The 60,948-nt window shown below is 41.3% G+C and overlaps 2 protein-coding genes and 1 long non-coding RNA gene across 3 annotated transcripts in view; 2 read left to right on the forward strand and 1 right to left on the reverse strand.

Moving 5' to 3' along the window:
* The window catches only part of NDUFB4 (NADH:ubiquinone oxidoreductase subunit B4), a 6,372-nt gene extending 2,788 nt beyond the window's left edge, over positions 1 to 3,584 (forward strand). Inside the window, exons 2-3 of the mRNA XM_082712328.1 lie at positions 1,456 to 1,602; positions 3,461 to 3,584. Coding sequence (XP_082568454.1) covers positions 1,456 to 1,602; positions 3,461 to 3,523 — 210 coding nt within the window. The 3' untranslated portion in view covers positions 3,524 to 3,584. The remainder of the gene's footprint in view (positions 1 to 1,455; positions 1,603 to 3,460) is intronic.
* Positions 3,585 to 16,712: 13,128 nt separating this feature from the next.
* Positions 16,713 to 60,007, reverse strand: HGD (homogentisate 1,2-dioxygenase). The gene is made up of 14 exons (XM_082712075.1): positions 59,619 to 60,007; positions 54,323 to 54,394; positions 53,425 to 53,513; positions 49,441 to 49,546; positions 36,298 to 36,357; positions 34,297 to 34,388; positions 33,148 to 33,182; positions 32,262 to 32,341; positions 31,581 to 31,680; positions 29,181 to 29,305; positions 26,688 to 26,792; positions 24,116 to 24,242; positions 19,649 to 19,830; positions 16,713 to 17,064 (listed from the first exon to the last, which is right to left on the reverse strand). The coding sequence occupies exons 1-14, from the start codon at positions 59,631 to 59,633 to the stop codon at positions 16,900 to 16,902; spliced, it is 1,353 nt and encodes a 450-aa protein (XP_082568201.1). The 5' UTR covers positions 59,634 to 60,007; the 3' UTR covers positions 16,713 to 16,899.
* LOC309853843 lies at positions 26,803 to 51,211 on the forward strand. Its single transcript, XR_014305985.1, has 3 exons — positions 26,803 to 27,942; positions 48,977 to 49,041; positions 50,774 to 51,211. It is a non-coding gene; the product is annotated as an uncharacterized lncRNA (long non-coding RNA).
* Positions 60,008 to 60,948: the final 941 nt, after the last annotated feature.

The following is a 60,948-nucleotide window of genomic DNA, read 5'->3' on the forward strand; positions in this document are numbered from 1 at the left end:
GAGAAGACCAACAAGGTCTAAGATCCAATATTAAGAGATTGGAGAGATAAGGAAAAAGAGAGCAAAAGAGACCAAGAGGAAATGGCCATAGAGTTAGGAGGAAAACCAGGCTGGTGTGTGCCCTGAGAAGCAAAAGAAACAGTTTCAAGGAGTTTTCACCATGTCACATGCTACTGATAGTTCTTGGGACATGGAATGGTGTCCAAAAAGGAGAACTGTTTCCCATGGAGTATATTTCGGAACGCCTCTTAACAACAGTACAGGTTCAGTGAACTATGGTCATGAGGCTGTTGATATTGTTATGAAATGAAATGTCTGATTCTGGAAGACCAGTTTGGCAGATAAATACATAGAGAGGTGACTGGTGGATTGAGAGCTCTGTCATGTGAGAATCATTCAAATACCTTAATAGAAGGGATAAATAAAGAATAGATGTATTAAACTCAAATATTCCCTTGAACCTGTCTATAACCTGGGTCTTCACCTTTACTGTTTTTTGCAAACAGTTTGGTTTAAAATGTATCTATGGAAGATTCAGTTTAATTATTTCAATCCTACCAATCATGACTTCTTGGTGGTGTATAGGACCTTAAATGTTCTCCTTTGGTATTAAAGTTTTAAAGCTGATTTCATCTGGTTATTTTTAATCTGCCTATCAGTTAATTGGAGCAAATAATTCTATAAAGTATTTGGGGACATAGCTAATTAAATTTAATTATGTGTTTGGAGCAGATTTGCTGTCTTACATAGTTGTTCTAGTATAAGTACATTAAAATGGACAGTTTTTTTCCTTAACCAAGGCAGTCTGATTATTTTTCATTAACAACAATCTTGTCCTCACTACAAATTATTTTAATAGCATAAGATGTAATAATTTTGCTTATAAAGTATCAAACAAGTCAGCTTAAAAATCTTAAAGTTCAGAGTTGGCCTACCACAGTCTTCACCTTCCTGCAACTTATTTGAAGCCTGGAAAGACAGTGCAGCATAGGGGATAGCATAAAGGGTCCTAGAAACAAAGCACAAAGTATGATAGAAATCATATGAAATCTGTCCTCATTGGGAATACTGTGATTCAGTTGGTCACTTCAAGAAAGACAATGAAGCTACAAAACAATCCAGGAAAAAAAAATTATCAAAGAGAAAAAGTGGTTTCTCTGATGGATTAAAAAGATTAGGTTTCTTAAATCTTAAGTAAATAGAAAGCTGAAGGTTGATAGAAGAACTTTTTAAATTCTGAAGGACTTGAACGGGATAGGATCATCAGAAAGTTAGTCAACAAATACTAGAAATGAAAGATCTTCCCTGAAGCTATTCAGGAATATTCAGGGTATACCCTTAACTGTGGTGGGGCACAAAAGGTGCCCTCTGCCCTCCCACACACAGAAGTTTTGATGAGATTGTTTCAGTGTGGCCCTACTTAGTTCTGTAACTTTTTGTTTTCCTGAATTTTAGGAAGATCCTGCATTGCTTCGTTGGACCTATGCAAGATCAGCAAACATCTATCCCAATTTCAGACCCACTCCCAAGACCTCGCTCTTAGGAGCTCTGTTTGGAATGGGGCCCCTTTTGTTCTGGTTTTATGTATTCAAAACTGACAGAGTAAGTATTGGGACCTGACGTTTAGTTTCTGTGTGACAGGTTCCCCTGTGCTGGCTGCAGCTCTTTCTCTCGGTATTTGCCACCAGTGCTCCTCCCACCTCAGTCCTCTCCTCTCCCTTCAGTTTCTCTCTTATCTTTATTTGTTTCCAGCAGGGGTTAAAACAGGAAGTTTCAAGTATGTGTTTGATTGCATTGCTTTATCATTTCAACTCATATTAAAATAATACTTTGCTAAAAATCACAATAGTCTTTGAGTCTTTCAAATTTAATTTCAACTTAAAATAATAAGTTGGTCAGTTTAAATTTCTAAGGCTTGAACTTAGACTGAAATGAAAGCATTTTCCTGGTGTGTTTTAGGTGATGTAGAGGAATTGTGCTATGACTATTAAGAGAATACAGAAGTAACTTTAGAAAGTTAACACTAAGGGCTCCTGGGTGGCTCAGTAGGTTAGGTGTCGGACTCTGGATTTCAGCTCTGGGCCGACAAAGTCAGGATTGTTAAGGGCATGGAGCCTGCTTAAGGTTGTCTCTCTCCCTCTTCTTCTGCCCTACCCCCGCTTGCATGTGCATTCTCTCTGTCTCAAAAATTAAATACAAGTTAATACAGAAGTTAAACTTTCCTATTTTGACTTAACTTTAGATATTATCTTTGCAAACCTTTATCTTGAGTTTTCTTAGTTCATTATTTTAAAAAGACGGTTATTTGGGTTAAGTATTAACAGAATACATAAATTATTTAATGTGTTACCAGTTTGTATGAATTCTAATCAGTGTTGGTCACATTTTGTTGATTAATGTTAAAACTTTGTAATATGCTAACAGTAGGAAAGCAAAAGCAACCTGTGGTGGGAATCTGCCATTAGAGGCCATATGATTGCAGAGAAAGCCAATTTTATCTTTGACACCAGGCCATCCTGGTACTAGCCCCCAGAAGGCTTTGTGTCACCATCTAGAATGGAGCCCATTCATTTAGGTTTGTCTTAAACTGGCCAGTCCATTCTCCTGTAAGAGCTTCTATATTTTGATTGTCTGATAAAGTACCCACTTAACAAAAAGATAGGCCCCACTTATCCGAAGGTGTTTGCATTTTGCTTTTGACATACACTTTTTAGTGGGGTAATATAATTCTTCCAGTATGTGCATAAATTGTTTTTCAATAGGAGTGTTTTCTCATTGTTCCTTTATTTCTTCAGACTGCTGCTTCCTTACACATACCCTATAGGCTTTAGACAGTGGGGGATTGGAATTAGGTTTGGAGTATTTTAGTCTGGTTTTTTAGAGTTGTACCATGGGTTATGCCAGATTACACTGGTTCTTTGTAAACATTTTTGTATTTTCCAGTACCTTTTTTGTTTGTATATTTTGCAAAATGGTCACCACAGTAAATGTTAGGCAACATCTGTTACCATACATAGTTACAAAAGACAATCTTTTTTCTTATGATGAGGACTTAAGATTAATTCTCTTAGCGACTTTCATATATTCCATACAGTATTATTAACTATAGTCACTATTATTGTACATGACATCCCCATGACTTATTGTATAATTGGAACTTCGTACCTTTTGACCCCTTTCAGCCATTTTGCCCACCACCCACCCTCTGCCTCTGTCAGCCACCAGTATGTTCTCTGTATCTATAAGCTTGTACCTATGAAATGGTAAGATTTCATTCCTTTTTTTTTTTTTAATTGGCTGAATAGTGTTCCATGTATACATATACATATCCATTGATGGACACTTAGGTTATTTCTGTATCTTGGTTATTGTAAATAATGTTGCAATGAACACGGGTCAGAATGTGTTATTTCTAATGAAGCTTTTGTTTTGTTTTGTTTTGTTTTTTCTGTCTCTGCAGGATAGGAAAGAAAAACTTATCCAGGAAGGAAAATTGGATCGAACATGGAATATTTCATACTAAGTCTGGTAGTGATGACTCTCTGTATTATTGTTTAAATAAATCTTCTATTAATCATTAAAAATTTTCTTATTATTTCCTTGAGTCAACAAACATTTGCTGGATATACAATATGAGAGTTCACAGTTGCATAGAGAAACAGATTCATGTTCATTCATTTAGTTATTCAGCAAAAGAGCATCTGCTGTGAGCCAGATCCTGTGCTGTGTGCCCAGAATACAGCTGTCAATAAAACAGACTGAGGCTCTGTCCTTAAAGACTATTGACAACTGTCACAAGACTGAAAGGGCAAAACAGAAGCATGAAAAGGCAAGATGTGTTGAGGATGGCAAGTTGAGGGCCACTGTCAGGTGATAAGACAAGAGGAGACCACATTAAATGGAAATAAAATGGTTTAACACATGACTTTGGAGGTTAAATTGGGGTCAGAATCCCATCTCAGGCTTAACAGTTGGAATACAAGGCCTCCTGTTTCCCTGTCTCTGGCATGGAGATAGTAATGCCTACTTTCTCATAAGGTCATAAAAATAAAAGTGAGATAATAGTACTGCTCAATAAAGTAAAGCTACATGCTTTATAGTTCAGTCTTGAAACAGTAGGGTAACAGTTTCACCTATGAAGGTGGAATAAAGTGTTAGAGGGAGAACATGCTCTTTGGGGCTGATTTACATTAGTACGTTGGTTTTAACTTGCAGAGCATACAAGTATTTTCATCAGGTTCTTTTATGAGTCTGAGATACTCTGAAACGCAGAGCTTGAGAGACAAGCTTTTGTGCAGGTAGTTTATATTAGGGAGTCATTGAAGAACAAGTGTCAGACTGGTAAGAGTAAAATAGCTAGAGGGACAGCCCGTCAAGTTATGTGCTATTGGCCTGTTGCCTCAGAGTGGTGGGCTCATTCCCACTAGGGACCTTCTGAAGAGCCCTGTGGAATGTACATAGAATGTTCCCTGCTGACAAGGAGAAAACAATTATCCACTAGCTACTCCCCTAGTTGATCACAGGTTGTCTCATGCAGTTAATTGTCTTTCACTTTTAGGTATGGGTGAGCCTCAGAATAGCTGAAGGATCTTAGAGGTTTCTTACGTGGAGGCGGAAGGAAGTGTGGGGCAGAAAGAGATGTGCTATACAGCTGAGGTGGCATATTGTCAGGTCACATCTACAGGAGCTCAGAGCAGCAGCAGCAAACTGGAGTAAAATGATGGGCCAAGAGAAAGTGAGATAGGCACAAAAGGTAGACTATTTCCGTATCCACTCCATGTTCTGCTTAGATCTGTGCACATTCATTTGCAGTGCCGTTCAGGGAGGTGGCTAGGTACCATCTCCATATAGGAGGTTTAGTGGAACAAGATTCAGTCCCACACTGTTGAAACTGGTCTGAAGCTGTAACAGATTCATCATTTCCCCCCACAACACTCTAGATTTTCGTTCCTTGGCCATCACTTTAGAAGGTCTAGAATGCTTGCCTGTTGGGAGCCAGAGAACCTTTATCTGCAAGGCCAGAACCTTAGTTGCTCTTGTATCATCAGGCCTTTGCTGCAGCAATTACCTGTTCACATTCATCACTGGACGTGGAAGTACTGAGAAGCACCAGTGACTCCCCTGGATTCCAGATATATCCCCTGGGCCCCCATTCTGTAGTAGCAACCATAGCTCCTTATGAAGGTCATTTAGTGCTGCTAATATGGAATTTTTTTTTTTTTTTGGTCTATTTCCCAGGCACAAGGAGTCCAAAATGACCAGGAGGTAATCACAGCTTCAGATTAAAGTAAAATCCTCTGATACTGTGATTTATAATAAATATATATTTAGTCTTTGTCCTTGTTTCTGGCCCAGAGCTCCTAAAACCCTCAGGATTTTCTAATGATAAAATAGAGGTGTCTTGTTAGGTTACTGAGCTAAGTTTTGACCACACTTAAGCCTGGGTCTGGTTGCCAAGGGAACCAACAGTGATGAGAGGTTGGAACTGTTTAGGATATTTAGGATAGTTCTATTCTTAAATTTTGAGGAACCTTCACGCTGTTCTCCACAAGTGGTTGTACCAGTTTGTTTTCCTACCAACTGCACAAGAGTTCCTTTTTCTCTACATTCTCACCAACACCATCATTGGATTTATAAATACCTTCTCCCATTCCATAGCTTGCCTTTTAGTTTTATTGATTGTAAAACATTTTTGTTAACATCAAGAATTTACTGAGCAATATGTTCCTAGGAGTTTAATCAATTCCTAAAGATTTTTTATTACCACAAACAATGCCCCAAATCACACCCAGAAGTGGTCTGGTGAGAATACCAATAACCACCTCCTCTGAGTGCTTAATGTTATCATGCATCTGATCATTATTGCTGGCCCTGAGCACTGGGCACAGGGGCCTACACTGGTATTGCCTCCTCTGTTGGCCCAAAAGCTCAAGCTTATTAAAACCAAACCACCAAGGGCGCCTGGGTGGCTCAGTAGGTTGGGCCTCTGCCTTCTGCTCAGGTCGTGATCTCAAGGTCCTGGGATTGAGCCCTGCATCGGGCTCTCTGCTTGGCTGGGAGCCTGCTTCCTCCTCTTTCTTTCTCTGCCTGCCTCTCTGCCTACTTGTGATCTCTCTGTCAAAACAAAAACAAAAACAAAAACAAAAAAAACACCAAACCACCAGAGAGAGATCCTCAAGGTTCCCATATCTTCCCATCACTTGCTCCTGAATTTGGGAGAATGTGATTGGCTGTGCCTGACTTCTATCAGCAGGGAAGGCTGAAAAAGCAAGGGCGTGGCATGTTCAGCTCTAAAGTATGAGGCAGATAAGGAATTCCCAAACAAAGTGGTTTAAATGCTGAGCATCCAAAAATGACAAGGAACTAGAGCCACATCATAAGGCTCTTACCACAATTAAGACCCTTTGGCTTCATCCTGATGGCAATGGGAGTCACTGAAGGTATTAAGCAGGAATAACCTGATAAGATTTGCATTCCTGGAAGATCATTCTAAATCTGGACAAGGATCTCAGGGCAAGAAAGGCTAGAGGATGATCAGTAATCAGGCTGTTGTAAGACAAGGCTAAGAATGATTTTCAATTTTGAGACAGCCCTGAATGAAGAACAAAGCAGTCCCTGCTAATCCCAGGATGACTCATTTGGATGTGAACTTGTCGAAAGCTTTATGAAAGTCTAAATATATTATCTCTATTAGTTCCCCTTTATGCACATGCACAAGGAGCCAGTCTTCTTAATATTTCTTTATCTGTATATGACATCCCTTCCCCTCTCCAGGACAATATCACTTCGTAACAGGCTGGTTTGTTAAATACTATGTCTTTTTACCCTTTATTATAGATCCTGCCTAGAGGAAAAGATTACATTCATGCTCAGACAAAATTCCATTGGGTTCATTCCCTGACTTACTTTCCATTTTATTTTTTCCTCATTCTTGGTAGCACTTGACACAGTCTCATAACTTTGGGGAAGATACAGAGTTCTGGTTATTTCTCCATTCTTCAGGATCATTAATGGAGTATTTGAAAAGATTAGAGATCTGTATGTGAAACTATCTTGATCAAATATGCATGATTTAAAAATATGGACAACACCTTAAAATTAGCTCTAAATATATTCAAAGACTAAATTTCAAAGTTTCTGCTGCTACTTTCTAGCAGCAGAAACACATAGGACACATGGTGTTCACATAGAATTTTATCATCTTTCTAGTAGAGGATCTGTGTGTACCTCTGATTGTAATGCTTGCACTTATTTCCCTGCTGGCCTCCTTGTTTACTACCATTTCCCTAGCAGAGATAGAGACCCTTTCTGTTGATACTGTGACCTGGAGCGACATTGAACTAAGTCATCCACCTGTATACCCTTCAACATCTCAAGAAAGTTCAGTGAGCATTGGTCTCATTGCCAAGCTTCAGGATTTGAAAGATTAAAGTCAAGCTGAAAGTCTGACATCTGATCTCTGCAGATTTCTGCAGCAAACTTACCCTTAGAATTCAAGTTCTGGGGCCCTTGGGTGGCTCAGTCATTAAGCGTCTGCCTTCGGCTCAGGTCATGATCCCAGGGTCCTGGGATCAAGCCCCGCACTGAGCCTCCTGCTTGGCGGGAAGCCTTCTTCTCCCTCTCCCTCTCCCTCTCCCCCTGTTTATATTCCCTCTCTTGCTGTCTCTGTCAAATAAATAAATAAAATCTTTAAAAAAAAAAAAAGAAGAATTCAAGTTATTTTCCTCCGTAATCACAAGGAATATCACCTGATCAGTTTTGAGTTAATTCTTTACTTCTATCACCAATTGCATTGAAATCATTCCTCTCTTATTTAATAATTAGTTTCTAAAAATATTGGGGGTGGGAGTAGGGAAAGGAGGCAATTGACTGATGCTGCTCCAGAAATCAATATAGGAAGGACTCAGTGGTTGCAATATGAAATTGTTGTGAGTAGGAGGAGAAGGTGTAAACTCTTAAAACTGCATTTGCATGGTTAAGCATATTTTTTTTACTTACATTATGTTTCATAATTGAAAACATGAAATTTGCTAGAGAGTGTTTTATTTATGCTTCATATAGGATGGAGACAGCATCAAAGAGTTACTGCTTTTTATATGAAGTGGCTTGGGTGAGGGTAGATGGAAATAAGGGAGGTCAATTACCCTGAAGCCATCTATTAGAGTCTGGGTAGACTTCTATCTAGGAGGAGTCAGCTTCTCCTCCAAAATCATGCTCTGCAGAAGGGGTGGCACAGAAGTGTTTGGTCCTATCAGGGTATTTGGGAGGAAGCACCAATGCAAGCTGCAAGGGGAGTGAGCTGCTGTTAGTTTGCTGGTACTGGAGATGCTCTGTTTCCTGGAGCCTTTTGGGTGGAGGAGCCTGTGTCCTATTGACTTCTAGGACACTGGCTGTCAGATCTCCTGCATTGATCAAACACTTACTGAGCCCTGGCCATGTACTAGGCACTGAGGATACTTCTATGAAGAAGATAGAGCTCCTTCTTGGAGGAAAGTACATTGGAGAAAAACATAGCAGCTAGCACTTAATTAAACTTTTACTTGTATTCTAGGCACTAAACTAAAGAAAGGGCTTTACACAGCTCACAACATACCTTAAAAATCCCCATTATGCAAAAGAGATTTAGAGAGGTTAAATAATTTGCTTGAGTCCTCAGCTAATAACAGCTGAGTCAGAACTTAAATCTGGGCAGGCTGACTCCAGAGGGCAGATCTTTAACCATTCTTTCAATGGGATGAAGACTGATGCTCTGTGGAATTGGGTACTGAGAAAGAATGGGGCCTCTGGAGGGCTTAGGGCCTGCCACTTGTACTTTCAGATTTTCTAGCACATTCACAAGTATACAGGACATTAGAGTCAGAAAAATCTTTGAAGATCTGCCAGTCTCACGGCCCAATTCTATAGGAAAGGTTTAGGGAGGAGAAATAACTTGTCTTACTCTTCAAGAAACCTTGCTAATTTGAGGATTAGGAGTCTAGGTTTCAATTAAGAACAATGGCTCTGATTGTCCATGTCACTGTTTGAGCTTGAAAATGAGACTTGGGATAATTGAGACAATTGCTTACCAACCTCCTTATCTCATATATACAGGAAACTCAAAAAGCCATTTTAATAAAGATGTATTTGGAGAAATCAGGCAGATGTTTGGAGCATTTCCTGTGTAAAACAAGTATTCACAGATTTGTCTCTTGGGGCTGTGAGAGTGAAGATGTTAGATTCAAACCCAACACCTCCCATGTTGTTCTTGCTGGATTCCCACAGGAACGTATCCCTGGTGGGCACCAGCTTGCCCAGCAGCACCCACTACCCCTCCTTTCCTTCTGATAGAACCCCTGATTTCTTCAGGAGGTTGGTGGAAGTCCTTTTATCCAAGGCAGGGTAGACACGACCCTAGCCCCAGGGAATGAAACTGGGATTGGGCAGGAATGGGCATGGAATCCAGCCTGAGCATAAGACATCAGGAAAGTCTGGTGGGAAGGGCTTCCTTTCCTGAAAAAAAAAAAAAAAGGACAATTCCCAAGGAGAAATCCTTCCTTTCCCTTCCTGCTTTTTCTTTCTCTTCTTCTAAGAGTGTGGATATAAAGCCTAGAAATGAAATGAAGATAAAACAACTTGCCAAAAATTGCATAGTGGAAAACCAGAATGAACTTGAGTCCAGGATCACTCGGAGCCCAACCTGCCAACCTCAGACTCCTTTTTATGAGATAAAGTCCTAGTTCTTAAGCTAATGCTAGATTTTCAGTTTTACAATGTTTTACAGTTGAATGCATGCATAAATACCATGTCTTTTTATTCAGAGAAATCATGTCATAAAATATACCTGTCTTTTAGATTTTAATTTTATTCATAGGATCCAAAATAAAGGCAATAAATGCTCACAGGTGAGCAAAACTGCTCTATTTGTTAAATTTCTCTTCCAGGTAACGTATAGCATTGCATACACTTGGTTTTTACAAGGTATGTGCTGCTGATAGTGCTGTGGTGAGTTATGTGGAAGCTTCTGATGTAATATTAGATTTATTTATTTATTTTAGGCGATTATTTATTTATTTTGGGGGGGTGTGAACAGGGGGAGGAGCAGAAACAGAGGAAGAGAGAGAGATGCAGACTCCCTGCTGAGCACAGAGCCTTACCCTGGACTCCAGGGCTCCATCTCCCTACGGGAGATCAAGAGTCACATGCTTTTCCAACCGAGCCACCCAGGCACCCCATAATTTTAGATTTAAAAAAACCAAAAGTAGGCTAATTAGAGTCCCAAAGGCACACATGATGAGGCAAGATTCCTCCAGGAAAAGTTCTGTAGCTAGTCATATGCAAACTACTTACATCAAAGTGTAGAGTCTGTCTTAATTTTCACATTAACTGAGCTATTAATACGCACTCTTGAGATCTTAAATTGAGCTTTAATATCATTTTCTTGCTTTAAGACCTAAAAGATGATGAAAGAAATCCTTCTAAATTTTGTACACTTTGGGCTTCTGTTACTTATTGCATGAGAATCATCATCTAAATGCTTGTTTGTTTGTTTTCTTAAGATTTTATTTATTTGTCAGACAGAGACAGCACGCACAAGCAGGGGGAGCAGCAGGCAGAGAGAGAAGAAGCAGGCTCCCTGCTTAGCAGGGATCCCCATTCAGAACTCAATCCCAGGAACCTGGGATCATGACCTGAGCTGAAGGCAGATGCTTAACCAACTGAGCCACCTAGGTGTCCCATAAATGCTTGTTTATTTAGCAACAAGGATCTTGATTTATTCATTCTGGTGTCACCTACAGTAAGTGGCACAGTAGCCTCACTGAGGGAGGAATGAATACATATTCACCGAGTTACAACAACAGCAATAAACAGTAATAAAAGTAATGGCTAATATTTCCCTATGCTCACTATGTGCCAAACCCAGCTTTCAATGCCTGGTTTTATTTCACCCCCACCAAATCTCTGTAAAACAAATAATTTCCCTCTTTCACATGTGGAAGGTGAGCCTCAGAGACGTTAAGCCACTTGCACAAACTTATTCAGCTTTGAAAGCACAGTGTCAATTCCAGAGTCTTGGATTTGGTAATTAAGTACCTGCATTTTACAGCTGAGGAAACAGAGGCTGAGGGAAGTTTAGTAACTTTCTCAGGGTCACACAGCTAATAAGTGGTAGAACCTGGATTTTAACCCAGGCAGTCTGGCTCTAGCATCTGTTCTCTTAACTATGTACTATACTAACTCACAAAAGGATAAACTTTGGGCATACCTCAGATTTGTGATGCAGTTATATATAAAGTTGATAATATGAAAATGAAGGTTAGTTGATCACTAAATGTAATGAAGTTTAAATGTCAACTCTCAAGCCTTTTTTTTTTTTTAATTTTAGTAGTAAGATAACTTTGAGACAGAACTTACTTCAAATCCATAGTGATGAATTTTTTCATCACTCTGGAAAATCATAACACAGAAACTGCACACTAACTTCTAACTTATAAAGAATTTACACCTAGGCCTTAGCTTTTCTAACTCCTCTCCTCTTTCCCACATTCTCCGGATGCCCCACCTGGGCACCAAAGCTCGCTCTACTGCTTCTAAGGTAGTTTTCCAAAACAGTGGCTCTCAGCCTAGCCTGTGCATTGGATTAACTAGAGGAATTTCAAAAAAACAAAAACAAAAACAAAACCCTCTCACTTAGGGCAAGAATATGCAATTAGAAAAAAAAGTCACTTCAACAAATGGTGTTGGGAAAACTGGACAGCTACATGCAGAAGAATGAAACCGGACCACTTTCTTACACCATATACCAAAAATAAATTCAGAAGGGATGAAGGACCTAAATGTGAGATAGGAAACCATCAAAATCCTAGGAGAGAACACAGGCAGCAACCTCTTTGACCTCAACCGTAATAACTTCTTGCTAGACACGTCTCTAGAGGCAAGAGAAATGAAAACAAAAATGAACTGTTGGGATTTCATCAAGATAAAAAGCTTCTGCACAGCAAAGGAAACAATCAACAAAACTAAAAGCAACCTACAGAATGGGAGAAGATATTTGTAAATAACATATCAGATAAAGGGTTAGTTTCCAAAATCTATAAAGAACTTACCAAACTCAACACCTAAAAATTAAATAATCCAGTTAAGAAATGGGCAGAAGACATGAAATAGACATTTTTCCAAAGATATCCAGATGGCTAACACACACATGAAAAGGTGCTCAACATCATTCATCATCAGGGAAATGCAAATCAAAACTATAACGAGGTATCACCTCACACCTGTCAGGATGCACAAAATCAAAAACACAAGAAACAAGTGTTAGTTAGGATGTAGGGAAAAAGGAACCCAACCGTCTATCTGCTTTCAGGGTAATATGTTAGAAATCTGTATCTGCATGGCTACTTCACAAATATGGATACAAACTTATATTTGTGTCAAAGATGAAGTGACACGGGTGCCTAGGTGGCTCAGTGGATTAAGCCTCTGCCTTCGACTCAGGTCATGATCCCAGGGTCCTGGGATAGAGCCGCCCCCCTCCATCGGGCTCAGCAGGGAGCCTTCTTCCCCCCTCCCCCTCTGCCTGCCTCTCTGCCTTACTTGTGATCTCTCTCTCTCTCTCTGTCAAATAAATAAAATCGTTTTTTTAAAAAAAAAGATGCATTGACAATTTTCTCACTGATGTTGTTTTATTTAATAAAGTTGAGAACCTGAGCATTTAAAAAAAAAAAAAAAAGCACCCTCATGCACAGTTGGTGGGAATGCAAACTGCAAAACTGCAAATCGTTGCAACAACTGTAGAAAAGAGTATGGTTTTTCCTCAAAAAGTTAAAAATAGAACTATCCGGAGCGCCTGGGTGGCTCAGTGGGTTAAGCCTCTGCCTTCGGCTCGGGTCATGATCTCAGGGTGCTGGGATCAAGCCCCGCATCAGGCTCTCTGCTCAGCAGTGAGCCTGCTTCCCCCTCTCTCTGCCTGCCTCTCTGCCTACTTGTGATCTCTCTTTCTTTCTCTGTCAAATAAACAAAATCTTTAAAAAAAAAAAGAAATGGAACTACCCTATGATCTAGTAATTGCACTACAGGTATTTACGCAAAGATTATGAAAACATTAATTTGAAAGGATACATGTACCCCTATAGCAGCATTATTTACAATAGCCATGATATGGAAGCAGCATAAGTGCCCACTGATAGATGAAAGGATAAAGAAGATGCAGTTTATAAATAAAATGGAATATTATTCAGCCATAAAAAAGAATGCAGTCTTGCCATTTGCGACAATGTGGACAGAGCTACAGAGTATAATGCTAAGTGAAACAAGTCAGAGAGAGACAAACACCATTATGATTTCACATCTTAGTGGAATATAAGGAACAGAATGAATGAACAAGTGAAAAAAAGGCACAAACCGAAACATAGACTCTTAACTATAGAGAACAAACTCATGGTTATCAGAGGGAAGGTGGGTGGGGGGATGGGTGAAACAGGTGATGGGGATGAAGGAGGACACTTGTCATGATGAGCACCTGAGTAAGGCATAGAATTGTTGAATCACCTTATTGTACACCTGAAACGAAGACAATACTATATGTTAACTATACTGGAATTAAAATTAAAAACTTAAAAGAACTTAAAATAAATTCATTTGGGCTCTATCCCCAGCATTTCTAATTTAATTGATCTGAGACATACCTCAGGCAGTTTTAGAAGCTGCCAGGAGATGGAAGGTCCAGCTGACGTTAAGAACCACTGTGGTGGCTGCAGCATTTCTCAACCTTGGCACCATTGGCATTCAGTACTGCCTAATTCTTTGCTGTAGGAGACTATCCTGTGCGCTTTAGACTGTTTAGCAGGGTCCGTGACTTTTACCTGCTAGATGCCAGTAGCAACTTCCTCAGTTGCGACAACTAAAAATGTCCTAGACTTCGTCAGATGTCTTGGGAGACGCACAAAATTGGCCCTATGGAGAACCATTGCTCTAGAGCCATTGCTACTGTCCAAGCTGTGAGAGAAGTGTCTCAAAGAGAAAAAGAGGAAGGGTGGCTTCTATTGCATCTCAGATAGGAAAATATGTAATGATGCCAAGGGGTTCAGTCAGAAAACTCTCTTGTCATTGGAGAAAACTTAATCAGGAAGAAACTTAATTTTTTAAGAATTTTTATTTCTCAGGAAATAGATAGTATATCTCTTCAGGAGCTTGATAGAGGAAGGTATCTTCGAGAATAGGGCATTAAGGAAAGGGCACAGATCTTTCTTGCTGATCTGAAGCACAACAGAAGGAAACTAAATCTTTTTTTAATTAGCGTGAACAGCCTGGGTGGGTGAAATATTGTCTCTTGCTGAGGAGTTGCTGCCAACAAGATAAAGTAGAGGAGATAAAGCACAAGGGCTGGGACCGCATGGTTGTAAACGCTGAATGTTTCCTCAGCTCTGGGAAGGGTGGGCCACCAAAGTGATGATGGAGTGAACAGAAATGGATGAGAGTCTAGGTACGTGGGTATGAGCAGATTTAGAGGAGGTTATTCTGGAAAAGTTGGAGTTTGGGAATAAACTATTTGAGTGGTCCTCTTAGTTTGGGTCATCTGAGAGGAGAGCCTAGGAAGCACCCAGGAGTGTGGGGAAGGGAGGCCAGGGAAGCTAATCCCAAGTGCATTGTTGGACATGGCCTCTGTGGGCAGCAGAGCTTCATCCGGCTCTGGAAGTTCAAGGGGCCGGCCGGACCAAACACAAGCCTCAGAAGTGTGGGGCAAGAGGGCTAGAGTGTTTATCCACGAATTCCCATTTGTCATGGGTTGAGGGCTGTGTCCAGGGCCATTCAATTCCAGCACTTCTGGTGGCTTCTGGTTTGGGCCTTGGGCAGAGTTGCGAGTGTGGCGCAGGCAAGTGGATTTGGCTGGTCAGCACCGGTTGGTGCTTGCTGGTGGGAGATGGACAGACTACTAGCAACTTCTGCTACAGTGGCCAGTTTCAATGCTTATTTAAAGGTATTGACTGGTTTACTAGTTAGTTAACAATGTTCCATTTTTAATGAAGAGTTCTTTATATTAAGGAACATTAGGAAGGCACACCAGCCTCTGTTACCACCTTACTATTGGAGACCATGAAATACCACTGCCAGAATCCTACCAGTCATCTTGGCTCTGTCCTCAACTGCTCCTCCCTTCATCCCTTGCATACAGATCATGAACAAGGGCTCTCAGGATTTACCCACTTCTGTCTCTGCTGTCACCTCATTAGTCTAGGACAATGCTGTGTCTTGCCAAGACTATCGCCATGGCCTGCTCCTGCTTCCTGGGCTCTGCACAATTGCTTTTCTTTTAGTTCCTTGAAACTACAAGGCTTTTTGTTTTGTTTTGTTTTGTTTTGTTTTGTTTTAGAAGACTCCTCCTCTGTGCTATACCCCCAGCCCAACCTTACCCTTCCAATGACTTGCTTCTTCTTATCTTGTAGGCACTTCTTCATTGAAGATCTTCTCTAAAGAATGATTTCCCCTTCCCATATGCTATTCACATCTCAGTTCCTGTTTGTTTTGTTTTGGTGTGCTTCACAATTTGTAATTATTTTGTTTACTTCATCAGTCTCCCTCTTCAGAATGTAGCCTCCATAAGGGTGAGAACCATATCTATCTCCTGGAGTACCATATCCCACATAGGGATGCTGGATTTAGCAAATAAAAATACAGGTTTATATGTCTGAACTTGTACCAAAAATTATTCAGGGTTTATCTGAAATTCAAATTTACCTGGGCATTTTGTGTTTTATTTAGCAACCCTAATTTCTAGGCCCTGATATATAGCTGACTCTCACTACATGTTGTTAAATAAAAACTTGATAGCAGCATATCAAAATTATTACTAGGGTAACAAAGTGATATGCTAAATCTATAGAACTAGAAGAGTAAAAAACACACTTGCCATTCTTTTCTGTTCTGATTTCCCTGTCTATTCTCTCCAAGAGAACCAAATCAGCTCACCCCCAAAATCTTGGACAGCCCAGTCCCCTGGAAGGGATGCCAGCCACAGGAGGGAATCTGTTAGGAACAGCATTTATACACCATGTGCTGCCTCAGTTTTGCTTGGCTTTCTGCTGTGCTGGGGCCTTAATCTTCTTTGGCCCTGATCTCCGCAGACTGTGAGCTCACTAAGAGAGGGAAGAGATGACTTCTTTCTTCTCAATCATTCACCCCCAGTGTCTCATGCTGTAGATGACACATAGGAAGGACTCAATGAAAGGTTGCCAAATGGACTGATATATGAGTGAATAATAGGGGGCCCAAGTACTCTGGTTTGATCAGGCCTAGCGTATCTTGAGATAAGGGGCTTTCAATGGGGAAATCAGGGCAGTTGGTCCCCTCAGTGAATGATGCTCACTCTTAGTGGCTGGGCCTCTTGTCCATAATCATCCATATTGGCTGCTACATGACTACACGATCAGACAGCCTGCTGGCCTGGCTGTCCATCTGTTTTAGGATGGTGCTGGATATATAGAGCTCTGCTGAACACCTATGCTTTCCTATGCCTGGGACCTTGGCCTTGGTCCTTCCTTGTGGACCCTTGATCATGGTCCTTCCTTGTGGCTTGGTCTTGTGGTCTGTGATAGACACCATGGATTTGCACTCCTGGAACAAAGGCATGCAGGCTAAACTCATGTGAAGGGCTCTTGATCTTGAGTCAATCTCATGGACCCCCAGTCCTGGCCAATATAGGTATGCCTCATCAAGACTTGATTATGACCAATTGCTACTTCCACAGAACACCAGCCAAGTATTTATTGAGTAATTAAGCTGACATAGAACTTTTCAAATACATTTCTCCAAATGCCTGAGTTACTTGCCTGTGAAAAAAATGAGTTCCCATTTTAACCCATCCCCTCCTCCATACTGCCAGAGGGCATGATTCTAAACAAAACCACATAAATCCATTTTTAGTTATGGCAGCAATGCTCCGTTAAGTCCTGCTGGTTTCCTGGAATTGGGGGTGAAGTGGCTCTTGAGAGGTTCCCAGCACTTATAGTAGTTCTCATCCAAACAATTAGAGGTCTTGAGCCCCCACTTTGTGACAGCCATACTTAGAGAAGACTCAAACATAAATGCCTGTAGGAAATGAAGAGGGGGGCAAGAAATAAGTGAGTTGGATAATAAAACATATTCAATTTGATGTCAAGAATAAAGATGTAGGTAGGCAGAATCTTTGAATAATAAGTTGTGTGCTAACATAGTGAGGATAGCAGGCTCACACCTGGGGTTCTGGCTCTGGTGCCACCACTTAGAAGCCAGTGAGACTCTGTGCAGGACTCTTAACTTCTCTGATTTCCATGTTTCATTTAATTCAATTAAAATGGAATTGGGCATGTAAGCCTCACATTGTCCTATAGCATTATGGACCTAAATTTACTACATCCAAAGGTAGAAGCAAAAACGTCCTAGGAATATTCATCTTCTTAGGGGCCATCACTCACTATGGCTATGTCCTTGTGGGGAGGCCATGCTCCCCATTTTGTAGTGGAGGAAACTCTGGCTCAAAGCTGGGAAGTGGCTGGTGATGGTACTAAGAAGTGGAAGAGCTAGGATTTGAGCTTTCTTTTTTAGAACTCTGATCAAGAGATGGGCTGGGGAAAAGAGAGGGAGGAAAACAGCATAAGGAGGAGGAGGAAGTAGGAAGGAGGAAGCAGGAAGGGCTGTAGCACTTTTAAAAAACCCTATCCTAGAAGATTTTGCGTGGTGGATGTCCCACTATGTTCAGGAGGATTTTCTCTCTGACAGAAAGAATATGCAAGTACTTGGTGCAGCTTAAACATTCCAGCTTCACCAACTGCTGATTTCCCTACCCAGTGTGGCTTATAAAAATAAAATAAAACCAAAAACGTAATAAAACCCTACAGTTCTTACATGTTCACATTATTAGAAATTTTAAAAATATAGATGGACAAAAGGAAGTTAAAGTTCTACTGTGTCACAACTCTGAGAACCCACATTAATGTTTGGTATCTAATATACATTGGCTTCTTCATGTAGAGAAAAATGGAGATGATTGTCCTTGCCTGACTTCCCATGACAGGCTTGATATGAGGTCTAGATGAGAACATATGGAAGTGTTGCATACATTATAATGCCCTATTCAGATATAAGTGTTATTATTTTGGCTATTCTTGTTGTTGTCTCTTTGAGGACTGCTTCTTAAGAGCCTTGCTGTCTAAATGGAGTGAAAAAACCCCATTCCAGCTGAGCTGTGAAGAAAGTATTGTATAAAGTTTGTTTATTCCAAACTGGAATAAGGGTAAGGTGTATCGATGGGCCTGGGTCCAAATTATATAATGGGAAATGGTGATGGAGACCCAAAGTTAGGTCTAGGTAGTGTGCCACGACCTCCCCTGCCAAGTAGTCTGGGCTCTCTGGCTACCCAGAGTCTCCCCTGCCTTTAATCCCTTCCACAGGAGAGCTCTTTCTGCCTAGTGCCCCAGGCATTTCCCAAAGTCTTGTTCCTCATATAAACAGTCTTGTCATTGCCTCTCTGATGCAGAACACTGCTTCCTGATAACACTGACTGTCCAAAGCCAAGTTGGACACCAAAGATTACTGAGTGACAACTCTGGGTAGCCCATAGACCTCAAAGAGCCTTTGGATACAATAGCTTGATTGAGACTGTCAAATCACATCTCACAGAGATATAATTCTGCAAAGGCCTTTGGAAAGAGAAAGAGAGCCAAGGCCAAGCAGATGGGACTCTGTACCCTCCTGGTGCAGATCAGCTCCATCAACTCTGGTCCTAGAGTTGGGACTGAAAACAAACTGCATTGGATAGAGGGACAGATAATGTTTTCTGTTTGCAATCTGGGCATGCAGTCAAGCAGGTCTGTGCTATTGATTTTAAAGTCAGGTAGCATTGAAGACATTTGTTTAAAAATGTAAAGCAAATTTGCATATGATTGAGCATAAAATTACTCCTTGTGGTCCATAAACTCCACCTCCAAGAATGCAAAAATAAAATAAAAATCAAGTACCGCCACCAACTGTGATTGTGTTCAGGCTTAATGTTTATAGCCTGATACAGGAAGAATACAAAACAAGTTTTCAGTCCCATCAATTTCATCCCATGCCAAAGTAGAGCAAAAGAAAATGAGAAAACAGCTGAGAACTGCTGCTCACAAGCCCTGGCTTCCTGATCCTCCTTGGCTTTGAACTCCACAGAAGGTGACATCCTGCATCCCTGGGGACTGTGGCCCTAGAGGATTACCTCAACTGCATATGTACTCTGGGCTGGTTACAGATAATATTAATAATATTCCCTTGTATTTTAACAGTGCTGGACAGTGTATAAGGTTGAATATAGCCACCTGCTAGGATGGCTACCACACCCATTATACAGATGGGGAAAATGAAAGCACAAAGTTAAGTGACTTGGTCAAGGTCATGCAGGAACTAAGAGCTAGGAGTTGATCTCAGGTCTGACTCGAGTCCAAAGCTCTTTCTACCCAACCACATCAGGTGTCTAGTATACATATAGGGGTGTGTACATACACACATGGGAATAAACACACACACAGACACACTCTCCTCTCCTGACTCCATGTCTGTGTCTTTGGAGAAATTAAAAAATAAATAAATAAATAAAAGCCACTCCTCTCGAGAAGGTTGGGAAGCCGAGAAGCTGCCAGAGCCTGGCATTAGATTGGCTTACCATGGTACCATCAGCAATCCTCTCGGGTGCCAGCTTGGCTTTGCTGGCCTTCTCAAAGCAGTCAGCATCAGGCCCGTGGGGGGTCATTGAGCTGTGCAGGCTGCCTCCCCCTGGCAGGAACCCACCTTGCTTTGCCTCATAATGACCTTTGATAAGTCCCATGAATTCACTCATGCAGTTCCCTGGGAAGGTTGAAAGAGTATTATTTTTATTATTCAAGGCAAGACCTGTAAAGTACCAAGACCTCTCAAGCATTATTTCTGTGGAATGCCAAGAAGGTAGGAGAATCTGATAAATTTTTAAGGATTCCCAACAAATACTGATAGATGGGAACCCACTCCCCCCAAACATTCATTAGTGTGAAACTCTAGGTAGGCAAAACTCTACTTGATGGCCATGTGGATTATTAGAGGTCTTAAGCTCCACTGCCTGAAAGAAATAATGTTGGATCTAAAGAAAATCATTGCTCAGACAAGAATTTTAATTATAATTAAAATGAAAGTTATAATAAAGAATAGATGTGCCCTATTATCTAGGCTTATACATCCTATATTAAAATCATCTTCTTTCCCAGATCTGATAGCCCCACAATAGTACATGGTATCACCATATTTCTGGTTCCCAATCCAGGAAACCAAGATGGAATGTATGTGTGGGAAAGTCTTGATGGAAGAGTCATGTAATGGAAAGAACCCCAGACTTGGAGACTATTATCAAACAATAATCTGTGTGAAAGGATTTTAGAGCTATAAAAACCATTCCATAAATGCTATAGAGCATAACAAACATTTTCTTCTGTATCTGAATCTGTCATCTTATTTTCCACCCTCCAAAATGACTCTTAGATTCATTCTTTTCTTTCTATTTCCATTGATATTCTCTTCATAGAATCCTAAAATTTTAAAATTGGAAAGGATCACTACTTCTACTTAATATAGAAGAATTTCTATATTATTCCTGACAGATTACTTCCTGGGGTTTGCCTACATGCTTGCTATGAATGGAGCTCTCTACTCAACAAAGCAACTTACCATACTCTTAGAAAGCTCTGGGTTTTAGAAAGGTCTTTCATATTAAATGGAAATTTGCTTTAATATAAGTGAAGTCCAGGGTGCCTAGGTGGCTCAGTGTGTTAAGCCACAGCCTTCGGCTCAGGTCATGATCTCAGGGTCCTGGGATCGAGTCCCGCATCAGGCTCTCTGCTCAGCAGGGAGCCTGCTTCCTCCTCTCTCTCTCTCTGCCTGCCTGTCTGCCTACTTATGATCTCTGTCTGTCAAATTAAATAAATAAAATCTTAAAAAATATATATATAAGTGAAGTCCATTGGTCCTAGTTGTGCTTTCTGAAGTCAGCAAAATTTGACAAAAATCACAACGTCTGCACTCTTTCAATCATATGTTTCTTTTGAAAGAAAGCTCTTTATTAGAAAAGCCACATACTTAGGGCAAGAATTAAAGAAATACAATACCTGAGAAAATTGAGGTACCTTTCCATTCATTCACCCATCTACCCATCTGTCCATTCCCCACCCCATCCATCTGCCTATCTATCCACCCACATGTGTCATTGGATACTGTGCTAAATGCTGTGAGTAAAAAATAGAGGAGTAAGAAATAGCTTATCTAAAGTTATTCTCATAGTCTGTCCCATGAAAGGGCTGAGAACACAGACCACAAACAGAGCAGAAAGCTACGGCATTGGCAACCCCTGAAAAGCTGGACATTTGGCACGATAGATGCCCCAACCTTCTTCCTTACATGTGAAGTATAACCAAGTGTCAGAATATTTCTGTCATTGACCAGGCAGCCATAGTCATCCTGCCTAGGAAACAAAATGCTACTGCAGGCCCTTGTAGAGAAAGTAAGACCCAGATCATAGCTCTACTCATTTTTCCATGAAACAGAAATAGAGGAAAAGAAGCAACTGTAAGATGTCTATATTTTCAAAGAAGTTCTGCTCATGACTGAAATATGTTGTCATCCTCCTCAACCTAGGATGGGTCCTCAGGGTCACCTTCATAGCTTAATTTTAAGAAGAGAGCAATACCAGAATTCAACTTTGATCTGAATATGAATTTAGGTAGCAAGGACTTTGATGATGACATTTCTATATCATTTTCTATATTTCAAAGGACAGGGGAGGGTAGGCCTTGCCTCTCTGATTAATGCTGAATCCAGTTGGCTCAACTACATTAAGATGACTGGAGGCAATGTTTCTACAGAAATAATTCTGCACTTCTCCTACAAAGTCACATCAAGGTAGCAAAGATTTTGATTATTGCTAAAGCAATAATTTTAATATCTCTGGAAAAAATAATTTTAGCTTGGGGTTCTGTGGTTTTTCTAACTAACTCAGGCAACCATACCTTTCTGATATCTATCTATCCTGGGCCAAATGTACTTGAGAGTCTTTTAAAAAAATATTATGAGCCATTTCACAAGGTCATTTGTTTCAGGAGACTGAACTACATACAAACCAAAGTGGCTTGAGAGCTGTAGCACAATACAAACTTGTAGCAGATAGCTCTAGTAGGCTGCTCCTTAGGCAGGGAGACAAGCTGCAGGGCAGCATCTCTCCATGTGTGGCCTGTAGACTTCTCTGACTTGCTAATTCAAAGTGCAGATTCTGAGGTTCCACCTCAGAACCAACTAATTATACTCTCTGAGAGTGGGCGCTGGGAAGAATTTTTTTTTAGTAGGCATTCTAAGTGATTTTTATATTACTAATGTTCTCAAAGTGTGGTTCCTGGAACAGCAACATCAGCAGCCTATGGGAGCTTGTTATGAAGGCAGATTCTCAGGCCCCATCCTAGACCTACTGGAGCAGAAATTCAGGGGGTGGAGCCCAAGAATCTGTGTTTTAACAAGCCCGCCCGTGATAGTGACACAAGAAAATTTGAAAACCTCTACCACAAGAACTTCACTAGGTGAGATAATGAATTATCAAGAACTAGCATGTGAGGTACAGGCTAAGTTAAAGCTAAAGCAATTCTCTCTCCTGGATATCACGTCTTCTAGGGGACTAACTTCCAAGAGAACACTCCTCAGAGAAGATGGTAGTTTGTTTTGATTCTATTTACAAAGTCTCCGGTGTCTTTGTAGTGGTAATTGTATCCTTTCCTCCACTATAACGATGTCACCGGAAAAATGTGGTGCTGGAATTTGACCATGCAGTGGTTTTCTTCCATCCTCAGGGCCCTACTTCTGTACCTCCTATAAATGCCTAAATTGCCTATTCGGTGCACTGTTGTATCTTGGTAAGCTGGGGTATTTGGGAGCTGGTACAGATAAAGGGGAGCTGTATAGGGAAAGAAGGCCCTGAGGTTGACTAAGGAAAGGGATTTGTTTTTATGAATATTCCTGCTGAAATTCACCTCAGAGTCTTTCCAGAACTCTATGTACAAAAATGAAATCTTCAGGAAGTGGAATTGTACACTGACCTTTAGGTTGGATTTATGGCTAGCTATTGGACTATTAAAAATGCCAACTTCATTAACTGCAGCCATGAAATACCTTTTTCATTTGTGGTGATTCATTTACTAATAAAATAAATATTTATTAGATGCATATTGTGTATCAGGCACTGTGCTAGGCACATCAGTTAGTGGTCATGAGTGCGTGTGTGCTCTGGCATCCGATTGCCTTCAATTAAATCCTGACTCCACCATTTAACTAGTTGTGAGGCCTTGAGCAAGTTACTCCATCTTTCCAAATTACTTAATCCTTCATGCCTGTTTTTACCTTCTGAAAAAAAGGGGATAATGATACTACCTCCCTCTTATAACTGCTTTGAAGATTAAGTGGTTTAATAGTTTTATAGACCTTATAACAGAACCATAGAAAACGGTCAGTAATTATTAGCAGCTAGTAATAATAAATAAAATAAAATAATAGATTTATAATAAATAAAATAAAAATAAATAAAATCTAATAATAGATTTAGTAAGATCTAAATCTGTCTTCTAGGCAACACATGCTCCACAGAAACTGCTTTCAGAATGGGGTCCATTCCCTAGTGCAGACTGCAGTTTCTTTTATCCCACCAAAATAATTGGAGAAGGCCATTTTACTGGCTCTTGAACCAGACTTAGGAAAAGAACTTTCCAAAAACAACAAACTAACCAACAATATCCCACCATTCCCTCTCCCCACAAAGAAGCATCTGAAATGTAAAGAAACATCTTGCTTCAAACTTTATTGGCCTATCTGCTCTCTTTAGGGCCAGAGGAACTGGGCTGTAGGCATTACTTCCTTCTCAGAGTTAACACATCACTACCATCTCCATGGAAGTCATGGGGTTTCAGCAACTACATATCTAAGGAGCAGCATTAGGGCCTCCAGAGACAGGATCCTGAAAGCCAGCACAGTATGGTGTCCAGAGACCCCTAAGTGGTATTCTCAAAGGCTAATGTTCCACGCTTTGTGGTCTCTTTGGTTTCCAATGTGGCTTGGTAAAATAGAGACTTACTGTGGTAATAAGGAGGCCTGAAGGTCTTGTCAGCAACCCCCCATCGAGGTGGGAAGATGACAAAATCAGCAATAGCCACTCCTGGGCGGAGAGACTTGGCGGTCAATACTGTGAAGATGGATGGGTCCTGTGAAAGCACAAGGAGACGCTGAGCCCATGATGGAAGGGAGGTGACTGGACAATGGTACACATGTCACCCACACTGGAAGGGATTTCCAAACTGACTCTAGGTTTTTGTTTTTGATTTTTTGAGTAGGCTCCATACCCATTGTGGGGCCTATCGCAGAGCCCATCGTGGAGCGCAACCTGGAGCCCAGCCTGGGGCTTAACTTCACAACGGCAAGATCAAGACCGAAGTTGTGATCAAGAGTCTCAGGCTTAACCAACTGAGCCACCCAGGCACCCTGTACACTGTAATTTCTGATGAAGCCACACAAGCCAAGCTAAGAAGACTGAGCTTATCGCTGAGGTGAAGAAATCACTCATCTGACATTCAGCTCTTGCTGTGCTTGAAGCAAAATGAATTAACACCAACTAAGAGGATTTGGAGCAGCTTTCTCACCCTGCTGAGCCCCCATTTCATGCAAGTATCACCCTGTGGTTCTGAGACCCTGCTCATGCCTGCCTCCAAACCTCAGGTCAGAATGACCAGAGCTAGGATGTGCTGCAGGGAGTTCTCTGCAGAATGGATGCTCAGAGTGAGGTGAAAATAGAATCAAACTTTTGGTACAGATGTAGGTAGGATATACTTCTCTTTAGGGCATCACAGAGATTCCAGATGGTATCCTCATTGCTTTCCTTACCCCTGTTTGACTCTCATATCTAAAATACATCACTTACATCATTAGTTTAGGTGGTGGTAATGTAGAGGGCATAGGCTGGGGGGACAGTATTGAAATTTTAAAAGAACTCTAGAACCTTTCTAAAATTGGAAAGATTGAGATTCAATTTCATTGAAATCAATGATCATGTTTGCTCTCACATGGCATGTTAGGGTCTGGGATTCAAAGAGACCTATTCCTTGCCCCTTTAGCATTGTTAGTCATGGTGGTGGGTTGCAGGTGTGTGGACAACTGACCACAGCAAGGTGCCAAGAGTGATCTCACTTTATAAGTAGAACTCCAAGGGATTACAGAGAGTGCCTACCTACCTAAGAGCATCAGGGAAGGCTTCAAAGAGGTGGTGATATTTGAGGAAGGTCTTGGAAAATAAAGGAGAAAAAAAAAAAGGAGGGAGGGAGGAAAGAAAAAGAAGGAAGAAAGGAAGGGAAAGGAAAGGAAAAGGCATTTTAAGCATAGAAAACAGGAAGGACATCAAAATGCACAGAGATTTTTTTAAGAGGCAAGAAAGCTAAAGCCCAGAATGCATTGGCAGAAGGCACAGGGCTAAGAGTTGGTAGTGAAAAAACTAGTCTAGGGCCAGATGGTAGAGAGCATCAGATAGTATGCTTGAGAGCTCAGACAATCCTAAATGCATGGGGAGGCTGCAAAGGTTTTCTAATGCAGCGGTAGAATGATCAGACCTGGATTTTGGGAGAATAATGGTAGCAGCAGTACAAAGATTGGACCTGTGCAAGTCAAAATCCCAACCCTATTGCTGTGAAACTTTACACTTCTTCATCTGCCTTAAGAAATTATCTGAAACTGTTAAAGAGAGGGTAGTGAGACTCAAATAAAGCTCTATTCATGTCTCTGGATCTTTTTTAATGCTGCTTTGGGCTTGATGCCTCATTTTCTTTTCCCTTTTGGTTTTGTTATGAGTTGTTGCTCTTCAGAAAGGTAGTTTTGTTCCCCTAGAGATGAGCTGAGCTGGCTCAGAGTAATCTTTCTGTCTCTGGTTCTCTGGCTTCTGCTCTAATTATCCCTCCAGCTTTTTAAAGTTAATCTATTATGAACTAGGCTGCAAAATAAACTTTCCCCCAGGATCGCAGAACTAGCACTTTATCACGAATGTGGGGCCTCGGGGGCTTGCCCTGTAGACCAGGGACCTATTTGTGGCCCTCTAATTGAGTGAAAAATATCCCTGAGTTCACGCTTTAGACCTTCTCTGTTTTTAAATTCAGGCACTGAATATCCTGAGGAACTTTAGAAGAGGGCTGTCTGCTCCATCACTGCTAAAAACAGCCCGGAGTGGAGGCACTGGAGTAGGCAGCCGGACAGAGCAGACTCAGCACTTGTAAGCAGGATCAAGAACTTTCCAAATCCAGAGCTGTTTCTTTCTCATGACTTTATCACTGACATTAGCAGTTGGTTTCTTTTGGGGATACATTTGCCAAGAAGAAACTAAGTTTTTAGCCATCTATGGGAGTTACTGTGAAACTTCGTGTAAGAACTAAGTTCAAGGGTGAGTGTGGCATGTCAGGCTTAGCTCTCCCAGTAGCTGGTTATTTACTCCTTCCCCAAAACCTGGCCACAAGTGATTCAAATTCCTGTCCGCACAATGAGGAATGACAATATCTTGGGCTTCCAAGGGTGATCTTGGAAAAGTTAAATCTGAATATTGGGGACCTACTCTGGACCCTCCCACCTAAGGGCTGTCATATCCCCAGAGCCCCTCCATGGTGCAGACTTACTGCGTGGTCAAAGGCCACCGAGTTAATGACCATGAAGTTCTCCAAGTTGTACTTGTATGGGGTGTAGTTCCCGTGCCAGGCCACAACATTGAATGGGGAGACATCCTGATCACACATACAGATACACAAAAAAAAGCAGGAAAAGATAATCTTAGTGCTTAATGCTTCCATAGTTGCCACAGTTTGTACGTGGCATCATTGTTTCTCTTTTTGGTTTGATTTTGTTCTCATATTGTAGTCATGGCATCCTTTGGGAGAATTACGTCCCTGAATCATTTTGTGGTTGCTTCACGTGCCTTCAAACTGTCCCTTGCTCAGCCAGTAACCCTATTTTTCCAGTTCATAAGCAGCAGCTGCCTCCGATCACATGTGCAGCAGAAGCACAGCACATTCTCCAAGTAGTGACCTTTCAACAATTTTCAACAGAGTTGTGAGCATCTGTGGAGGTCAGCAATTCCTAGCCAATCTGAGCCACTGTCTGGGTTTCTTGGTGCAGAGGGCAGGCACTTGCTGGGACTGCTTTCCAGGTAATTACTGCCCAGAGGAGCTTCTGGTACACACAGTGCCTGGGCTGCTGAGTGCAGGACGGTGAGACAGTATCTAAAATTCCAGTCCTAAGAACTTGAGTTTTTAGAGCCCTCCCGAGGTGATGCTCCTTGGGCCTGCTCTGGGTTAGGAGAGGATCGGTGCTCTGTGACAGGAGTCCCCACGGCAGCTATGCATCTGTTCTGGAAACAGCATCTAACTCAAAAATATTCTAGAGACTTTACTGAAGGGACTGCTCACAGAGCTGTGATTAGGGTTAGGTGAACTGACTAGATGCTGAGGTTTCTGAGCCTACAACAGTGGGAAGACATTGCCATCCCTTTGCCTGTAGGATATGGGAGGAAGATGTTATTATAGGATTCCAACAAGAGCTAGAACCATGAAGAAGGGGCCGCTCAGTGGTATGCTGGTAAATATTTAACAACTAGCAGCTAGCTCTCTGGAGGAAAAAAATTCTCTGTTTTATAGCGTTTGCTAATTTGGCGGGGGTAATAAATATTCCGCCCCAATCACCTTTGGGCTACTAATAAAATGCTGCTGAACAGAAAGCTGGGAAGAAAGAGTCTGTCAGCTCTCTCATGCCTGGCTCCAGCATGCTACTGGGGCCACCCAACAGGAACTGAGATCATGTAGGGACACAGTCCCAAATAGGGGAGAAACAGGAGAAGAAACCCCTCAACTTGTGTTTCCTCCTGCCCTGCAACTTCCTGTGAGTACCTCCCACTAGTTGAATCCAAACCCAAACTGGCTGGCTGGGGAGCCCAGATAGGTTAAGCTGCCAGGGCACAGATCATGGCCAAGAAGGGATAATGGATCAGTGTGGGAGGTCACACAGGGAATAAGGAGCACAGAGTCCACTTAGAAAGTGGAAACCCATGGAGCTGCTGGTTACCTTTAGAATGGTGGTTCTCTATCAACTGTATGTCAAAAATAATATGGGAAGCATGCTTAAAATGAATGTAGGTTTCCATACTCCATGCCCAGAAGTTATTATTTTTGCTGGGCTGGAGTAACATTGAAGGATTTGCATTTATTTCAAACAAGCCTCCCTTGGGATTTCTGATGCTTATGGCCTCTAAACCACATTTTGAGAAATCCTGACCCAGACAATATGAAAGTGACAGTGTCAATGAGGCTGACAATTATCTCTCAGGGGTTAATTTTAAGTGCCAAACTAGCTGGCCTCTGCTGGTTAGCATACCATCTACTTTGGATGCTGTCCAAGGAAAATAAAATGCCTTGAAAAATATAAGATGTATGTCAAATGGGCAGAAATAATGGTAATAAATAATGGTAAACAGAAGAAATCTTTGGATTATTTTGGTTATATAATTACTTTCTGCTAATTTATATTCATTACATTGAATAATAATGTATGCTAAGATAGTATAGATTACATATTATGTTATTATTTATCATCATATTAATATCTATGCCTGTGCTTATCTTCCGAGTTTACAAGGCTGGTGGTATAAACTAAGCCAAGCTAATTAACTGATTTCTACTTCTTTTGTATAAGTCATAGTTTGTATTTGAAATATGGTGGCCATTGGTAATATAAATCTTAGATGATCTGCTTGTTTACTCATTTCCCTTTTCATAACATATTACCCTGCCTGTATAGTATATTTTATACACCACTTTTAGAAACCTACATTTGCCAGGATTTTTATTGCTTAGTGAGTGGGATAGAGCACGACCTTTGGAGTCAAACAGGTATAGGTTCTGATGCTAGGTCTTCCATTTACTATGACATTTGGTAAATTATTTGTCACTACATTTTTGTGACTACAAATGAGGCAAATAGTACCTTATTTGTAATATCTCAGTGGTATAGTAAAGATGAAAGGATATAATATATGTAAAGTACTTAACACTGGCCTTAGCAATCAGTAGGTGCTTAATAACTATTTATTCCCTTCTTGTCCCCCGACCCTCTTACTTTACCTGTTTGGCAGCAAATAGCTTGCCCTGGTATTTATTAATCACAGTATAGCCACCTGGCACTTGGCGATCTTCATACCAGGCAACAGGTATCAAAAAATCACGAGGATTGGCCAAGCCATTGGCTCCTAGAACACAGCGACCCAAAAGTCTTTTAGACACTTCTGAAATTACATTGGAAATCACATTCTGAAACCACAGTTGCACAAAGAGAAAGGGCCATGTCAGGAGCCATTGCACTATTTGTTTTCATTGTCCAAAGGCTCATTGGAATCCCAATCTGGTACCGTTTTAGGAAGACTCAAGGAATTTGATTAGGAAAAAGAATCATGAAAATCATCATCATCCTCACCAGTATCACCTTCTAAAGTTGTAGAGTAAATGCGGTTTATTGACCATGTTACGTGCATCATTGCCTCACTGCAGATGAGGGGAGAGGATGAGACTAGAAAAGAGGCTCAGGGAAGGTCTGGTAGAATCCTAGAACTTTTCCCCAAGAAAACCGTGATGATTCTAGAACTCATCTACAGTCCCCAATCTCAGAAAGGAAGGGTTACATACTGTTGCCCCAGGCACGCCTCTGCTCCTCAGACAGAAGTCAGAATCCAAGTCTGCAAAACTGCTCTCCAGCCTGACAAATCTGTCTGCCACTCAGGAAAAGAGTACTCAGGACTTGCCTCCTTACCTTTGTTTAGGAGCGAGTGTTCCCTCCAGAGAAAGAAAATAAATCAAAAGACCAAAAATAAAAAGTATAAGTGCAAAAACATAATTTAACTCTGAGAGGAGAGACATGGGGAGTGTTTTATCATTTCCAGCTCCTGGGGTTAAAAAATATAAGCCCCCAGCTGGTTAGTAAATTATATATATTTTCCAGAGGGTACGTGTTCCACAGAACCTGGAGGCTATGCTGACTGTAGAGCAGCAGGAAGCCAGACTGAAGTGGGAAGAGCGGGTGGCGAACAGGATGACAGACGGCCCACCATGGCTCCAGCTGCCTTTCTCCTGCCTCCCACCTTCCTCTGACTATTTGGATCTCCCCAGGGGAGTGACCAGAAGGCACATGATGGCCTGTCCTGTTTTGCTCTAAAAAAGCTGTTGACAAAGAAAGGAAGAACTGGGAGGTGTGGCCACCACCTTTAGCAAGCATGTCAAAGATGAAACCAAGGGCCAATTTTCCCAGCCACTTCTTTTACTCCAAGAGATGTTTTGAGAGCAACTCCTCCTACCACCTTCACTTCTCTTCTCTTCTCCTGCCTCCAGTTTGCCAGAAGAATCGGGGGTGGGGGGACCTTGATTCACTTTTGAAAGTTTTCATCTTGCCTCATGGAGGCTGCCTCATGGAAGAGGTTTCTAGTTCCTTCATGGCCCAGAGTTATCTGTGTAGATTTTGTGGAATGTGCTGATTTGGAATGTGAAGTTTGTAAACTATGCATCTCTCAGCCCACGTCCCCTTTCCATAGGAGTACAGCCCTTGCTGTTTTTACAGCTTTCGCCCACTTTATTGTCTACACACAACTTATTGACTTAAGAAAATGATCTCCCTCTTATTCACAAAGGTCATTCCTACATGTATGGTTTTGCTTAAGCTGTTCCCTTTCCTTTTTATTTGTCCTCCCCTTTTCATCAAGAATTAGTCAAATCTCGGGCACCTGGGTGGCTCAGCGGGTTAAAGCCTCTGCCCTCGGCTCAGGTCATGATCCCAGGGTTCTGGGATCAAGCCCCGAATCAGGCTCTCTGCTCAGCAGGGAGCCTGCTTCCCCCTCTCTTTCTGCCTGCCTCTCTGCCTACTTGTGATCTCTGTCTGTAAAATAAATAAAAATAAAATCTTTAAGAAAAAAAAAAAGAATTAGTCAAATCTCATCTCTTCTATAACGCTATTCCTGGTGACTTGGCCCCCAGTAACCCAAACTGCTAAATCCTTTAGGGTGTACACTGTATAACCAGAAATCTATTACATACTGTTTGCTCTCCAAAGGTCTATATACTACTCTAGTGAGAGATTTATAATGGGTTGGCTTTGGCTGTTTACTTTTATGTACGTATTTTATGGGAAGAGGCTTACCCTTGATGAGATTCCCATCATTACTCTCAGCACAACATAGGGCCAAGACTAGCTGATGGACTGATCTACTAATAAGCTAATTGATGATTTCATTTCATCAACTAGGTCAACCAATGCACAGAACCCCTACACTTAGAGGTCTGAAAAAAAAAAATGTCTAGGGTTGCTTAGAGAGTTCTAATAGGTTTTTGAAATTCCCAACTACACTTGATCTAGAGAAGTTGTCTAGAGAAGAAAGTTGAAATTTGAGTGAGATCATGAGGGGAGAAGGATGTTTAACTCCCATGTGATTATCTGTCCTGTATCTCAAGGGAACTTAAAAGTTTGTAATGAAGATTTACCAATTGGTCCCAGGTCAGGCAACTCAAAGTGGACACCGTAGACCTCCAGGATATAGCCCCTGGTCTCTTCGAAGACATCAATGCTGAACCGCATTCCTCTCTGGAATGGGAAGCAGACAGTTGTGTGCACTCCCAAATCATACGTATGACTATGAAGAAGCTGACCCAGAGCCACAGCTAGCCCCAGATGCAAAACTAAAGCTATAGTCTGCTGAGCTATATTTGGGAGTTGACCAGCTCAAAGATGAGTTAAAATGAAATATTTAACCCGTAATCACATCTGTGACCCAAACCAATTCTACTCTAATCTCCCATTGGGTTCAGAGAAACCAGTGCTCTGATACAGCCAAATTTTTAAGAAATTAATCTTCACTGCACCCCACCCCACACTCCACACCAGTCCATGGGAACAGAGCCTTATCCAAAGTGTGTATGAGTATTGACATACACATGACCATTGACAATGTTCTTTGCTTTGTGATTATGTCCTATTTTAAAACAAATCAGGCATCCAAGCTTGCTTCCCCTTCTGCACAAGGAGCCTCCTGCATGACTAAAACTCCCTCCCTTTGCTCAGACACGATCCACCAAGAAATTTTAGAGTTGGAAATGACAGCAGCTGCAACATCTGATTGTTCCCAAATTAGGGAGAGGCAGGGGAGAAGGGGACACATCACCAACCTGAATGACGCAGATCTCATTGGGCTGCACAAGCATCTTGCCAAACTCGGTGTAAATGTGAAGTTTCCCTTTCTGGGGAACTAACAAAAGAGACAGGGCAGCAGTGAACAATTCTTACCACTTCATGAAGAGTAAAAGGCTCAAGGGCTGCATCTGATTTTTCACTCCAAAAGAAAAGTTTTATTGAGTCTCATGGGGGGGGAAATGTATATTCTGACAACCTAGGTTAGCAATTTTACTAACTGGAAGAAAGTGAATGAAAAAAATCGTTCTGCTTACTTTTGGTTGTCAGGTAAGGAGCTTGTATATGCCCAGTTCTGTGGATTGACCAAAAAGGGCAGCAGAAATTGGATAGAAAACCATTCATTTCTGATAATTCCAGTGAGTCTGGCATTTGCATATTTAATGTCTACACCAAAATGGTCACTGCAAAATATCAATACTGAAACCATCAAAAAGAATGGGTAGACCAGAGAAATATCTAGTAGGCATTCTGTTTTAGATGGCATCATGAAAATTTTTATCTAAATGGCAGAGATCAGTGACAGATGGTCTTTTCTTGGGCGGGTTTGAAGACAAGTAGAGTTATCTTAATAATTTAATCAAATATTGGTATTACTCTTTATTTATTTATTTCTGGGAAGCTTCCCAGATCTCCCATATTAGAAAGGCCCTGCAGAGATGGGCAAAGACAGAGAGACCAGGAAATAAACCAGGGTCTTTGAGGTACAGCAGAAATCTTTTCCAGACCACCAATGGCCTCTTGACCTCAGTCTGTAGATTGCACTATGTAAGACAGACTGAAGGATAAAGGAAAGTAATATGTATTAATTGAAAAGTAGCTTGTGACTGGGGATCACTTCACAGTGTAATCTTCAGAACTTACCAATCAAGAAGTCCCCATCTGAATTGTAAAAACATCTGAAACATAAGAAATAATTCCTGTTATTTCGATTTTAACACTGTCCAGACAAATTAATTCACTCCACATATTATTGTTTACCACCCACCATGTGCCAGGCTCAGTGCTGGATATAAACTGGTGAGCAAAGTGACCCAGTCTCTGCCATCATGCAGCTTAGAGTCTAGTAGGAAGTCAGATAGAAATCAAATAATTATAGAACTGATCATTGTAGACTGTAACGACACTATGAAAGTCAAGTTCAGGGGGATGAAGGAATAACGAACCTGATTTAATGTGAGAGGTTAGCAAAGGCTTCCCTGAAGAAGGGACATTTGACCTGAGATCTGAAGGAATTATCTAGGCAAGAGTTTGGGGACTCAGGAGAACATTTCTGGCAGAAAGAATAGCACATGCAAATGCCCTGAGGTAGGTTGAAAGAACTGAGTGAAGGTTAGTGTGGCTCAGGTGAAAAGAGAGGAGGTAGTATGATATGATGTTGGATCCAAAGAGACATCTTCAGTGCCTTGTCATGGCTCAGAGAAGTTAAATGATTTATTTAAGATTATTCAGCCAGGAGGAGTGAGGCTTTGGATGTAACAGTCTGGTTCCAGAGGTGTGTGCAAAGCTGCTATGAGATTCTGCTTCTCCAAGAAGAGGCAGAATGTCATTTACATATTTTTTTCTGATTAAAAAAAAAAAAATCCAAAATGTAAGCTCCTCTACTAAGGAATGTTAAACTTACACATTTAATAACTGAAGCCAAAGTCTGTCATCTTGACCAGACACCAACATGTGGCCCTTAATGGCTGCTCATGCAGTATGACTTTGGAACAGCCCTGGGGAACTTTAAGAAATTAGAGATATTCTGACCCAAACCTGGTTAAAGTCAAAATTCCGTCTAGCTTCCTAATGCCCACTGTCGGTTTTCTATTTGCATTGTTATGTGAAATTCTTGTTCATGTTACAAGAATCAGTCAAAACTGAAATGCTCATTTATTAATAAATGTATATCAATGTTGCTCTGGCGGGGGGGTGGGAGTCGATAACAATAAAACAACAACCTGGCTTTCACTCTCTGGCCAACAGCTCTTGGGGAATAGGAATGTTCTGCCCAAGCATTGAGACACTTACTTGTTCTCCATGGAGGTGTTACAGAGGAAAATATGGATGGCAAGTCCATTGTTGGACTTTATGTCTCCAGCTCCACACAAGGTATGCAGGCCCTAGAAGGAACCACGGGAGAAGGAAGGGTGTATGCAAGTCTTGTCCAAGAGGCTATCCCTCCTCCTGGTCCCTGAGAGCCTGGAGACAAGGTTCTACTAGGTCTGCTCTGTGTGACAAGGGGGACATTTGGGGTCTAGCCTGCCTCTGAGGAGCTCAAATTTATGGGTTTTATGTTTGGAAGGTGGTGGCTCACCCTAGCTGCCAGCCATGGCCCTAGATCTGAACTGTGTCAGTGGTTAAGATGACCTTACCTGGCATTTTATCTGTTTGGTGCTTAAGATCAGCTTGGAGGAGAGTTTCTTTCAGAGGTAAAACCAAGCACCTAGGATGCTTAGGGAGGAAGCTTGTCACGTTAGGAACCAATTAATGCCCCTCAAATACACCTCACCAGCTAGGCAATCCCATGCTTATACATAGGATCAGCCCTAATTTTTCCATAATAGAGAATTGGAAGCATTCTGACCAACTGTATCCTCTCTGCTCATCATCTACAGTCCAAGAAACCTTAAGACATGGGTCTTCTCAAAACTCTCAGTCCCAGACCTGCAGATGGAAAGGTGGGAGCTCTGCTCCTGCAGATATCCATAGTTCACCCAGAGTGGGGGACTTCTTTCCATATTTTAATTCAGTTTGCCCGTTTGGGGTCTATTTCGATCAATCTACATAGAGTTTGGAGCACTTAATCTACATAAGGAATTCTGCATGAGCCAAACAAATTGACCCATGGCTGGGCACCTGGACTCTCCCTAAGTGAGCCATGGGATAAGGTTGGTCTGCAAAAGCTTCTACTGGCTTCTTTGAGCCCCTCTGCCTTGTAGCTCCCTTCCCTTTCCCCTACATATGGTTTGATCTGAGCATAAGTGTTCTAATACTCCCAACACCTGTAACTACCAAGTAGAACTTCTGATCAGCATTGCATTAACTAGAGTTGTCATCCTGAGTCGTTGCTATTCTAGGTCCATTTCAGAAAGTTCATGAACTTGGATGGGAACAAAATTATATATTTATTTTCACTAATCTCTCAAATGTATCATTTCTTTCAATTAATATGAATGTAAGCAACAAACTACAGAAATATTAGAAGTTTCTGTAACCTGGTCACTGATAGAAATCACGGATATTTTTAGATCACATTATAGTTGTTACAAGCTATTCCAGAATATTGTTTATGTTCACACTTCTAACAACTATAGCTTTTAGATCTTTCCATAGATTTTATGACTCAGTGCATTGATAAGGAAGCATATATGTTACTTACTATAAAACCAAATTTGTTTTTTTAATATTTTATCATTGTATTTCAATAGGATCAACTTCTTTGTAATTTTATATAATTTATTTTATTCATTTAAAAATACAAGCTTTACCAGGCTATTAAAGGAGTCCATGGAAAGGGAAATAAGGCCTAAGTGACTGCTCACTATAGAGAAAGAACAGAGGGATGACAGAGGGAGGTGGGTAGAAGATGGACTGGATGGGTGATGGGGATTAAGCAGGGCATTTGTTGTGATGAGCACTGGGTGTTGTATGTAAGGAATGAATCGTTGAACTCTACTCCAGAAACCAATAGTGCATTGTATGGTAACTAACAAAATTTTTAAAAAGGGGGGGGGGAGCGTCAGAATCCCTGTTGTAGCCCAAAACAAAGAAACCAGAGACTGGTAAATGCTCAATTTCCATTGGCCATTCAGAGGTTGTAAATCGCTCACCAGTACCCTTGGTGTCCTCAGCCATTTGGTGCCTGTAAATAAGACATCCCTGGCCAGCCCTGGAAGCAGGGGCAGGTGGTGCTGTCTCTGCTGCCTACCTCTGAGTTGGCTGCCGCTTGGCATTCAGCCGGCCAATGGCTGGATCACTCACCAGGGAAGAAAGGAGAGCAGAGGGAAGGCGTGGATGGTATTGACTTACGCTCACGAAATCCACCTTCTTCTGGGATGCTTTTGGAATCTCAAACGGTTTCCATCGAAGCTGGGGAAAAAAACACACGTAAAAGTAAATTATTTTAGAAAGGGAAGACATAGGCCTTCTAAATAAATAACATCAGTTACACAGAGAAAGGATGGCAAGTCATCCTGTGTGACTCCGATTGCTTGTAATTTTGTTGTTCTGAAATTAATAATTACTCATTATTTCCTAAAGGGTCTCTGGATGTGTGTATGTGTGTGTGTTTAATCCGTGTGTGTGTGTGTGTGTGTGTGTGTATTTTTCATTCTTTAGCACTTTAAATTTAAAAAAAAAAAAGATCATTGCTTCTTATTTCAGAAGCTGTTTGTTTTCTTTAACATTTTGCTCAGGCACATCGGTGAGTTTTGACTGATGCTGCTTCTTATGCTATTTATAATCGGCTCCCTTTCCTGGCATTGCCCGCCTCTCTGTGTGGGCTCCTGACACTGCAGGGGAAGGTTCTACTTCTACTTCCAGCCTTGGGAGTTTTGAATTATTTCTTTAAGAGAAAGAAAAAGCACCCAACTGAGGTTGGATTTAGTAAATGCTGTACCGGGTTCCATTTCTTCAGCAAACCCCACATTTGTCCCCAGGCTGCCTGGCAGTTCAGTTTAAATCACAACAATCTTTAATTTAATAACGAAATGATCTAAGGAAGTAGGGAGAAAAATCAGCAGTCGAGGACCTGCCAGAAGTATGTCAGCTCAGGACTTATTAATCAACCTGGCAGCTGGCACGCCCCAGCCAGCCTCGCAGCAGATAAACCCCAGGACATCTCATGCCCTGGCCTGTGCCCCCATGGCCGACTCCACTGGCTGTGGCACCCAGTCAGTGCAGGCAAGTCAGGCCTTCCCTAGGTCATGGGGCTTGGCTCATTTTATATCTCAGAAAGGCAGCTGAGTGGGAGAGGAAGCGGCAAGTGGGAAAAGTGGCACTGGGATTATTCTGCCTCTCTGACATACATAGTCAGGTGGCGGTCTTCATTTTTTAAAAGCCAAACAGGATGATCTCATCCTGGGACTACTTAAAAAGGACATAAAATGTCAGCTTGAAAAAACGTTGTTGAAATCGTGCCTCAGAAAGAAGGAAAAGGTTTAGAGGCATCTGGATGGCTCAGTTGGTTAAGCATCCGAGTCTTGATCTCAGCTTAGGTTTTGATCTCAGGGTCATGAGTTCAAGCCCCAAGGGGAAAAAAAAAAAAAAAAGGAAAAGGTTTAGGGTTAATTCCATTAAAGGTGATATTTCCTGGGAGGGAGGGGACCCTGAGAGCAAGGATCTGGGAAAGGGTTTCTCTGCCTTCGCACTTTTGACATTTGCACTGCATAACTCCTTGTTGTGGGGCTGTCCTGTGTTGTAGGATATCTAGCAGCATGCCCTGACCACTATGCACTAGATGCCACTAGCACTACCCCAAGTTGTAAGAACCAAAAATGTCTCCAGACATTGTCACATGTCATCTGAGGGACAGTTTTTCCCTGGTTGAAAACCACTGACTTAGGAGGGTGATCCCCTGACATCAGGAAGGGCCACAGCTAAGCACTACCAGCTTTTTTGAGAGGAAGTTCTAGTCTCGTACTAATCACCACATACTGCTTCCCTCTATGTTAGCAGTGTGCAGTTTGTACAGCCAGGAAGATTGTCTGGAAGACTAGACTACCTAAAGTCTTGGTCCCAAGAAGAGTCATTGGTCTAGTTTCCCAATGGAAGGGATTTAAGCATCAGATCAACGGTTGCCTGAGCAACATCTTAGACCTTTCCAGAGGTTCTGAAGCTGGTTACTCATGAGAATTACCCAGAAGGACTTTGAGACCCAAGACTAAATTAAATCAGAATCTGTTCTATATTTTATAAGAGCTTTATTTTATAAACGGTCTACTAATGGGACAGCTACATTTTTTTAAAAAAATTTTTTAAAGGTTTTATTTATTTATTGGACAGAGAGAGAGAGAGAGAGAGAGAGACAGAGATCACAAGCAGGCAGAGAGGCAGGCAGAGGCAGAGAGAGAAGCAGGCTCCCCGCCGAGCAAGGAGCCCGATGCGGGGCTCGATCCCAGGACCCTGATCATGACCTGAGCTGAAGGCAGCGGCCCAACCCACTGAGCCACCCAGGTGCCCCAGGACAGCTACATTTTAAGAACCAGCAGACCCAGCCAGAGATTCTGTGATTCTTTTATTGCTAAACTAAGCATCATATACAGAAAAGTCCTCCCCGTCAACCAATCAAAAAATTAATCAGTCAACTAAATTGTGGTATCTTTGGCCGGATATGGCAGCGACATGCTAGCTACTAAGTAGCAAGGATATTTAAATAGCACCAGCATAAAGATTTACAAACCTAAGGAAAAAAGGAGAACAAGAAAAGAGAAGGGGAGCCTGGGTGGCTTAGTTAAGTGTCTGACCTCGGGTTTCCCTCAGGTCATGATCTTTGAGTCCAGCCCTCTATAGGGCTCCGTGCTCAGCAGGGTGTCTACTTCCCCTCTCCCTTTCCTTTGCCCTTCCCCCTATCATGCACACACACTCTCTTTCTCAAATAAATCTTTTTTAAAAAGAGAGAGAAAGAAAAGAAAGAAAGAAAGAAAGAAAGAAAGAAAGAAAGAAAGAAAGAAAGAAAGAAAGAAAGAAAGGAAAGAGAAGAAATTCTAGTAATAGGAGAAGCACTGCCTGATTTGTTGTATATGCCTTTGTATATCTTCCTGAAATTGAAATATCTGTTGAGGGTGGAAAAAAGTCCTAAATCCCAAAGAAGAGATTTGTCTTCTGTGAGTGGGAAAAACTAAGTCAGAGAGGCTGAGAGGTTGGTTTGGCTGGTTTTTGCTGGTTAGTTTTTTAGTTTTCTATAGCACATCAACCCTCAAGTCATGAGGAAAGAGCCAGGGTTGTCGGATGGACAGGCCCTACCTGATGATGTAGAGAGCATGCCTTCAACAGGACCCACACACTAGATGAGGCAGTGGTCTTGAATAATCTTCTCTAATGCAAAAATGATACCCTTCAAATGATGGAGATGGTATAGACAAAGAAGTAAGTTATCAGCTGGGTCTGACAGCAGCAGATTATACAAGTTCTATATTCAGTGCATTATGAAGGGTAATAAAAACCCAAGCTGGTTCTGATAAATCCTTGACTCACAAGAAGCCAGCTTTTGATCTTTGGGCAAGAGATTTTTGTCAGGAACTTTGGTGTGATATGTTGTGGAATGTGAGGAGGGAGATTTGGGGAGATGAAAAACAGGAAGAACCCATGAAGCAGAGAGGAGAAACATCTCCTGCTAAAGCCAGATGTTCAGTTTAATTGCATGCTGTGGAGCAGTAACCTCTGATCCACAGCCAGCCCAAGCAGGGCTGTGCATTGGGCTGAGCCAGGAATGAGATCTGGGTCCTGCTACTGCCTCTGTTTCCATTTATTCTGTGACCTCAGACAAGTCAAGTCATTTTGTCTCTCTTGATTGTATTTTTTTCTTACATGTAACAATGGGGTGTTGGAGGAAACTATAATTCCAGAATTCTCTTCAGAGAAGAGCTTCTAAGAGTGACAAAGGATGCTTGTTAGTTGATTTAGTCCTATAACTTTTTCAAAAGTTTTTAAAATTCATACTATATATTATTGCTAAATAACCCTTCACAAGGAATTTAATTATTAAACATTTCAAAAATAATGAAATCAATTATAGTACTCAATGTAGTATCTTGGCAATAGAGGATATTAATAAATTTCTGTTGAATGATTGAATGAATGAATAAATGTAAGGCACCAAGAACCCTGCTAATATCTCAAAGAATAAGACTAAAAAAAATTTGTGGGATTATCTGTGGTCAAGTGACGTTCTGGCAATAGTAAATTGGGAAATGTTTCTAAAAGTCCAAAGAATTTTTCTAGAATTTAACTCTAGAATGTAAGTCTTTAGGTATGTGAAAAACCCTCACTTCTTCTATATCCTGATTTTCTGTGTAGTTTTTCTATCAACTGTTGAGAGATGTTGAAGTTTCTAACTATAATTATGGATTTATCTATTTCTTTCACTTCTATCATTGCTTCACACATTTTGTGGCTGTATCCTACAAATTCCATTGGAAAATAAACTTTTACTTACCAGAAATGAGGTGGTTAGAAATAATTTGGAAAGCATTTTCAAGGGACTACCAAGTTAGAATTAAAAAAATTTTAGGGTGGGGTGCCTCGGCAGCTCAGTGGGTTAAAGCCTCTGCCTTCGGCTCAGGTCATGATCCAGGGTTCTGGTATCAAGCCCCACATTGGGCTCTCTGCTCAGCAGGGAGCCTTTTTCCTCCTCTCTCTCTCTCTGCCTGCCTCTCTGCCTACTTGTGATTTCTATCTATCAAATAAATAAATAAAATCTTAAAATTTTTTTTTTAAGGTTACTGGAGAAAAACAGAATCAGTGGCAACATTTAATGATCAGGATTTAAAATGCATGCTCAGTAATGAAAAAGAAATTAGAGAATTGGTCTCAGTATTTCCAGAGTCAGAAGATCGGGAGTTGGACTGGATGATCTGAGTATCACTTTCAACACTAAGATTCTTTAATTTACTGAAACTCCCTCCCAAATGGCCTTGGACTCAACTAGATTAGATGAGTTAGATACTCTGAACAATAATGGCTGACTAAAGTAGACATATCATTAGAAGCCGATATCACCTAAGAATTTGGAAGTAACTAAGAATTTGTAGTGACCACAATTTGTGAGCAATTATTAGCAGTAACTATGGCTAGGAGAGGCCCAGGGTAATCCCACTACAGTGAGTTTAAGTACAGACTCAAAAAGCTGTGTGTATGTGTGGGGGGTGAATAAAATAAAACAGTGGCTCACTGCATTCTTCAGCAAATCTAGTAATTTAAGAGGAAAGCCAGCATGATTTGTGGAGAGAAATCAGGCTTTGAGTGACCCATTGGAGTTCTTCAAAGTAATAGGCAAGAACACAGTTAAGGAGGATGCAAGTCACTATACTTTATTCAGACTTTCAAAAGTCTTTCATGAAAAGAAAACAGATGAACATATGGGAAGGGGGAAGAAAAGGAGAGATGGAAACAAACCATAAGAGACTCTTAACAATAGAGAACAGACTGAGGGTAGATGGAGGGAGGTGGTTGGGGGATGGGTAGAAGGGTGCCGGGTATTCAAGAGGGTTTGCGTTGTGATGAGCCCTGGGTGTAGTATGTAAATGGGGAATCACAGAACTCTACTCCAGAAACCAGTACTGCACTGTACGTTAACAAACTAAAATTTAAATGAAAAAAGTCTTTCATCAAACTACAAAAAAGGTAACTCTTCATTGGATTTGAATGACATTTTTTCACAAATAGAAACCTGGATTCCCACTTGAGTATAAAACTAAGAGCATTACATCCATTACTTAGATCCTAGCATAGAGCATGAAACATAATAGTCAGTAAATATTTGTTGGATGACATTTAATTCTCACGACAACCTTCTGAGATACCTAGGATTATCATCTCAATTTTAGAAGTGAAAGGACTGATGGTTTAGAGAAGTTTTCTCTACTAAGAACAGAATCCAAGATGCTCCCAGTTTCTCTTAGTAACCTACAACCTGAGCCTTTATATCCCTGCCTATCTTGTTCTGCTTCCCAAACTATTCATGATCCGCATAGCTTCTAAATGCAGGCTTTGCCTCCCTTAAACGGTCTTGTATTGGTCTTCCAATCTCACCCTTATTTATTACTCCTCCAGTGCTAAGTTGCCCTTGCCCAGTCTGATTCCTGGAACCAGAACCTTCCTAAGGTTCTGGTCCCAGTCTTATTTCTGGGACCAGAACCTTGCTAAGGTTCTTCAGTGTCAACATTCTTATTCAATCCCCTTATATTAATTCATTCAAATGATTTATTGGGGACCTCTCTGTGTGCCAGGTTTAATGTCCCATGCTGGCAGTAAACACTGACAGTCTCTGCCCTCAGGGAAACTGTTACAGAAGACCTTGAAGGTGGAAGTGTGGGCACTTTCTGATAGAAAAACAAGGAAATAGGTAAGTGAAATGACTTTGGAAGAGAAATGTTCCCTTGGGAATAAGTCTTGGCATACAGCCCATTAACATTCTTATAGGGACGCCTGGGTGGCTCAGCTGGTTAAGTGGCTGCCTTCGGATCAGGTCATGATCCCAGCGTCCTGGGATCGAGTACCGCATCGGGCTCCTTGCTCAGCCGGGAGCCTGCTTCTCCCTCTGCCTACCACTCTGTCTGCTTGTGCTCACTCTCGCTCCTCTCTCTCTCTCTCTGACAAATAAATAAATAAAATCTTAAAAAAAAAAAACATTCTTATATATGGAAAATAAGAGATACACACAATGAAATAATCTAGTTTTCAGAAAATAGCAACATCTTTCCAAGGAGTGAAACGCAAGTTGATGGAGATTTACTGTTAAAAGAGCCAGCAAGCTATCCAAAAGGGCTGAACAGAGAGCAACCTGTTCTCTAATACTTTTGGCAAACACCAGTGAATGCCTTTAGGAAAATGCAATCTAGTCTGTTTATAGAATGATGGGATCTGAGCTCTCAGGGAGTTAATTCAACAAGTATTTGTGGTTCTACTATTTGGAAGAAGACATGTGCTGAACACAGCAGGTCATATGAAGATGATGAGACATATTCTTAAATACCCTGAGAAATACATATAGGGCTCAAGGAAGAAAGTGGTCTTTAAGATGAATCATAAATTATGGGTGGGATTTGGATGGGTGAATATTTATAAGGAAAAAAGAGAAAATGCCAGATAGGTGAAAGAGCACAATGTACTGAGGCAGGTATTGCCTCAGGTATTAGGGTATTGCCCTGAAATGGTAAAAGTTCCAGTATGGCTGGTGGGTAGGGCACATGAAAGAGAGTGGAGGGTTTGAAAGATATGATGGTAAATTAGTGCTCTTGATTGCTTATCTTGGACACCTGCACAGGAAGAAGAGAGGGAAGTCAACCTTTGAAGGCTTTGGGATGTTGAGGAGAAAGGATTGTATTTAGCCATAGATGATTTATGATAGTAAAAATGGAAACACTCTAAGTATCTGACAGTAGAATAATTGTCTTATAAACATATATTGGATTATAAAGCCAAGTTAAAAATTCCCTGTACTCAAGAAGTTTAAAAAAGACATGGGAAAAGGCACAAAATATGATGTTTAAATTAAAAAAAAAAAACCTACGAGGTAAAACTGTATTACAGCATGACTTTCATTAGAGTAAATATATACATAACTGATATTTTTTAAATTGAAGTATAGTTGACACACAATGTGACATTAGTTTCAGATGTACAACTTAGTGATTTGACAAGTCTATACATGATGCTATGCCCACCACAAGTGTAGCTACCATCTGTCACCATGCAGTGCTATTATAATATTATTGACTGTATTCCCCATGGTGAGCTTTTTATCCCAATGACCTATTAATTCCATAACTGGGAGCCTGTATCTCCCCCTCCCTTTCCCATTTTGCACATCTCCGCACCCCACCCCCTCCCCTCTGGCAACCATCAGTTTGTTCTCTGTATTTATGGGTCTGTTTCTACTTTTGATTTGTTTGTATAAATGATTTCTAAAACAACATTAATATACGATTATTTACAGCCCTTCCTCTGCCCTTCCCTGCTTCTTTGGAAAACTCCAATTTGCCCATCCTCATGCCTTCCTCTCAAATCTTGTGAACTCCAGCCTCACCATGCAGATCCATGTTTCACGTGTGAATCTCCTAGGAAAGGGGATCAGAACCTACACCAAAAGTTCATTCTCCAGGGGCAGAAAAGAGCAGGATGAGGAGGAGGAGAATGAGGAGGAGGAGGAGCCAGGCTGTGAATCATAGGAGGGGCTGAGGAGCTTGGGAAGATGCGCTGTGAAATGAGAGAGGACTTGGGTGTGAGATGGCTGGAGTCCGGGGGAATTGGGGAAAGGGGAGTTTACCAAGTGTTCTTGTAGGTCATGTATTGGGTATTCTTTAGTGTTCTCAGGAGAAACAAATGAAGATTGGAATTATTCTCAATTACTTTTGGTTTCTGGCTGCATGGGACCCTAGATCTTATTTACAATGTTAAAAAAAAAAAAAGACTAGAAAGAAGGATACGGAAACATTTCAAGTGGTTAGTTCTGCATTGATGGGATTATTGGGCATTGACACTCTTTTTTTTAAAATTTTATTTATTTATTTGACAGAGAGAAATCACAAGTAGGCAGAGAGAGAGGGGGAAGCAGGCTTCCCGCTGAGCAGGGAGCCTGATGTGGGGCTCCTCGATCCCAGGACCCTGAGATGATGACCTAAGCTGAAGGCAGAGACTTAACCTACTGAGCCACCCAGGAGCCCTCGGGCATTGACATTCTTATTTTAAGTTTTGAATAGAAACATATTAATAGTGGGGAGTGCATTATTGTTTTTTAAAGAAGATACAGTTTCAATAGGGTAGTTTGGACAGGCTCAACTATGAAGGGTTGAGAGATGAGTGGGGGTGATAAAATGGATTTAGATTTCTTTCTTAGAAATCTGGTGTGAATAGGAGAGGCTTGGTCAAAAGCTTTAAAGAAGTGGGAAATCCAGGACATTTTTGGAGAGAGGGGGCTTTTAGGGGTAGTGGAACTGAATAGTTTGACAAATTAAACAGCAAATACCCTGGAAGGGTGTATTTTTAGGAAGCATTTTTGGTAATTTGCATGTCCTAGAGGAAAAGGGAATTTTATGGCTTGGTCTTTAATTAGCTATGAGGTGTTTATCACTTGGTCCAAATTATACTGGTTGAGAACTAAGAGATAATTTCCTTAGCTGAGTCTTAACTGGCTTCAGTCTGACTTTCTGAAAGTCAAAAAGTTAGGGATTTAGTAATAAAGATAAACTTTAAAGGACTCTGATCTTTAGAGAGGAATGCTGATTCAGGAATGCTAATTGAAATCTGCAAAATCACAGTTAAACTCGTTGTAGATTTGTTTGTTAGATTCTGAGATTCCAGAAGTTAGAGGAAAGTACATGATGAACAAAATTAGGTGTATTTCTTATGTGAGATATTAATGGATTGAACTTGTTATGTCCATAGGCTGAATCTAAATACACTCAAAAAGATGTTTGTTTCAAAAAGTGTTTTCATTAATTCTTAGACAATTGATTAAATATATGCTAAGAGGAAATAAAGGTTTTGGGAACATCATCCTCAGTCTTCCTGGCAATGTATCAAAGGTGACAGTGATGATAGCATACCCCATGATGCTCTCCTGAAGGAAATATTAGGTGATTTTCAAGTCTTCAAATTCCCAGAGATGACTAATTTGGGGAGTTGGTGAAACTGGTGAATTATTTATTTTGGTTTATGACAGGTGAAGACATACCTATGATACAGGCTTCAACAGAGAAGGACTGTCAGATGGGTACCCAAATATAATTTTCTGAGACTTTCCTGATGAGAGTCTAGCGTCCATATTTGGAAGAGGTTATGAGAGGGGTGAAGTGATGAATGCAGATTGCTGTGGTTATTAATGAAGCATAAAATTGGAAAGAGATATTAACTTGTCAAGAAGGTGTAAATGAAAAGACAAAAGAATCGACGTAGCATGAACAGCCAGGATGTGTGCATCAGGGCAAAGGAAGCTGGACAGCAGGGGAGGTAAGTCACAGGACAAGAGGATAATAAACCACTACCTTGGCAGAGTGGTTGCTCACAGAGACAGTGTTGAGTTCTGGGGCACGGCTGCCCCAAGGTGTGTGAGCACAAGGTCATAAATGGAAAGAAGGGAAATAATGGGGAAGAAATTCACTTGGTGGCCATCGTAAAGACTGTGTTCGAAGAAATTCAAAACTGGAGAAAGGTAACAAGTCGGAGGAGAAGTGCAAAGGGAGGCTGGAATGGGAAACACAGGGAAGGAGAAAAAACAAATGTATATTGAGTATCTACTAGAAAGCAAGCAGAAACTGTTGGTGCAGCTCTTTTGATGCCTCTGCAGTAACTCAGGCTTTTCAACACAGTTAACTCAAACTTCCCTCTCAAAGTGTGTGTTAACTAGTAACGAAACAATAAAAGAACATGCAAAAATGGCATACTTGACTCTTGCCTATGAGAGACTTCCATTTTCTCCTTTGTTAATCTACATCATTTGAGTTTTTATTAAGTATGCATTGCTTTTATAACAAGACAAAACCAGAAAAATTCTATCAGGGTGAGGTTAGCTTCCATGGATAACCTACCCGTACTACAAAATAATTACCGTAAAGGGGTGTATTCATGTTAAATAAAATGTATCTATAATAGTCATAGAAATAATAATATATTAAAAACATGAGCATGTTACTTCTCACCCTCACAGGAAACACATCACACTCACATTTTCCTTAAAGGTCAGACTTAAAACCTGACTCCTACCCCGAATAAATTATACAAACATAAGTGTGGCTTCACTGTTGGCTGTACATCATAAAAAAATCTATGAAGTTGTATTAAGGTTATAGAGGCTTTGATGACTGGTGTGGATGATATGAGTAGTCAGGGGCACTGAAATTTCCCACTCTGCCTTATTTACCACTGATTATTTGGTAGTTATCATAAGAGCCCCATGGGGGATGTCTGGGTGGCTCAGTTGGTTAAGCATCTGCCTTTGGCTCAGGTCATGATCCCAGGGTCCTGGGATCAAGCCTCTTACTGAGCCCCTCACTGAGCCCTGCATCTGGCTCCTTGCTCAGTGGGGAGCCTTCTTCTCCCTTTCCTTCTGGCAGTCTCTCCCACTGCTTGTGCTCTCTCTCTGTGTCAAATGAATAAATAAATTCTTAAAAAAAATAAAGTCCCCACAATTTGAATTCCTGAATATTTACCTATGGCCTTTCCCTGCAATCCTTCTTATAGTCTAGCTCAACTTGTGTAGTTAGTTCTCCAATTCAGTGTACATAAGAATTACCATACAGAATGGCATACACAAAACCACGTATCCTATAATTTGTGGGTAAGTCAAGGGATTTTTCAGAGATAATGTTGTTTGTACTTAATTTTTGTCTTACTTGCTGATTCTACAACCACCCTATTCCTTTGTATAGTATGAGATTTGGCTCCACAGGAGAGGGCTAGCAGAAATTTAATTGGGTATTCCCTTATGCTGCATGAAGAAAGGAATAGGGAAAATCCTTGTGACTCATACACCCTCTCAATCATCCAAAATTAGTATATATATTAAATGCCTAATTTATTTAGTTTAACCAGGAATCCTATCAAAGTACAAGTATCCCTCCTTTATATTTTCTAATAGAAGATAGAGCTCCATTATTAAGCAATCAGGTCTATCTATTGGTCAAAAACAAACAAGCATGACTATTATAACTTTAAAAGAGGAATTAGCAAATTTGAGATGTAAGGCATTGAGGAATCTGGGAGATTCCCAGAGAATAAGCAGTGACTTTGGATAGAATGATTTATGGCCCTTTACAAGGTGAGTGGGGAACTAGATGGTTAAATGAAGATGGTCTGCCAGGGGCATTCTTAACCTGAGGGTGGGAGAGAAAGTGGTCAGATTGGCCTGGAATAGGAAGCCAGGTGAGACTCAAGGACGAGGTGAAGACAAGAGTCTCCACGTTGGTGGTGCAAACTGTGGTCTGCACAAGAGCCCTGACTGGAGGAAGCAGAAACGGACAGGAGCTGAAAGCTGGATTTTGGGACTTGGTAGGCACGGTGCTTGCAGGGTTGGGGGCTGGTGCAGGGACTGACCTTTTCCCATATGCTGAGAGGCAAAAATAGGCCAGTGGTGAACAGGGAGGATGTTGGCTTCGTGCATTAAACTTCACACAAGTTTAAGGGGCAGTCATTTAGACAACATATCTTATTTTCAAAATGGCTATGAGACGGCTAACATTTTAAGTTGTTAACTCACATTTGGCTTTCACTCTGAAGGCCTCCCTTCTGTCCCTGCTGGAGAGAAGTAGGTAGCACTCAGGTACACAGTTCTCCGAGATTTCCGTAATTAGGAGAGGTGGAGCAGAGCAGGAAATCAAAAGTGACTATGATTATGCTGGCTTTTGTTAAGCATTTACGGGAAAGGGATTTGTAGGTATAGATGTAATGTCTTGGTAAACAAAGAGGAGGCGTCAGATTTCTGTGGGCTGTGGGAAGGAGAGAATGACAGAGAGAGAGAGAGAGAGAGAGAGAGAGAGAGAAATGAATGGGTGGCTGATGGGTCTGTGTGGAATTTGAATACCAAGAAGAGTCTTGAACCTGTACCCAGCAGCTCCAAGAAGGAGGGAAGAGTTGTGTGTCTTACCTGGGACAACAGAACCAAAATTGGACTGGCAGATGACTCCATGCCCAAGCCTCTGCCTGATGACAGCAGAACAATGCGCATCTCAACATTACCCAGGGAGGGAGGACCAACCAGCAAGGCCCAACCCCTACTCCTACTTTGGCATTGTTTAAAACCAGTGATTCCTAGGCAAGACTGACATGAAGTTGTTTTCTGCAAATTTGGCAGAGAGGGACTTCAGAATAAAAAAATAATATAAAATGAATAAACACATTGACCTGAATATAAAATTCAAGGTTTTATACTCGATATTATATTGCTTCCTTTAAGTGATTATATCAACATGGCTGTATCCGAGCCCTGGGTCTTGCCTCTTATGTGCCAAGCACAGTGTGAAGCACGTTCACACCTGTTCTTTCATCCCAACAGCACTGCATGGCAGATGTAATCACCTCGGTGTAGAGTTGAAACACGGTTGTTCAAAGACCCAGCAGGTAAGTGGGGGAGTGGGGATGCAAACCCGGGTCTGTTTTGCTTCCTTCATTATATACCTGTTATCCGTGGCGTGTCCCTAAGCTGGACAAAGGGGGTATACTGGAGTTCTCAAAGGTAAAAAAACAAAAACAGATCTCAGTCCACTATAGTATTGCATCTCTCTCATTACCGAAAGCAGAGTAAATAAACACACACACACACACACACACACACACACACACTCGTGCACATGAATAGTCAATTCCAAAATTCCCACCCAAGTCTGAGCAAAAGAACAGATACACTTTAATATTGATATTTTTTCAATGTCTAATTTCTCAAAGACCCAGGTTTGACTTAAATATTTGTAATCAAGGTTTTGGATACATGGCATGTGCCAACGCACAGGACCAGTTTACCTGGTTAGGGTCGGGGTCAACTTCATCCCAGTTGTGAGTGATATGGCCTTGGTCGATGGATTCAAAGGGCTTGTGAGACACTGAAGGTAGAATCCTATATAGCCAACTGGGAGAAAACAAGGACACATAAAAGCCTTAGGGTGGTGTTATGAGGGATAGGCAAACTGGCTCAGGAAGTACGATCCAGAAGGTGCTCAAGTCAACGATTTGTGACTTGTCATTGTGAGAAACAATGACACAGCATTACTTCTTAATAGCCATTGCTGCTCATAGCCACTGGCCTTTTCCCACCTTTTGACTCTACCCATCACTCTTCAAACTGAGGCTCCTGGCTCTTGTGGTTCCCATGCTAACAAAAAATGAAGCATTGTCTTTCCCAATGACAATTACAAAGGAAGGGGAAAAGTACCTTGAGGGATAAGTGTACAGGAAAATCCATAGAAAAACATCAGTGTGTATATGTCATTGGATACTAATTCTTACTCTGGAAAGTGAGGACAATGAATCCTACAAAGATTGAGAGAATATGGGTAGTTTTTTTGCTATTTTTGAGAAATTAAAAAAAAATTATAACAGTAATATATGCTATTGGTAGAGATAATTTAAGTAATTCAAATTCCCTAAGGGTAAATGGGTCCTTCAATTTCTCTTTCAATTTCTTCAGATCCAATTACCAGCAGCATCAGAGCTTACCAATGTTCCTGTGTATTCTCATATATCACGAGTGCATATATAAACAAAATTGCCAAATCATTGTACCACTTTGTTCTCAAAACAATAATGAGTGAGAGTGACTGATAACTCAAGTCTTCAGAAATATGGGGTATTATTTTTTTTTAAAGATTTTATTTATTTATTTGACAGACAAGTAGGCAGAGTCAGGCAGAGAGAGGGGGAGAAGCAGGCTCCTTGCTAAGCAGAGAGCCCGATGCGGGGCTCGATCCTAGGACCCTGGGATCATGACCTGAGCTGAAGGCAGAGGCTTTAACCCACTGAGCCACCCAGGAGCTCCTGGGGTATTATTAAAAATAATTTTGGCCTTATAGGTAACAAATAGTATCTCATTTTTATTTTGTATTTCCTTTATTATGAGTAAGGTCGAGAATCTGTATGTTTATTGGTCCTTTGTAATTTTACTATGAGTTACTTGTGCCCTTTACCATTTTTCTATTGTTTTTTTTTTATATTAATTTGTAAGATGTTTAGGAAATTAACACTCTGTACTCCAACATCGTAAGATCTGTGCATATATTCTTATAGTAAGTATATTTGTAATTTTGTTTTCTTTTTTCTTTCCTCTCTTCCTCCCTCCCTCCCTTCCTTCCTTTTCAAGTTTTATTATCTGTATACATAAGGCCTGAGACAAAGATCCCCCTGCCAGGACCCAGACCTCAGGCTTCCGGAAGAGAAGAAGACTGATGCAGAAGTGTTGAAGGACACCAGGAGAACTGTCCAGAAGTCGAGAGGGACTCTGAAACTCGCTAAGCGGGACCCATGTCTTTTCAGAGGCCATCACTCTGGCAGTGTACAGAATGATAAGAAGCACTACCTCTGACAATGGAAGACCAGACCTGCTTGAACAGGCTGTGGCCCCTTAAGCCCTATGTCAGTCTACTTCAAGGGCTGGAGTCTGCCTGGCCCCACAATGAACCATTGGGGAGATAAAAGGGGTAGATTTGTCTAGTGTCCATTTGATTCCTCCACTTTTAAATGATATGACCTTAGACCTTGGACTTCAGGCTATGAATAAACTGAGTTTCTGCAGCTTCCAGTAGTGTCTAGAGTTAAGGGAATGTATGTATATCTTAGAAGCAACTGTGTGATCCTGGGCAAGTTACAAAAATTCCCTGATCCTGTTTCTTATCCTTATCTCCTAGGATTGCAAGGATTCAGCTTCTGTATCTAGAATGACTCACACACAGTAGGTGCTCACTTACTAGATATAAGTTGAATTGTCTGCCTATCCCTAATCATCCAGGTTTTTATCATGGTCCAGATTTTCCACATTATCTGTATTGACTCTCCCCTCTCAGTACCTAAGGGCTCAGCTAACTAATCAGATAAAAATTAACACTTGGTGGTTGTAATCTCTGATAGTTTTGTGAGAACCCACCACTCTGTGGTTTAAAGGAGTAGTGACTCACTCTAAGAATCCCAGGCTTGCTCACCTATGGAGGGAGCTGGTTCTTTCTTTCCACTTGGGATTTTGAGCATTTTCACAAAATTATTGTGGATACCTTTGCAGAGTTCTAAACAGATGGGTGAGCCAGGCCTAGTGTCCCTTATTTTTTAGCTGTTTACAAAACTCCCCAGGCAGCACTACATTGCCCTGGACAGAGATTTAATTCTGATTCAAGGAAAGGTGCCAGCTTCTTAATGAAATGCCAACAGCTCCTTTTCAGCCTCCTGGAACAGAGCTAAGCTCCTGCTGGCTGAAGATACCGCTGAATAATGGGGGTAGGCAGCAGAATCTGGAGTCCAGGTGTCCCATTAGCGAATGGGCCATAAAATCAAGAACATAGTCATGGAGGCTAGGTTGTCATAAATTAGAACGGACAGAAATTGTCAGTGTGCTTACCTTACCTTGACTGTTTGGGATTGTAGAGAAAGAGAGAGATGATTAAATGGCAATAGACTTAACCCCCAATTTTGGGAAGTATGAGAAACTCTCTCTTCTTCTCTCCATGCCCATAGTTATGAAGAGAGAAGCAATATTGATATGGACACGATAGCATAGCACTTGCCATAGTTCACACTGAGTTCTCTGACACAACCTAGAGATACCCTGTACTGCGGGAAAAACTCAGCTATGGCAACAGTAATGATGATCAGGAAAATTAATGTTCATTGAGCACTCACTGTGTGCCAGGCAATGTGCTCAGTATTTTATAGGCATTCTTTCCTTTAATCCTCACCACAACTATGAAATAGGTACTATCATTATCTCTTTTACAGATGAGGAACTAGAGGCTCTGGGAGGGTAGATGACTTGCCCAAGGTCACACAGCTGAAAAGAGAAGGAGGCAGGATTTAAACTCAGGGGACCTTACCCCAGAGTGGGCATAATCAACCACCAAAGAGAACCACCTTTTTTATTTGCGTGGTCCATTGTGCTGTTGTACTGGTTATCTCTTCTGCTTCTCAGGAGGAGTCTGTGGAGGTATACCCAGTCCTTCCCACTAAGCAGTACCAGACCAACTGCCCTCATCCCAGATCTCCAATATCAGGAGCAGCCCTCTTCACAGAGGCCCTAGCCTGATATTCCTATAATTTGACACTACTCGTTTAAGCCTTAGCACTTACTGCCTCCCTAAACCACACATCTATTGCATTCAACCTGCCCCATGGGAGTCAGTCAAGGGAATGAGTTCATTGACCTGGCTTGTGGGATTAGAGCAAACATAGAAAATGACACATTGTGCTAATGAATGTGCTTGGTTTCCAATAAAGGCAAATTCCAAAGAGTAAAACCTTATTAATTCAAACCACAAGGGGCCATAATACTTGAACTTTCAACTGCCCAAGTTTAGTTATGCAATATTTTTATGCAAAGAACATAATACTTCATCTTCTAGAGAAGGTATACTGAATCATCTATAATTCTGAGTTAACCATTATTTAAAAAAAAAAAAAAAATCAAGTAAACCAAAATTGGAAACTCAACCGGACAGTTTATTGAGGGCATTCTCTTAGGGGAAGGACAGTTTATTAGGGACATTTTCTTCTGAATATAAGTGAGAATTTATAAATGGAGCTGGACGTGTGTGTTTTCCAGACTCCATGCAACCAGTCTCTCACTTTCTTCCACCAGTCACTTGATACTAGCTGGAGATGAGGCCCATCCCCTGATCTCACCCAGAGCACAGCCTGTGAAGAGCAGAATTTTTGGCAGCCGTGTAAGGCTATGGCCCAGCGTAGGAGCCAGGACTAAGTACTAGTCATAAATCCCACAGTCTGCAGGTCAGAATTATCCTAATACTGTACCTTCTTTTATTTGTGCTCCGTGGACAAGTGAAAGCAGATCCTGAGAGCTGCTCAGCATACAGATTGTAAGGGCAGACTTGAGGATTGTTCTAAAACAAAGGAGGCAGTAGACAACATCACTTCAATCAGAAAACCATTCCAACCTTCCCACCAAGCAATTCAGTGGGGGCATTCTGTCCTGGATGGGGACGCTCTGGAGCACTGCACATGACCATCCCTAACCCATACACATACTTTTTGTAGCAAATGTTTAGGTGACTTTCCCCTTGGTTAGAAAAGTGAAACCTGCATAATGTAGAACATTTATAAAATATAACCTGTTATCTCACCATCCAGAAATAACCCAATGTTAACACACTGGTATATTTCCTTCCATTCTTATCCTTCAAGATGGGGATCCTGTGATGAATGATGTGTGTAGTCCTATAATGATCACACCTTTTTATTTTAGAGCAAATATTTATATCATGAGCATTTTTTCATGCTGTAAAATATTCTTCAAAATTTTCGAAAAAAATTTTGTTTGCCATATTTTTGCTCTTGTAACCAACACTAGGGTAAACATCTTTGTGAATACATTTTTAGGACTGGTTATTTTCTTATCACTGTCATATCTCCGGCTGTTCAAAGGGACTTTAAGGAAGTCCTCTTAACATTGAGCCTCCTGAAAGTCCTAGAGTTAGTCTCACTATTTCAGATTGGGTGCTTTCCCATAAGTAGTCACCACCCTGCTTTAATCTTTGTATTGTCACTGTTCTGTATCCTAACTGTCTTAAAGATTTGTGAGACTCCTAGACAATCTCAGGAACAATGGTGGGTGGAGGTGCTTTGGCCTGAGGGCTATTTATTCATTCTTACAATTCAGAGCTCTCTGAGCTAATATTCTATTCATTCATACCTGTCCTTCTGGAAGGGCACCTGGGCAGCGAGGGTCTTCCGAGGCACACTCGTTCCCAAATCCAGGAATGTACTACATAGGACAAAGACACAAAAGCTATCATTAACAGGATTAAAAGAGCATGTCACAACATTGATAGTCTAAATGAAAGTAAGAATTTCCATATGGACATGTGTTTGTGTATGATGTTCATATAGAATATGTTTTCTTTTGTCTCAGCATGTGGGCCATTCAGGAAAGGAAATAAGCTCTATGTGAATTTTAAAGACCACCAATCTATTGGGAGAAGACTGAAGCATATTGCATAGACTCTCCACCCTTAGCTGTACTTAGTTGATTTATGGGCTTGTTCTTAACGATCCCACTCCAAGAACAACTTATTTCTTTTTTCCAGCAGGAAGTTCTGGAGAAGGGAGATAACTCAGGCATCCTGTCATCTCCAGATTCTTGGGATCTTACTGGGCCTGAATGGCAACCTCCCTGAGTAGGGAGCCCCATTCCCCTCCACACTCTGAAATAAGCAGCCATGAAGAGGCAATACGGATCCAATCTACAGCAAACCCTTATTATCTGGTTCACCTATGGAACACTTGTGTATATATTTCTATTTTTGTGATACATGAAAACACATTTGAAGATATGAGAGGCTTTCAGGAGGAGTGTCAGACCAAGCATGTCCACCATGGTACCATGGCAACTACTTGAGTGCCAGCTTTTTACTTTGTACCCAGAGGGGAAAAAAGTTAGGGACTTTCTTAACAAAACAAAGTATGGGAGCCCCTGCATTTACTCTTACAACACTTAACATACCTGTGAGTTCTTGTTCACTGTCTGGCTTCTCTGTCAGTTGATAAGACCCATGGAATCTGTGACTAGAACAGTCCTATTTACCTGTGTGTGCTCTGTGCCTGGTTTACCAGAAGGTACTCAACAGATATCTATTGTCTGATTTAGCCTTTCCCTTAGAGTCTATTCTGAGTGTATGTGTGATGCTTAAAGTGGGGTTAGAACCCACTCTCCTCTCACTTAAATATATGAAAAAAAAAAAAAAAGGCCATTTTCTTCCCAGAGTTGTTCCTAATAAATGTACTTAATTTTAGCCTAGGATAATGAAAGTGCAGCCTTGTTCAGTGAGTGAAATGCCACCATCTGAGCACATGTCTTTAAGAGATATAAGAAGGATGTAAGTGGGTGGAGGGTAAGCCCTCCAGAGTTCTCAGCAGTGTGGAGAAGGATGAGCTAAATGCATTATGCCCGGATGTGTAAGCAATGATCAGGCTGATAACTGCTATATTGGGGAGGAATATCAAATATGAAAAGTTATGACCTAGAAAGCAATGGAAGCGAAATTATTCTTTTTGCCTCCAGACACATTTTTTTTTTTTTTTTTTTTTTGTATATGTGAAATCTATCAGCACTAAAAACACCGAGTTCTATTATACACAGATAGGTTAACAGCAGCAGCATGCAGTTTGGGCTGATTTCTTGGGGAAATGGCCGAGCATCCAGCATTCCGGCTCTCCACTGAATACAATTTTCTTCTTTCAGAATGGACCTCATGCTCACCGTCAGTGGGATTGAATTTGAGCTGCTGAGAAATGGTAATGATCCCAAATTATCTTCAATTTCGTAGAATGGAATTTTAGACCAGTCTTGTGACTGAAGTCACTGAGCATTACATCGCCTTCACTTTGCTCAACTGCCGTATTGTTTCTCTCTGCAAGAGAGGCAGGGAGGTTTGAGTGCTGAGGAATACGGCAGAACCTTCTCCAGGCATGGGTGGGTTTACTTATTAATACCTTCCCCATTCTTCCCAACTGCTGGTCTCAGAACAGAGTCCAGAGTTATATGTATTTTGGGAACAAGGGAAAAGACACTTAGTATATGTAGTGCTGAAGCATTTGCTTCTGACTGCTTTAAAAAATAGAAAAGAAAGGAGAAAGAACAGCTGGTAGTTTGGAAGGGAGCCACCCAGCTCCGAGAGAGGTGTGAGTTCTGAGCCGGTTTCTGCATCTAAGCTGTGGTGCATTGGCAGAAGAGGAGGCGGAAAATGCTGACTCACTCTCCAGTCAGTCGGCTTTTCTAATCCTCAGAGAGAAGAATTACAGATGAGTTTATTAGAGCTTTCAAATGCTATGTCCCTTACTGCCGAAGGCACCTGACTTGAGGAAGCAGAATTCTGCAGCTGCTTTCCCAAGGCGCCGAGATCAAGGGCAGAATCGGGACTCTGCTTATATCAGCTGTGAAAATCCAAGCGTTCGACCGCAGCTGGTTCAGTGACTGTGTACAAATACACCTTATGCAAGAAGAAAAGAAAATCTAACATTAAGCAAGTGAGTTTGTATGTTTCCTTCAGTCCAGGTTCTTGAATAACTGAACCCATCATAAAAATATGATTTCACTTTTTTCTGAGAGAATGATCTGAATCTTTTCTAAATGAAAGGGCAGATCACGGGGCTCCAGGTGACTTCAGTGCTGCTGGTGTTCTGGCAGCTGCCTAATATACCGCTTTTTAATCCTTATCTGGTCCCCAAGATGTGCTCTGTGTGTCAGAGTAAGTTTATGAGGTGCTCTCTCTGGACTCTGATTCTGGGTAACACCCCTGTGGGATGGGCAGATGGTGCACTTCACTGCCTTCCACTAAGCATAAAGGAAAGAGAGAGAAGACAGGGTGGAGAAGCAATTTGAGCTACCTTGTTCCTGTGGAAAGGGTCCAGTATTTCTGATGAACTGTGTTGGGAACAGAGAACAGAGGTTGTTGGGGACTTGCAGGTGATTGTGGTAGGCTGAGTCATGACCCTCAACGTTATCTCTGTCGGAATCCCCGGGACCTGTGAGCGTTACTTCATATACTCAAAGAGACTTTGCAGATGTGGGTGAAGTAAGAATCTTGAGATGAGTTACCTGGATTATCTGGGTGCACCATAATTATAATCACGTGTCCTCCGTAGAGGGAGGGAGAGAGAAATCTGATTACAGGAGAGGAAAAGGCAGTGCCGTGAGGGGAGCAGAGGCTGGGGTGGTGCATATCCAAGATGGAGAAGAGGCCTCCGTCACAGAATGAGGGCAGTCTGGGGAAGCTGGATTTTGGCCCCGGGAAAATGATTTACAGTTTTGATCCCGAGAATTGTAAGAGAATAACATGTGTTGTTTTAAGCCACTAAATTTATGGTCATTTGTTATAGCAGAAAGAGGAAAGAAATAAAATGACAGTATTAGGGGTTCCCACCTCTGGGGGGAGAATAGAATCACCCCCAGAAATTGGTTAAACACAGACCCAGACCAAATGAATCAAAATATTTGGTGGGGTGGGAGGTGGAGGGCAAAGTTTGGATATTAAACAGCCCTTCATTTTAGAAATGAGGAAATCAAGATTTGTCAAAGTGAAGCAATGTAAGAACATGGGGTGATCTTTTTGAAATTTAATTTTATTATTTTGTCTTTTGAATTTTCTTCCCCAGTTATGCTGCTTTTATGTAAGTGTGATTTCATTTGAGGCTTTGTGTTGATATATCTATTAAAATGAAATAAAAGCTGAGAAGCATATATTTTTTTTTTACTTATATAATGTTTATTGATTAGAATGATGCAATCTGGCTCTCTGTATTTGGATTCCTGATCTCTAGAGCTAACCTTTGCTTGTGGAGATTAGACAGCAGGCAGGGAAGAAAGCCTTTGAAATTGAGAACAAAGACCAGCATGCAATTTACATTGGTCTGCTGGTGCTGTGCATAATAAGTTGCTAAAAATTTCAGCAGGATAGGACTTTAGATATAATTTATTTATAAATGGTAAGGATGTTTCCAACCCCTGCTGAACTCCCCCATAGGATTTTCATCAGGAAACAGTGTTTTAGGCACTCTCCTTCTGAGACTTCAGCTACCACCATTGATATGATGCCCTGTCATATCTATTCTCCCCGCCCAACCCACTCCCTGAGATCCAGACCCATACATCCTACCACATCTTGGGTATCTCAATTTGGCTGTCCCTTCAGCTGCAACTCTCTTGGCTCTCAGAACATTCTGGGCTGTCTGCAGGTGCCATGCCTTTGTACTCAGTGTTTCCTCTAGCCCCCACCTCTTTTCATTTAGCCAATTTCTACCTCTCCCTTGAGACTCAGCTCGGAAACAGCCTCCTTCAAGAAGTTTCTCTTGACCTTCCCAGTCCAGACTCAGTTCCTTTCTGATTATAATCTGTGGCACCAGTACTAACACATAATATTTGCTGAATGAAAGAATGAGCGTTCTTTTGCAGCCTTTTTAACTCTTGGTGAGGCATGAAGATAAGCTCATTTTCCTCAGTGTGGAGTGATTTCAGGATCCCTATCAACTAGGGAGATGTTTGATTCTTCAGGCTCAGTATCAGCTGAAGGACATTAGGGAAGTGCTCAAACTCTGTATCCTGAAAGAAGCCTGCAGTGCAGCCCACTTGGCTTGAGTAAAAGTTCTGGGCAGTTCTATTCAGTTCCACATGCATGTGTCAGGCCCTGTATTAGGTATGGTTTTAGACACTGGGGGAAAAAATCCCTTTACCTGGACTGAAGGCATTCAGTTTATTAGATGTCACTAAAACTCCTTTCGGAGCCTGGGATCTGGATTCAGACAAACCAGGTTATGATCCAGTCTCCATCACTTGGAAGCAGTGACCTTGGGCAAGTCACTTAATCTCTCCTAACTTTCCTTCCCTTATAGGTTAAATAGAAACAAGAGGGCCTATATCCTGGATTTATTTTGAGGATTATAATATAAGTTAATTCATTAATAGCACATAACCCACATGTACTTTTCAATTGCACATTAAATAATAAAAAGTACTTATTTCCTAGAGGAAGTGCTAGGGCCTCTACTGGCCAAGGGCTGATTGTGGATCCTCAAAATAATTGACTGGATAAAGCAAATCTAATTGGTTGGCTGGAGACAGTCCAGGAAGCTGCAGCAGTGGGAAGATGTTGGGGTTTTGGGGCTGGGAAGCAGACACTGAGAAATGTGTCTGCTCATGGTGAAGGGGAGCACTTATGGTGTCTACAGGTTTCCAGGACATTTCAAATGAACAAAGGCAAGAGACAGACAAGGAAGGCGTCATCTCCTTCATCTCTTCTCTTTATCACCTCTCCCTCAACCCCCCAGCCTCAGCCTCAGCCATGCCTGCGAACACAATGGCAAAGCCTCTGAACACAGGGTTTTGGAACGGGACCTTGTTAAGTCCTTTCTGACCCTGGTACTCTGGAATTCTCGGAAGCTTCCATAGGTTCTGGCTGAAGCAGCTGCAGCAAACTTGGCAGAAAGTCTCTTACCTTCAGCTCAGCCATTGTCCTTCTGCTGCAAGAGGGATGACTTCAGGAAACGCAGGCCCAGAGAGGGTATGAAGCCAAATTGCTTCTGTTCCTCCTTCAACCCACGCTCTGGATGTTATTCCCACCACTTCACTGTGCTCCCTGGTTAGCAGGCAGCTCAAACGAGAGACAAGAATTGGCTAACTGATAACTAGGGAGAAAGTCCAGCATGCTTATTTTCAAACTGCTTACACAATTGCCTTTGGTTTTTGTTAACCCCCAGCTGTTTCTGGAAGAGTTTGCAGAGGCCTATCATCTCTGCATCGGAGGTAAAGATTAGCCAATTACGTGTTCCAGTGAAAAGAAGGAGGTTTCTTACTTAAGTCAGAGAATGTAAAGCTCTCCAGGAAGGGAGCCCTGGTAGTTAGTACCTGCTGTATGTGACAGAGGCTTCCCCACTCAGTCCGGACTCAGGCCCGGAAGGAAGAGGGCAGGGTGTTCACTCTCTGCAGAGTGTGACAGAATGAACTGTGCTTGGACACAGGTGTTTACACACAACAGCTTGAAACAGGGATGGGGGCTTGACAGTGTCTGCATGTGCCTCCAAGGGATGAGCTGGGTGAACTTTCCAGAGCCTGAAGTGCTTCACTTAGAGCAAACGGAGATGTTTACTACCCTTCCTCTTCATTTCTTAAATTCATGAAGTGTTTTTTTATAAATTCATTAGGACTCTTGTTTCCTAATATGTTTATCCTTCTAAAAACAGATTGAGAGATTACTTTCCAGCTATCTTTTCTATGACTCCTTCATCCTTCATCTTGGCTGTTCTCCTTAGCCATGGTCAGACATTCACTTCTTGGCTAATTGTATTCAGGAAGAAAGAAACCATATATCAAGTACCTGTTTGTGCCAGATTTTTCCACAGACATTATCTCATTTAATTTCACAAAAACAATCTTGTACTAAGTTTTATTATCACAAACTTTAATGCAACAGACCAGGCAGGAAATGTAGTCTAGATGGTTTGTCAAGTTAAGACTTCTTTATGAAGCTCTAATTTTTAAACACTGGCAACCAGAAATGAATGAATGAATAAAACCATTGTGATAGATTGGTTGTCCACAATTTTCTTCCATCCTGGTATGCATGCTCTTTTGTAATGTTGACTTTGCTGCTCTCCCCAGTGAGAGAGACTCCTTAAATCTTAAATTTTGATTAAGAGCAAACACAACACACACAGGGCCTTGAAAAGTGCTTGTGCCTCGGGATTTGTCCACTTCTTGCGATTACCATGCCAAGAAGCTGGGTTAGTCTCCTTGAGAATGAGAAACCACACAGAGAGAGGTTTGGG

This window comes from Mustela nivalis (genome assembly GCF_964662115.1).
Source record: "Mustela nivalis genome assembly, chromosome: 1".
In the NCBI taxonomy this organism is placed as follows: Eukaryota; Metazoa; Chordata; class Mammalia; order Carnivora; family Mustelidae; genus Mustela; species Mustela nivalis.

What these genes read in the sequence shown, in the direction of transcription:
- HGD (XM_082712075.1), bottom strand. An exon ending in GTGCCCTTCCAGAAGGACAG is followed by an intron (nt 53,514 to 54,322) that starts GTATGAATGAAT and finishes CCTTTGTTTTAG; the next exon opens with AACAATCCTCAAGTCTGCCC. An exon ending in TTGACCCCGACCCTAACCAG is followed by an intron (nt 36,358 to 49,440) that starts GTAAACTGGTCC and finishes TTTTTTCCCCAG; the next exon opens with CTTCGATGGAAACCGTTTGA.